This window comes from Hyperoodon ampullatus (assembly GCF_949752795.1).
Source record: "Hyperoodon ampullatus genome assembly, chromosome: X".
NCBI classification, from domain to species: Eukaryota; Metazoa; Chordata; class Mammalia; order Artiodactyla; family Ziphiidae; genus Hyperoodon; species Hyperoodon ampullatus.
Window position 1 is genome coordinate 57,786,834 of NC_136913.1, and position 71,345 is coordinate 57,858,178.

General features: G+C 49.2%; 1 protein-coding gene and 1 pseudogene across 2 annotated transcripts; both read left to right on the forward strand.

Moving 5' to 3' along the window:
* Positions 1–16,739: 16,739 nt before the first annotated feature.
* LOC307069118 (SAYSvFN domain-containing protein 1-like) lies at positions 16,740–17,305 on the forward strand (annotated as a pseudogene). The gene has a single exon. The product of its transcript is annotated as an SAYSvFN domain-containing protein 1-like (transcript).
* Positions 17,306–35,311: 18,006 nt separating this feature from the next.
* EFNB1 (ephrin B1) lies at positions 35,312–47,442 on the forward strand (the record flags this gene model as incomplete). Its single annotated transcript, XM_079727354.1, has 5 exons — positions 35,312–35,439; positions 43,926–44,203; positions 44,977–45,069; positions 45,280–45,408; positions 45,568–47,442. 5 exons carry the CDS (start codon positions 35,312–35,314, stop codon positions 45,978–45,980), a joined length of 1,041 nt encoding a protein of 346 aa, XP_079583480.1. The 3' UTR covers positions 45,981–47,442.
* Between the last annotated feature and the right edge of the window lie 23,903 nt (positions 47,443–71,345).

Genomic DNA, 71,345 nt, shown 5'->3' on the forward strand with positions numbered 1-71,345 from the left:
TACCCTCAGTGTAGCCTTGGTTGCTAGGTGAAGGATCAGCTTTGGACACTGAAACCTATTGTGGTTTGGCATCTGTCCACACTTACAGTTGAGCCTGGTGGAAGTGGGAGATGCTGGGGATCAGGTAGCCTGTTGTCTGCCTCCTAATTTGGCCTATTCTGAGCTTGGGGTGGCCCAGCCATGCTCTTTTCTCCCACTGACTCATCTGGAGTCTTAGTGCCTGAAGTTCACATGAGAAGACGCCTACCTAAGCAGAAGTTTCCCAGGGAATGGGTCAGTGAGGGAAGGAAAAAAGAAGGGAGAGAGGAAGGGAGGAAATTTATACTGAACTTCACTCATGTGCCAGGTGCCATAGTAAGCACCAAAGGAAGCATGGGTTGATGGAAAGAACAAAGACTTTAGAGTTTGACATTCATTTATTCATAATTTTATCCATTTATTTAAGAAACATTTGTTGAGCATACTATGTGTCAGACATTGGGCTAGGTACTGGGGATATTCGAGTGAAAAACCACAATCTCTGACCTCATGAAATTACAGTCTACTGGGAAAGACAGACATAAAGCAAATCATTCCCCAAATTGATCTCAAATTACAAAGTGTGATAAATGCTCTGAAAAAAATTAAAGTGGCTTTGAGAGTGTATAGCAAGGGGAGCCCAATTCAGATTCGGGGAGTGGGGAGGGAAGTGTCAAGGAAATCCCCTATGAGGAAAATACCCCATAATAAGAACTTAAGGATGCGTAAGAGTTAGCCAAATCAAAGTGCAGGGAAGAATGTTCCAGAAAGAGAAACTACACCAAGCTAGGGCCTCAGGATGGGGAAGAGATTAGAATGCTTAAAGAATTAGGAGACTGGTATGACTGGGGCAAGAGATTGATCCTGAAAATTGATCCCTGCAGGATTTGTTTCTTCCTAATCCCCTTTCAGGTACCCAAGGGTCAGGGACTGCAGGCTCCATTTGAAGGGGGGAGAGTGAAGCCCCGCGGAGGAAACCAGCCACTCAGTTCCTGCAGCAACAGTAGCCTGTCAAGCTTCCCCAGGCCTAAGCCCAGCTCTGCCTTTCATCGAGCCACCCAGCATGGTATACGAGCACTTAGTGGGAGAGTCTTTAACCTGGAAGGGGCCTGAGTCCGCCTTGCTATCTCCACCTTGTTCTTAAAAATCTGCTTCTAGGGCTTCCCTGGTGGCGCAGTGGTTGAGAGTCCGCCTGCCGATGCAGGGGATGCGGGTTCGTGCCCCAGTCCAGGAAGATCCCACATGCCGCGGAGCAGCTAGACCCGTGAGCTGTGGCCGCTGAGCCTGCGCGTCCAGAGCCTGTGCTCCGCAACGGGAGAGGCCACAACAGTGAGAGGCCCGTGTACCGCAAAAAAAAAAAAAAAAAAAAAAAAAATCGGCTTCTAGTGTGGCCCTTCCCCACAGTACTTTCTGAGCACCTGCTTTGCTCCAGGCCTTTGCTGGGTGCTGAGGATATAGAGATGAATTTGACGGTTTCTTCTTCAAGGAATCGGGAGAAAGGCATAAAGAAAGAATTGCCTTTGTCATCAGGAAGTTCTCAGCATCTAACTTTCTCTCCGGCTGCAGTCCAGGACGATGTCACCCTAGACTCCTTTACACCAGCCTCAGCTTCCTGACATCACCTTGGTAGGATGTGGTAGGAGTTTCAGACTTCAAGCTGAACTTTGGCTAATGTCCTCTGCTCACCAGGACAAAGACCTTCCAACTCCCTCTGGCTTTTCTGTCTGCACTGCTCTATCGCTTAGCTCTGAGAACACAACAGAAAAGTATTTCTGTGAACCTGAGCTAGTGGCAGGGGCGGGGTGAAGTGTGGTTTACTGGAAGCTTTTGTACTCCTACCCCTCCCAGGTCAGAGAATAGAAAGACACTGGACTGGGACTTCTTCCAGGGTGGGGGTAGAAAGCACCCTGGGACCATAAGGAATTAGGTGGCAAGAGTCATGGGAGAGACACTGAGCAGTCAGGGAGAGGCCCTAATCTCCCACCCCTCCCACTTTCCCCAAGCCATGTCCATTGCTGGCTGTCTCACAGGAGGGATCATTGGCCATTCCTCCCGGGGGTGCAGAGGAGAGCAGTGCAGCAGTGATAAAGACGGAGGCTTGGGAACTGGGCAACCTGGGGTTGAATCTTTGTCAGCTGTGGGATTGTGATGGGCATCATCAAGGGTTCATCAATGTCAAGTTCTCTGTACTTCCAGGTACACAGGGATTATATGTTCCCACTTGTTGAAGTTAGATGTGGCCATGTGACTTGTTCTGGCCAAAGAAGTGAGGGCAGAAGTGACAGGGGTCACATCAGAACCTAAGCATTTAATTGTAGGTCTTCAATTCTCCATCTTTCTCTTCCACAGTCTTGGTGATGGGGAAAGTCCACATGGAGATGTAGTGTCATAAGATGGTGGCTGTCCCCCCAGCCTGGGTCTTAGAACCCTCCTGCTGACCACGGTAGACATATAAGATGAGTGAGAGTAAACTTTCTTTTGAAGTCACTGAGATTTGGGTGATATTTATTACTGTAGCATAATCTGGCCTGTGCTACCTAAAACAGAAATCATGGGCAAGTTACTTAACCTTTCTGTGTCTCAGTTTCCTTGTCTGTAAAATTGGGGTCATAAAAGTCTCAACCTCCTGTGGATATAAGGAATAAATAGATCAATACATAAGGGGCTTAGAACAGTTTGGGGCATAAAATATTAATATAGTCAATGAATGTTAGATTTTTACTATTTTCTCCCCCCTGGAAAATCTCCTCAAACTTGATTGGATTAAGCATAGAGGTACAGAAACATAGACACTTAGGGGTGAGAAAACTTTAAAGTTTTCTGATTCCACATTTATTTTGCGTTGGGGTCTTTTGTGCAGCACCCTTGACAAGTGCTATCCAGCTCTTCTGGAGGTCCTTGCACTGGCTGCAAACGCAGAGCTGCAACCTGTTCATAGATACCTTCCCTCTCCCCGTCCCTAATGCATCTATAGTAGGGGTGCCACTCACACCTGGTATTCCTGCCTCTCTGTCTGGTGTGTATCTGATGACACTGTTACCATGCATGGCACCAGTTTCTGCTGTCACTGATATAGTCATGGAGGGAAGGAACTGGCCGACATTCCCCTCAAGCTGCTTGCAAATCGTATCATGCCCCACCCCCACACAGTCCGCTGCCCTGTGCTCCCATCGGTCTCCCCTCAAAGACACTTCCCTGAACATGCATCCTGGGCTCAGAGCCCCTCTGACCATCTCTCTCAGTTGCTCCATCTCCTTTACTCCTCTTTTGTCCTTTCTGAAAGGGGCTCCCTGTTGTCTTCCTCCATCAAGTCACTCTGTGTATTCTTCCCAGGCTCGTGAAAATTGACTCTTTGCCTCCCCATGATCTGTGCTTCTCAGGGCGGTCACAGCTCCCTCAAGCTGAGCTGTAGCAGTGGCACCTATGGGCCCGTGTGGTCACATGCATGAGGCACCACCTGAGAGAGGTGGAGAGGCTGGACTCAAAATGTCACTCCCACCTGTCACTCACAGTGTCTCACTGCCACCATTTGGGATAAATTACTGCCTTGTGTTAAGTTGCAAAGGACACAGGCGGGCTAATTACTGGCTCCAGCCATGTAGAGGCATTTGGGCAGCTGTCCTTAAAGCCCAGTCTGAGGTACTCTTCATTGGAATCACCTGGGGTGCATGTTCAAAATGCAAATTCCTGAGGTGGTCTTGTGGGACTGGTCTTCTGCTATCAGAAGAAGGATGGCTGGGAGAAGACTCAAATTTTGAGCATAAGTCCTTCCTCTCCCACGCTAGGGGCCACCCAGATCCCATCTACAACCTCTGCTTGTGACAACACCTTCAAGATATAAAGTCAGAGACCATGTCCTCCTGAGTCTCGACTTTTAAGTAAAAGGAATATGGGGGCTTCACAAGATTCAGGAAGGCAGTTGTACCGTTTGGAGGACACCTCATCCCACTTTGAAGAAGAAGGACTAGCAAGAGGGTATGGGCTGAAACTACAACAAGGGGCATTCATGATAGAGGTGGGTTGCTAGTCAGACAGTAGGAAGAATTTCTGGCAATAAAACTTCCTCTCATTTGTGCAGTGGTTTATAATTTATAGAGCTCTTTCATGTTCACACTCTTCTTTAAGCATCCCACAACACTGTAAGGTGGACACAGATTACTTCTATTTTGCAGAGTTGGCAATTGGGTTCAGAGAGTTTAGGTAACTTGCCCAGGATCACTCAGCTACTAAGTCGTGGAGAAGAAATCTGACTCCAGGTCTTCTGCCCCTGGGTGATAATTACGGGCAGCTCTGTGTCAGTTGGATGAATCCTGGAAGAGAATCCAGGTCTCAGAGAGGTCACCAAGTGGGTTAGAGGCCCCAGGGGTTCCCTACTCCCATTGTGATGCCTTCCCTCTCCCTAGGGAAGGTCTGGAAGAGATGGACCCTGTCCTTGTGGATAGTTAATCTTCATTGCTCTCCATAGGACTCCTGGCTCTCAGCAGCCACTGTTTGAAGAAGGGTGTCATCCCCAGGTGATCTCTGGACTGGCCGATAAGGCACCCATGTCTCTACTTGAATGAGATACTGTCAGCGAAGAAGCCGCCTGTCTCCATTCTCCTCCAATGGGCTGGTCCCAATAGCTTACCTAATACTTGCTAGGTGACATTTAACCCAGTGAGAACACATGGGGGGCAGAGGTTAGCCTAGTACAACCCCTATCTTGAAGCAGGAGAGCCAGAGTCAACTGAAGAGTGACTCTCTGCTGAAGGAGTTTGGAAGACGAGACTTCCGAGCTCCTCTTTATGTCTTCATGGCAAGTGGACGCCCTCTGTGTTTGCTCAGCATCTCAAGAACCCGTTTTATGCTAGGAAGAATCTGCTCTATGCACTCAAGGACCAGCCTGGGCTACAGAAGTACCAGGTTCTAGTCTGTCTCTGCTATGAACTCACTGTGTGACCTTGACCGTTCAATTCCCCTCTCTGAGCTTCACATTCCAAGGGCCTTTCTATTTAGTAGCTCAAAAGCCTCTGATCAGATGATGCTATGTCAAGAGTTAATGTGCAGATCTGCAGTTAAAAATTCACTATGGAGAAGAAATTGACTGACAGGAAAGAGAGTAATGTATTCATTAGAAATATGCAGTTGTACTCAGACATACTTAGGGATATTTAGCTGGGGTGGAACAGAGAATAAGGTAACAGGAAGGAGGCGGGCAGACTAGTAGATGGCCTCACAAAGAAGAGGGAAGAGAGGTATGAACAAAGAGATCTGGTAGAAGTGACAGGGGGAAGGGGTGAAAATGAGAGAAGGGAGAATCCAAGGATGGACAGGACAGAGCTACTGGAGGGAGATGTTGGCACTCACGAGTCTCCCTGCCTGCTGGACATCTCCCCTTGGATGTCCCACCAGCACCTCAAAGCCACCATAGTTCTACCGCAACTCAGCATCTCTTCCCTCTTGAGCCAGGTCCTCTGGTCAACCAGTCCCCAAGTCCGGGGGTTTTTCTCTCCTCCTTACCATTCACGTTTGACTCTGTCCCCACCTCCATATCCACACTGCCACTACCAGGCCATCATCATCTTTCAGCACTCACCTGTCCATATTCTTTTTATTGAGGTATAGTTAACTTACAATGTTGTGTTAGTTTCAGTTGTACAGAAAAGTGATTCACATATATATATATTTTTCAGATTCTTTTCCATTATAGGTTGTTACAAGATATTGAGTATAGGTCCCTGTACTATACAGTAGGACCTTGTTGTTTATCTATTTTATTCATAGTAGTGTGCATATGTTAGTCCCAAACTCCTAATTTACCTCTCCCTGGTCCCTCACCCGGAGTAACATAGTGCCTCCTGTTTCCCTGAGTTCATGCTTGAGTTCTCCAACCCATACTCCGCACCCCTGAAAGACCCTTCAGTGGCTCAACAGTGCTCCCCAGTTAAAATCCAAACTCTTCTCCATGGTCTCCAAGGCCCTGTGTGGTCTGGTGCTTGCCTTCCTCTTCAGCCTCATCTCTTCCACTCCCCGTGTAGATAGCAACACTCGTATCTTACAAAACGACTCTTGTCCATCTCCAGACTTTGGCACATGCTGCCTCCTCTGCCTAAAACATCTTCTTTCTTCCTACTTCATCACTTGGCAAACTCCTTCTCATCCTTTGAGCCTCGTCTCATACAACCTCTCCTTCTGGGAGCCAACCTGGTTTGGCGGTTCCTCTTCTGGGTTCCCACGACCCTTGGGTGTCTCTTTGTGACTGAACTGATCACACTGACTAGTATTTATCTGGTTACATTCCAGACTCCCGCACTAGACTGGGAGCTCCTTGAGGACAGGAATTATGTCTTTTTTGTCCTTGTATGGCATCTTATATATGGATGCTTAATAAATGTGTGTCGAATGAATGTCAAAATGGCTTGGTACCTTGTGCATAGTAAGCCAATGTTTATCGGCTTGAATTGTTATCCAGGAAAGAAGCAGTAGATGGGGATGTCAATGAAACTGCATAGGACTAGAAAAGAGTTTGAGGTAGTGGAGCAGAGTTTCGGCTGGAAGCCAAAGTTCTTGCTAGGAAGGATTACATGAGTTGAGAGAAGGGGAAGCCGGTCCAGGCCACGGGTGTGGGTGGGTGTTGTGCCATGGAGACCTGAAGGAAAGACACCAGATTTAGCTCTTCAAGCAAACCGGATGGTTCTCTGTAACCACACTGCTCATTCCCCACTCTGTGGGCTGGCTGTGTGCTTTTGCACACTGGGGTATTTTGCAGCCTGGATGGCTGGCAGAGGGAGATTTGTGAGACCTCATTCACTGCATAAATATTAGTTGAGCACCTATGTTATGTCAGGCACTATTCTATACACTGAGGAACTCAGCAGTGAATATAAGAGGCAAATACATACAAAAATCCCTTCCCTCATGAGCCCTCCTACACTGTTGGTGGGTAAATTGGTGCAGCCACTATAGAAAACAATATGGAGTTTTCTTATAAAACTAAAAATAAAGTTACCATATGTTCCAGGAGTCCCACTCTTGTGTTTATATCCAGAAAAGACAAAAACTCTAACTGGAAATGATACATGTACCCCAATGTTCATTGCAGCACTATTTACAATAGCCAAGACATGAAAGTAACAAAAATGTCCATAGACAGATGAATGGACAAAGAAGTTGTGGTGTGTGTGTGTGTGTGTGTGTGTGTGTATATATATATATATATATATATACATAATGGAATATTACTCAGCCATTAAAAAGAATGAAATGATGCCATTTGTAGCAACATAGATAGACCTAGAGATTATCATACTAAGTGAAGTAAGTGAGACAGACAAAGACAAATATCATATGATATCACTTATATGTGGAATCCAAAAATTGATACAAATGGACGTATTTACGAAACAGAAACAGACTCACAGACATAGAAAACAAATTTATGGTTACAAAGGGGAAAGAGGAGGGTAGGGATAAATTAGGAGCTTGGGGTTAACAGATACAAACTACTGTACATAAAATAAACAACAAGAATTTAGTGTATAGCACAGGGAACTATATTCAATATCTTATAATAATCTATAATGGGAAGGGAATCTGAAAAAGTATATATATACCAGAATCTAACTCAACATTGTAAACCAACTATACTTCAATTTAAAAAAAATCCCTTCCTTCATGGAGCTCACATTCTAGTGAAGGGAGACAGACCAAAAGCAAAATAAATAAAATTTATAGAATGCTAGATGGTTATATATATATATGGAGAAAAATTAAGGAGGGAAGGGAGTTAAGAAGTTGCTAGAAGGGGCGTATGTTTCAATTACAAGTAGGGGAGTCATGGGCTTGCAGGAGGTTAGAAGCCTTTCCTGTGGCGAGGGGACATTGTAGAGGGGACTGGTGGTGCGAGCAATAGCAAGCTCCCCAACAGGCCTCCAAGTGAAGGGAGGCTATAATGAGGAGCCAGCGACCAAACTGGCAACCCTGGAGTTTGGGCTGATCCTGGAATTGCACAGCGCCTGCAGTCCCATCTCTTCCCATGTCCCACTCAGCCCCTGCCTTCACCACATCCACACATAGAAATAGCACATCCACCGTCACAGTCCCAGAGCTACTTCTTGGTGGCTTATGTGTCATGATTCACCTTACTCCTTTCAGCTGAGACTGGTGCTCTTCAGTGGTGTGACCAACAAGTCTGATTAACCAATGCAGATTGTATCTGCTATTTCAGGTCCCTGCACTTATCAGGACGGCAGGAATGCTTGTGAGTGAAACTGCTGCTAATGTATCCACAAGCGTGCTCCAGCACTGTGTGTGTGTGTCGGAGTTGGGATTGCATGGGCAGCCTTGCTGACTTGGGGCAGTTGACTCTCTGAGCCTTAGTTTCCCCATTTGAAATATGAAGCCCCTGCCCCACCTCCCTTACAGCATTCTTAAAGATAAAAATGACATGGAAAACTTACAGCAATGTATCAAGGCCCTTGGTGGATGCCACCCTGGTGTAGTCTTTCCTGAGAGGTGGAAACAACTTAGCTCCACTAGCCATCTGTGTGTGTCTGGCCCTTGGATAAAACTCTGAGTGGTTTCACTTAATTGTTGATAAGATGTGTCTATATCTGTCAGACAGATCTGCTGGTGACCCAACACAAGGAGGGAAAGGATACTTCCTCATCAGCTGGTAACAATGCTCAGGGTCACGGTAGGTTGGGGACACAGGGACATGAGGGTGGTTGTGGTGCAGGCCTTTCCCCTACCATCCTCAGTGAGGAAATAGAAATCTGCCCTCTTAGGTAGACCCAGGAAACTTAAGAAGCATTCAGCATAACAGGCATGGCACTGAACACATTGTATGTGTGTGTTTGTGTTTGTGTGGGTGTGTTTCTTTTTTTGGTGGTGGTGGTGAGAAAAAAAATAAACAAGGTCTGGACTCTACCTCAAGGACTCACAATTTAGTAAGGAGAGATAGAAGTCTTAAAGGGGAAGTGTGCCAAGTAGGGTTTTATAATCTGCCTAGGTGTGGAGAAAGGGGTGGCTGGAGGCAATGTCACCTAGGAGAGTTTTCTGTGGTCTAGGGAAGGGATGGTGTTGTCTTAGACTAGGGCAGAGTCAGTGAGAAAGGAGAGTAGGGCAAAGGTGGGGAAAATATCATGGAAGTGACCGCAACCTCACTTGGCAAATGGTTGAGGGGAAAAGGGAAAGTTCAAAGGGGCTTCCAAATTTGCTGCTGCTAAGCCCATCTTCCTCTTCCTAGACTTGTGCAGTTGGATTGGGGCATTTGGTGCTAGAACATTTCAACTCATCATTTCAGCCTGTAGACAACTCTCTGAAGCTTGAGTCACTATAATCCTAGGGATCTGCTAGTCCTCTGGGTTTTATGTAATTTGCAAATTCTCAAGAGCCAGGATGCTTGTGCTTCATTCCATGGTCTGCCACTTACTAGCTGTGTGATTTGGGGCAAGGTACTTAACTTCTCTAAAGCCACAGTTTCCTCATCAGTATTGTGGGGATAATAATAGTATTTACCATATAGGGCTGATGTGAGGATTGAATGAGTTAATTCATGAAAAGGGCTTAATACCTGTCACATTGTAAACACTTGGTAAGTGCTATTACCATTATTTTTGAATGCTTTTTTCTTAGTACTTATATTGTACCTGGCTGTACCAGATGCCCTGCAGGAAGCAGAGAAAAATTAGGCCAGGTTTCTGGGAGAGAAATGTATAGTTACTGGCCAGAATCCAAGAGGCTGAAGTATATAATAGACAGAGGTTCAGCGTGCTGTTGGAGCAAGGGAGAGAAGAGGAAGTAATTGAATCCAGTGAGGTGGGGTAAGGGTGAGCATGGTTAGTTGGATCAAGTTGTCCATCTGACCAAAGGGCAGTCTGCTTGGTGGTGCCTTGAAAGTGGTCTGGCAGGAACTTCTATGCAAAAAGGATTCTGGGGCTTACCTGGTGGTTCAGTGGTTGAGAGTCCGCCTGCCAATGCAGGGGACGCAGGTTCGTGCCCCGGTCCGGGAAGATCCCACATGCCGCAGAGCGGCTGGGCCCGTGAGCCATGGCCACTGAGCCTGCGCGTCCGGAGCCTGTGCTCCGCAACGGGAGAGGCTGCATCAGTGAGAGGCCCGCGTGCTGCAAAAAAAAAAAAAAAAAAAAAAAAAAAAAGGATTCTGAACTGGGACTAGAGAAAATCAAGAAGCTGACAATGGGAGTTGAATCTGAAAAAATGAAAAGAAAGGCTAAGAGTGAATAAAGTTCTGCTGCAGAGGTCTCCAGAATAGCTTTGGCTTCAGTTCCAACCTCCATGAGGCCAGATCATCCTAAGGTTCTGTCTCTTCAAGTCCCATGTTTCTTTCCCAATTTTTCACTAATTGAGTTGGTCTGAGTGGATCACAGCTTCTTTTTTTAATGTTCTAAGTGGAGTTTCCTTTAAAAAGAACAGCTTTATTGAGATATAATTCACATACCATACAATTCATCCATTTAAAGCATACAATTCAACTGTTTTTAGTATATGTGTAACCACTACCACAGTCAACTTTAGAACACTTTGTCACCTCAAAAAGATATCTTATACCTGTTAGCAGGCATTCCCCTTCCCCCCGTCTCCAACTCCTGGAAACCACTAATCAACTTTCTGTGTCTGTGGATTTGCCTATAATGGACACTTCATGTAATTGGGATTATACTATAAATGGCTTTGTATGACTGGCTTCTTTCACTCAATGTGATGTTTTCAAGGTGCATCCATGTTGTAGCATGTATTAGTACTTCATTTCTTCTTATTGCGGAATAAATTTTCACTGTACAGATATAGCACATTTAATTTATCTATTCATCAGTTGATAGATACTTGGGTTGTTTTCACCTTTTGGCTGTTTTGAGTAATGCTGCTGTAAACATTCATGAACAAGTTTTTGTGTGAATGTATGTTTTCATTTCTTTTGGGTATATACCTAGGATTGAAATTGCTGGGTCATATGATAACTCTATGTTTAACCATGTAAGGAACTGCCAAACTGTTTTCAAAGTGGCTGCACCATTTTACTTTCCCTCCAGCAGTGTATGAGGGTTCTGATTTCTCCACATGCTTGTCAGCACTTGTTATTATCTGGCTTTTTGATTATAGCAATCCGAGTAGAAGTGAAGTGTATCCCATTGTGGTTTTGATATGCATTCCCCTGAGAACATTTTCATGTGCTTAGCTGTCATTTGTATATCTTCTTTGGAGAAATGTCTATTCAGATACTTTGCCCATTTTTAAAATTGGGTTGCATCTTTATTAATCAGTTTTAAGAGCTGCTTATGGATACTAGATACAAGTTCCCTGTAAATTGAAAATATTTCTCCCATCGTGGGGATTGTTTTTCCACTTTCTTGATAGTGTCCTTTAAAACATAGATGTTTTTTATTTTGATGAAGTTCAATTTATATATTTTGATTGTGCTTCTTATGCTTTGGTGTCATATATGAGATTGTGTTTCTAAACCTAGGGTCATGCAGATTTACCTCCATGTTTTCTTTTAAGAGTTTTATAATTTTAGCTCTTATATTTAGGTCTTTGAGTTAATTTTTGTATATGGTGTGAGGTCAGTGTTCAGTCTCATTCTTTTGCATATGTCTATCCAGTTGTCATGGTGCCAATTGTTGCAAAGACTATTCTTTCCCATTGAATGACCTTGGAACCCTTGTTGAAAACCAGTTAACCATAGACACATAAGTTCATATCTGGACTCTTAATTCTATTCCATTGATCTATATGTCCATCCTTATGCCAGTATCACATGTTCTTAATTACTATAGCTTTGTAGTAAGTTTTGAAATCAGAAAGTGTTAGGCCTCCAACTTTGTTCTTTTTTCAAGAATGTTTTGACTATTCTGGGTCCCTTGCATTTCCATATGAATGTTAGGATCAGCTTACCAATTTCTGCAAATAAAGGCAGCAAGGATTTTGATAGGGGTTGCATTGAATTTGTAGATCAATTTGGAGAGTATTGCCATCTTAAAAATATTAAGTCTTCTAATCCACGAACACAGGATGTTTTTATGTATATTTAGACCTTTAATTTCTTCCAACAAAATTTTGTAGTTTTTAGAGCACGTATAAGTTTTACACTCCTTTTATTAAAGTTATTCTTAAATATTTTATTCTTTTTGATGCTATTGTAAATGCAATTGTTTTCTTAATTTCATTTTCAGATTGTTCACTGCAAGTATATAGAAATACCGTTTATTTTTGTATATAGATTTTGTATCCTGCAACCTTACTGAATTTGTTTATTAGTTCTAACAGGTATTTAGTGGATTCCTTAGGATGTTCTATGTATAAGATCTTGTCATCTGTGAATAAAGATGGGTTTACTTCTTCTTTGCATTTTGGATGCCTTTTATTGCTTTTTTATGCCCAATTAGCCAGGCTAGAACCTTTAGTACCATGTTGAATAGAAGTGGTAAGAACAGATATCTTTGTCTCATAACCGATCTTATGGATGTTAGATGTGGGGATATCTTACATGTCCTCTATGTAGTTAATAAAGTTCTTTTGTATTCCTAGTTTGTCGAGTGTTTTTATCATAAAAGGGTGTTATATTTTGTTGAATGCTTTTTTTTTCTGTATCTACTGAGATGACTGTGATTTTCATTTTCTATTCTACTGATATGGTATATTAATCATTTTTCAGATATTAAACCATCCTTGCTTTTCTGTGATAAATCACACTTGACCATGGTGTATAAGTCATTTATGTTGCTGAATTTGGTTTGTCAGTGTTTTCTTTTATGGCTTAGCATATGGTCTGTCCTGGAGAGTGTTCCATATGTTCTTGGGAAGAATATATATTCTGTTGTTGGGTGAAATGTTCTATAGATGTCTCTTTTCTAGTATTTTTTGAGGATGTTTGCATCTTTATTATTATGAGATGATAGTCTTTAGGTTTCTTTTCCTGTGATATCTTTGTCTGGTTTGGGTATCAGGGTAATACTAGCTTCAAAAAATGAGTTGGGAAATTGGGAAATACTGCCTCCTCTTCTATTTTTTTGGAAGAGTTTCTGAAGAATTGGTATTAGTTCTTTTTTAAATGTTTGGTACGATTCACCAATGAATCCATCTGTGCTAATACTTTCTTTGTAGCTGTTTTTTTAAATTACTAATTCAACTCATGTTATAGATCCATTCTTATTGTCCATTTCTTGTTTAATTAGTTTTGGTGGTCTGTGTCTTTCTAGGAATTTTTCGATTTCATCTGAATTGTCTTATTTATTGACACACAATTGTTCAGAGTATTCCTGGGTTTTTTTTTACATCTTTATTGGAGTATAATTGCTTTACAATGGTGTGTTAGTTTCTGCTTTATAACAAAGTGAATCAGTTATACATATACATACGTTCCCATATCTCTTCCCTCTTGCGTCTCCCTCCCTCCCACCCTCCCTATCTCACCCCTCCAGGCGGTCACAAAGCACCGGGCTGATCTCCCTGTGCTATGTGGCTGCTTCCCACTAGCTATCTACCTTACGTTTGGTAGTGTATATATGTCCATGCCTCTCTCTCACTTTGTCACAGCTTACCCTTCCCCCTCCCCATATCCTCAAGTCCATTCTCTAGTAGGTCTGTGTCTTTATTCCTGTCTAACCCCTAGGTTCTTCATGAATCTTTTTATTCTTAAATTCCATATATATGTGTTAGCATACGGCACATATATACAGAGTATTCCTTTTTAATCATTTTTATTTCTGTAATATTTGTAGAAATGTCTTCTCTTTAGTTTCTGATGTAGTAATTTGAGTCATCTATGGTTTTTCCTTTGTGAGTATAGCTATAAGTTTGTCAATTTTGTTAATCATTTTAAAGAACCAGCTTTTGGTTTCATTGATTTTCTCTATTTTCTACTCTCTATTTCATTAATTTGCACTTCATTATTTCTTTCCTTCTGCTTGTTTTACATTTCTTTATTCTTTTTTTCCAGTGTCTTAATGTGGAAATTAGGTTACTGATTTGAAATATTTCCCCTTTTTTAACATAAGTATTTACAGCTATAAATTTCCCCCTAAACACTGCTTTAACCACATCTTAAGTTTTGGAATGTTTCATCTTCATTTTCATTGATCTCAAAGTATTTTCTAATTTTTCTTTTGAGTTTTTTCTTTGACCAAGTGGTTATTTAGGAGTTTGTTGTTTAGTTTCCACATAGTTGTGAGTTCCTGAAATATCTTTCTATTTTTGATTTCTAAATTCAATCCATTGTGGTCAGATAACATAATTCATATGATTTCTATCCTTTTAAATTTATTGAGGTTTTTTTATGGCCTATTAAATAGTCTATCCTGGTAATTGCTCCAGGTGCACTTGGGAAGAATGTATATTCTTATCAAAAATCATGGAAACTAGTAAACAGTGGAATGACATATTTAAAATACTAACAGAAAAAAATTGTCACCCAAAACTTCTATACTCAACAAAAATATCCTTCAAAAATGAAGGAGAAATCAAGACATTCCCAGATAAACAAACACTGAGGTAGTTTGTCACTGGTAGACCTGTACTACAAGAAATGCTAATGGTAGTAATTCAGGCTGAAATAAAAGAACATTAGATAGTAAGTCAAAGCCATATAAAGAAATAAAAAACAAAGGTAAAGGTAGCTATGTAGGTAAACATAAAAGCCAGTATTATTGATTTCTACCTCATAAATCCTCTTTTTTCTATACAATTTAAAAGGAAAACACATAAAACAATAATTACAAATCTATAGGTATACAATGTATAAAGATGTGATTTGTGAAAATGACAACATAAGGAAGATGGGATGGAGCTGCATAAGAGCAATATTTTTGTACACCAATAAAGCTAAGCTGGTACTACTTCAAACTAATTGGTACAAATTTAAGATGTTTATTTATTCTTTAATCAGTTTTGGTAGTTTGTCTGTATCTAGAAATTTGTCTATTTCATCTAGGTTATCTAATTTGTAGGCAAACAATTTTTCATAATATTTTCCTACAAGTTTTTTTTTTTTCTGTAAGGTATAGTAGCAATGTCCCCACTTTCACCTATGATTTTAGAAATTTAGTTCTTTCTCTCTTCTTTGTCTCTCCCTCTCTCTCTTTAGTAAGTATAGATAAATGTTAGTCAGTTTTAATAATCTCTAAAAAAACCAGCTTTTAGTTTCATTGACTCTATTACCTTTTTATTCTCTATTTTATTATTCTCAGCTCCATTCTTTATTATTTCTTTCTTTCTGATAATTTTTTGTTTAATTTGCTGTTCTTTTTTTTTTTACTTCCTTAAGGTATGAAGATAAGTTGCTTATTTGAGATTTCTTTTCATTTTTAATGTAGACATTTACAACTATAAAATTCCATCTGAGCATGGCTTTCATTTCATCTTGTAAGTTTTGGTATATTGTGTTTTTAATTTTAACTTGTATCAGAGTATTTTCTGAGTTCTCTTCTGTTTTCTTTTCTTTCATTCATTGGCTATTTAATGTATGGTTTTATTTCCACATATTTGGAATTTTCCAGTTCTCCTAAAGTTATTGATTTCTAGTTTCATTTCTTTGTGTTCAGAGCATATCCTTTGTATGGTTTCAGTCTTTTTGAATTTATTAACACCTGACTTGTGGCCTAACATATGTTCTGTTGTGGAGAACGTCCTATCTGCAATTGGAAGAAAAATATGCATTCTGCTGTTGTTGGCTGGAGGATTTGTGTATGTCTGTTAGGTCTAGTTGGTTTATAGTGTTGCTTAAATTCTCTATCTCCATAATGATCTTCTATCTGATTGTTCTATCATTATTAAAAGTAGGGTATTGAGGGACTTCCCTGGTGGCACAGTAGTTAAGAATCCACCTGCCAATGTAGGGGACACAGATTTGATCTCTGGTCCGGGAAGATACCACATGCTGCATCGCCCACATGCCACAACTACTGAGCCTGTGCTCTAGAGCCCGTGAGCCACAACTACTGAGCCTGTGTGACACAACTACTGAAGCCCACACACCTAGAGCCCATGATCCACAGCAAGAGAAGCCACCACAATGAGAAACCCGTGCACCACAACAAAGAGTAACCCCTGCTTGCTGCAACTAAAGAAAGCCTGTGCACAGCAACAAAGACCCAGTGCAACCAAAAATAAATAAATAGATAAAGTTATAAAAAAATAAAAGCAGGGTATTGAAATCTCCAACTATTATTATAGAATTGTTTATCCTTCCCTTTGATTCTGTCAACTTTTGCTTCATATATTTGGGAATCTGTTGTTGGGTGCATATATGTTCATAATTGTTATATCTTATTGAAAATCTGATTAGAGCAATAATGAATAAAGAGCTTGAATCAGTAATCAAAAACTTCCCAAGCAAGAAAAGCTCAGGACCAAATGGCTCCACTACTTAATTCTGCCAAACACCTAAAAATAAGTTAACACCAATTCTCAAAATCTTCCTAAAGAAGATGAGAGAACACTTCCTAAGTCATTCTGTGAGGCCACCATTACCCGGATACTAAGGATAGACAAATATATCACATTAAACGAAAGCCACAGATTAATATCACCTGTGGATATATATCCAAAAATTCTCAACAAGGCACCAACAAACTGAATTCAGCAGTATATTAGAAGTATTATACACCAAGACCAAAAGTGATTTATGCCAGGAATGCAAGGGTCTTTCAACATTTAAAAATCAATCCATATAATACACCAGCATGGGCACACGCACTCCTGGGCGCACAGAGAACAGGGCATGTGCCATGGAGCAGCGGTTAGCTGAGTTGGGAGTAGGGCCCAGAAACCAGCCAGGTTGGCGGCAGAACCCAGCACTTCAGAGCCACTGTGCACAAACCTCAGGAGAGAAGGTGGAAGCAGCTGCAACTCCAAAGGCAGCCCCAGGCTGGCTAAAACGGTTCTTGGTGTGGAAATCGAGGCCCTTGAGCACCCAGGCCTGGCCCAGCCTTGCTCAGGGAGCAGCTTGTCCTGGGGACTGCATGTCACAGCCACCGTGGAATGCAGCCAAGCCACCGCCTCTGCCGCCCCCGCCCCAGGAGGGCCAGTCTCCCCTGACCGACATCACCTTCTTGAAGGTGCTCCTCTGGTTGGTCCTGCTGGGACTGTCTGTGGAACTGGAATTTGGCCTGGTCTATTTTGTCCTGTCCCTCTTCTACTGGATGCATGTGGGGAAACGAGGCCCTGAGGAGAAGGCAGAGGGGGGAAGAGCGGGTACTCCATGTTCAACCCAGACTGTGAGGCCATCCAGGGCACCCTGATTGCCCAGCAGCTGGAACGCAAGCTGCACCTGAGACCCCTGCAGGGGAGATAGGGCCAGCCCTGCTGTTGGCTGGGCCCTAGGGCCCTCACACCCCTGGGGTGTCGGTTTGTGGGTTTGGCTAAGGATAGCTTGCAGGTCAGTTCTGTGACCCCACAGTTCCACATGCTTTCCCTGATTTCCTGCTGCAGTTTTATATCAGAACTTCTTTTTGGTTTTGGTGAAACTCCCAGAAAGACACTCACTGTGGATCTGATGCAATTTATAAAAATTACACACTCAAGAAAGGAGACCTATTTGTCTCTTTATTTAAGAGAGGTGATTTTTAGAACAGTAGGGGGGCACTGGGGAGATAACTGTTTAAAATATCCAGCTGTTTGAAGTAATGTTTTGGTACATCAGGACTATATGTTAAAAGTAAATATTCTCTTTAAGTCTTTTTTTAATTAATTAATTTTTAAAATTGACATATATTTGATTTACAATGTTGTGTTAGTTTCAGGTGTACAGCAAAGTGATTCATTTATACATATATATATTCTTTTTCAGATTCTTTTCTTATAGAGGTTACTACAAAATATTAAGTATTTTGTAGTTCCTGTGCTATACAGTAGGTCCTTGCTGTTTGCTTTATATATGGTGGTGTGTATCTGCTAATCCCAGGTTCCTAGTTTATCCCTCCCCCCCCCACCTTTCTGCTTTGGTAGCCATAAATTTGTTTTCTATGTCAAAAAAATTATAATATACCATGTTAATGGAATGAAGGAAAAATCCACATGATCATCTCAATTGATGCCGAGAAAGAATTTGACAAAATCCAGCACCCTTTCATGATAAAGAAAACCTTAACATACATACTAGGAATATATATATATATATAACATTCCATCCAAAAGCAGCAGATTACACATCTTTTCAAGTTCATGTGGAACATTCTCCAAGATTTTAAATCACATGCTAAGCCATGAAACAAGTCTCAGTAAATTTAAGAAGACTAATATCATATTAAGCATCTATTCTGACCAGAAGGCTATAAGACTAGAAATCAACTACAAGAAAAGAACTGTATAAAACATAAAAACGTGGAGGCTAAAATATATGCTGCTAAACAATCAATGGATCACTGAAGAAATCAGAGGAAATAAGAAAATTACCTGGAGACAAAGGAGAACAAAAACACAGCAATTAAAAATCTATGGGACATAGCAAAAGCAGTTCTAAGAGGAAAGTTTTTAGTGATACAAGCCTACCTCAGGAAACAAGAGAAATCTCAAATCAACAGCCTAACCATACACATAAAGAAAATAGAAAAAGAAGAACAAATGAAACCTAAAGTTAGTAGAAGGAAAGAAATAATAAAGATCAGGGCAGAAGTAAATAAAATAGAGAATAAAAAATATAAAAGGTCAATGAAACTAATAATTCTTTAAAAAGATTTTTAAAATTGATAAAATTTTATCCATAAACATCAAGAAAAAGAAAGAGAGGATCCAAATAAATAAAAACAGAAATGAAAAAGGAAAAGTTACAACTGACACCACAGAAATACAAAAGATCATAAGAGATGGCTATAAACAATTATGCACCAATAAAATGGACAACCTAGAAGAAATGGACAAATTTCTAGAAACATATAATCTCTCAAGGCTGAACCAGGAAGAAATATAAAATATGAACAGACTGATTACCAAGAATGAAATTGAATCATTAAAAACAAAAAAAACAAACAAAAAAATCACCAACAAACAAAAGTTTATGACCAGATGGTTTTACAGGTGAATTCTACCAAATATTCAGAGAAGAGTTAACACCTGTCCTTCTCAAACTATTTCAAAAAATTGCAGAGGAAGGAACCCTTCCAAACTCATACTATGAGGCCATCATCACCCTGATACCAAAACCTGACGAAGATATCACAAAAAAAGAAAATTACAGACCAGTATCTCTGATGAACATAGATGCAAAAATCCTAAACAAAATATTACGAACCAAATTCAACAATACTTTAAAATGATCATACACCATGATCAAGTGGTATTTATCCCAGGTTTGACATCCACAAATCAATCAATATGATATACCACCTTAAAAAATTGAAGAATAAAAAATCATATGATCACCTCAATAGATGCAGAAAAAGCATTTGACAAAATTGAACATCCATTTATGATAAAATCTCTCAACAAGGTGGGTATAGAGGGAACATACCTCAACATAATGAAGGCCATTTATGACAAGCCTATAGGCAACATCATACTCAATGGTGAAAAGATCAAAACATTTCCTCTAAGATCAGGAACAAGACAAGGATGCCCACTCTCACCACTTTTTTTTTGGTTTTGTTTTTTTTAATTATTTTAATTCCACTCTCATCACTTTTATTGAACATAGTATTAGAAGTCCTAGCCACAGCATTCAGAAAAGAAAAGGAAATAAAAGGGATCCAAATTGGAAAGGAAGAAGTTAAACAGACACTATTTGCAGATGACATGATACTCTATATAGAAAATCCTAAAGATGCCACCAAAAAACTACTAGAGCTCATCAATGAATTCATAAAGCTGCAGAATACAAAACGAATACACAGAAACCTGTAGCGTTTCTATACACTAACAATGAATTATCAGAAATAGAAATTAAGAAAACAATACCATTTACAATCACATCAAAAAAATAAATCTAACTAAGGAGATGAAAGACCTGTACTTGGAAAAATATTAGACACTGATGAAAGAAATTGAAGACAACATAGACAGATGGAGACATATACTGTGTTCATGGATTGGGAGAATTAATATTGATAAAATGACCATTTCCCCCAAGGAAATCTACAGATTCAGTGCAATCCCTATCAAAATACCAATGGCATTTTTCACAGAACTAGAGCAAATAATTCTAAAATTTGTATGGAAACACAAAAGACCTTGAATAGCCAAAACAATCTTAAGAAAAAAGAACGGAGCTGGAAACATCATGCACCCTCACTTCAGACCATGCTACAAAGCTACAGTAATCAAAACCAGTATGATACTGGCATAAAAATAGTCACATAGATCAATGGAACAGAATAGAGAGTCCAGAAATGAACCCACCTTTATATGGTCAATTAATATATGACAAAGGAAGCAAGAATATAAAATGGGGGAAAAACAGTCTCTTCAATCAATGTTGCTGGGACAACTGGATAGCTACATGCAAAGGAATCAAACTGGACTACTTTTTCACACCATATACAAAAATAAACTCATAATGGATTCGAGGGATAAATGTAACACCTGAAACCATAAAATTCCTAGAAGAAAACATAGGCAGTATTCTCTTTGACATTGGTCTTAGCAATATATTTTGGATACGTTTTCCCAAGCAAGGAAAATGAAAGCAAAAATAAACTAATGGGACTACATCAAACTAAAAAGCTTTTGCATGATGAAGGACACTATCCAAAAACTGTGAAGGCCACCTACTGAATGGGAGAAGATATTTGCAAATGATATATCCAATAAGGGGTTAATATCCCCAATACACAAAGAACTCATATAACTTTGTATCAAAAAACAAGCAATTAAAAAATGGACAGAGGATCTGAATAGACATTTTTACAAAGAAGACATACAGGTGACCAACTGATACATGAAAAGATGCTCAATATCACTAACCATCAGGGAAATGCAAATCAAAACCATGATGGGATATCTCCTTACACCTGTCAGAATGGTTATCATCAAAAAGACAACAAATAACAAATTGTTGGAGAGGATGTGGAGAAAAGAGAACCCTTGTACACTATTGGTAGGAATGTAAATGGGTTCAACCAGTATGGAAAACAGTATAGCAGTTCCTCAAAAAACTAAAAATAGAACTACCATATGATCCAGCAATTCCACTATTGGGTATTTATCAAAACAAAAGGAATCACTAATTTGAAAAGATATATGCACCCCTATGTTCACTGCAGTATTACTTACAATAGTCAAGATGTGGAAGCAAACTAAATGCACACTGATAGATGAATGGATAAAGAAGATGTGGTGTACATACACAATGGAACATTACTCAGCCATAAAAAATGAAACCTTGCTACTTATGACAAAATGGATGGACCTAGAGGGTATTATGATAAGTCAGTCAGGGAAAGACAAATACTCTGCAATTTCACTTATATGTATAATCTAAAAAACAAAACAAATGAACAAATACAACAAAACAGAAACAGAGTCATAGAAACAGAAAACAAACAAGTGGTTGCCAGGGGGAAGGGGTTAGGGAATGAAAAATAGGTGAGGGAGATTAAGAGGTACAAACTTCCAGTTACAAAATAAATGAGTCGTGGGTATGAAATGTACAGTGTAGGGAATACAGTCAATAATTATGTAATATATTTGTATGGTGACAGTGGTAACTAGACTTATCATGATGAGCATTTTGAAATGTATAGAAATATAGAATCACTATATCATACACCAGGAGCTAACATAGTGTTGTAGGTCAATTATACTTCAAACACAAACAAACTCATAGAAAAAGAGATCAGATTTGTGATGACCAGAGGTGGTTAATGGGGCAGGTTGGGGGGGGTGGTGGAGAATTGGATGAAGGTGGTCGAATGGTACAAACTTCCAGTTATAAGATAAATTAATTACTAGGGATGTAATGTATGACATGATTAATATAATTAACACTGCTGTATGTTATATATGAAACTTGTTAAGAGGGTAAATTCTAAAAGTTCTCATCACAAGGAAAAAAAGTTCCTATTTCTTTAATTTTGTGTCTGTATTAGATGATGGGTATTCACTAAACTTATTGTGGTAATCGTTTCATGATGCATGTAAGTCATATCATTATACTCTACACCTTAAACGTATACAGTGCTGTATGTCAGTTATATCTCAATAAAACTGGAAGAAAAATAAGAAATAGCAGCTTATGTATATAAATTAGGAATAAATGAGGAAACTAATTACCAGGAGAAACCACTAAAAGAGGAGAAGGTTTGGCATGGGAAAGGATGGGGCAAGGGATGGTTGGTTGTTATACTGAACACTTCTGCTCTTTGATTTTTAACCATATACATGTGTAATATTTTGATTTCAAAAGTACTTTTTAAACTCTGTAATTTTAATCCTGTCCCCTCCTGGCCTCAAATCCTTCTAAGGCTTCCCCTGCAAATGATACATGTTAAACTATAAATTATTTACATGTCACTCAAAGCCCTTCAACATCTGGCCCCGACCTACATTACCAGCATCATTACTGCTCTTTTCCTTAAAGTACCTGGGACTCTAGTCACAGCAATCTATTTGCAGCATCTTGGGTACCATTTTCTTTCATGCTTCCATGCTTTTGCACATTTTGTTGCCTCTGCTTGACTTTCCCCTCCCCCTCTCCCTCCCCCTCTCCTCCTCCTCCTCTTCTTCCTCCTCATCTCCCTGATGAACCCACACTCATCTTCCCAGAGTCTGCAAATGTCATCTTCCCTAGGAGGCCTTCCCTACCACCCCACAGGAAGATTTTTGCCCTTTCCCCTGTGCTGTCCCAGCATTTAGTACATTGCCCCACTATAGCACAGATCACGTGGGATTTAACTTGATGAGTCTGCTTCCCCCACTGGATTGTGGGCTGCTTGATGGCAGTGACCAGCTTTTATTCATGTTTATATTCCCAGGGCTTATCCCATGCCTTATTGACTTGAATGTGTTTTTAAAGGACATTTGAAAAAATATTTCACTAAGAAACTAGGGAAAATCAAATAGTCTCAGAAAGCTAGTATAGGTGATTGTATTACAGCATCACCATAACTGTGAAGAAAGAAATGTTGATAGGGTGATAGTTCCTCAAAATGTTAAACATAGGTTTACCATATGACCCAGCAGGCCCACTCCTAGGTATATATCCACTCTTAGGTATATATTCAAATATATATCCACACAAAAACTGGTATATGAATGTTCATAGCAGCATCATTCATAACAGCCAAAAATGAAAATAACCTAAGTGACCATCAACTGAAGAATGGATAAAAAATGTGGTATATCCATAAAATGAAACATTATTTGGCCATGAAAAGGAATGAAGTACTGATACATACTACAGCTTGGATGAACGTTGAAATCATGCTAAGTGAAGCCAGACACAAAAGGCCACATATTGTATGACTTCATTTTTATGAAACTCTCAGAATAAGCAAATCTATAGAGACAGCAGGAAGTGAGGTGGAGGTGAATGGGAGTGACTGCTAATGGGTGTAAAGCTTCTTTTTGGGGTGATTAAATGTTCTAAAATTAGTTAGTGATGACGGTCACACAACTTTGGGAATATGCTAAAATACATTATATTGTATACTTTAAAACAGTGAACTTTATGATTTGAATGATATCTCAATAGAGTTGTTTAAAAAAAAAGAAACATATAAAAAATCCTGGAAGGAAACACACCAAAAATTTAACAAGTGGTTGTTAACTTTGAGTTGTGGGGTTTTGTGAGGGAGATTGTTACTATTTTTCTTTTCTTCTGTTTTACAGTGCTTTCCATACACTCTATGATGAACATGTAATTAACGTCAGACACTTTATGCTTTAAAATATCAAGAAAGAGGAGAGAGAGAATTAACATATTCTAAGTACATGCTATGTACTCGTAGGGTAATCCCCACAGCATTCCTGTCAGGTTGCTATTCCTTTTTTTCAATTTCACAAGGGTGACAGGGAAAAAAAATGAGACTTAAGGATTCACTGTCTTTCCCCATTCTCCTCCCACTTCTAAAAAGCTTCTTGGGTTTTCTGGCCTGATTTGGGGCCTTTTGGTTTGTTGAACTCGTAGTAATGACTAAAGGAAAATTGAAAGAGGCCTTGAAAGTCAGGACTGATTTACAGTACAAAGAGTAGAGAGTGACCAGAGAAAGCAAAGAAAGCTCTGGGGAAAGATCAGAAGAGGGCAGAGAAAGAGAAGACATAGCAGGGGCTGAATGTGGGGGGAATTAGTCCCGTGCGTAAAAGGATGGATTGGATTCTGGATGCCTGGCCCTTTTAATCATTCTGATTTCAGCTCAGACATGGCCACTTCAAAGGCCCCGTGATGATGTGATACCCACTTCTGAAGGAACCCCTGCCACTTCTATCTCGACCTCTTTCCATCCCATTACCCTGCATTATCCTCTCCATAGTATTGATTACTATCTGAATGTGTCCTGTCTTCTCTTGCTGGGATGTGAGCACCATTCCAGAAGCAGAGCCTCCTCTGGCTTGTTCACTGCTCTATTGCAGGACTGGGAACCAGGTCTGGTAACTTGTGGTGTTCGGAAAATGAGAATTGCGTTTTCTGTTGTCATTCGTCGACTCCTCTCCCCTCACTTATCTCCACTTTTTCCTAAAGTTTATCTAGTCTAGGTCCAATCTTACATAGGTTTCACCTCCTGACAGTAAGCTGCTGCCCCCAGGTAGGACAACCTGCCTCAAGGTCCCCAAAGTTTCCCACTTCAGTTGGTTCTCAAGACTCCCTTATGGATAGCTGCAGAAACAATATTTTCTAGGCACCAGCTGTGTGCCAGACACTTCCATACCCAGGATCTTACTTACCTCTTACCTAGTAGTACTATTATTATTATTCCTATTTGAAAGATGAAGGAAACTCAGAGAGTTTATGTAACTTGCCCAAGGCCACACTGTCAGCAAGTTTGTAGTGAATGTGCCTGACGCCAAGGCTGGTGCATCTTGCTACCATCCCTTGCTCTCCCTTCATTCTGAAGTTTAAACCATCCTGCTCAGGCTTTAGAAGTTCTTTGAGATTCCTAACCTTGGGACTGGCTTGATTTCATTGGACCTTTCTCAGTAGAGATAGCAAGTTAGCCTTTTCCACGAACTGACCCTTTAGAGACAGGAAGTTTTGCTGGGTTTATTTTTCATAATCACTGAATGAAGACTGAGATTGTGTCTGACCCCAAATGCCCCTGGCTGGACAATCTCATGCCTCATTCAGGCTCTTTTCTCCAAATCTGGGACTGCCTCATAACACCTGTGTGTGTGTGTGCGTGTGTGTGTGTGTGCGTGCATGTGTGTGTGTGTGTGTGTGTGTGTGAAAGAGAGAGACAGAGAGAAACAGAGAATAACAGACTGATGCTGTTTACTTGCCTGGTCCCCAGGCTAAGGGGTCAACCTGATCTCCTGTATTGTGACTTCTTTCCCCCCTCAACCTTCAAATCTGCTGAGTCTGTTCTACTTCCCCTTTTATCCTCTTCAGGGGGTCGACACCCTGTATCTGCTCTTTTGTGCCCCAGAGAGGACTTTGTTAATCTCCTATGTCTCCTCCCTCCCTCAGCCTCCTTCTCAGTCTCAGGGCCAGGGCCAGCTGCCCTAGAGGTGAAAACAGGGAGCGGGAGCACTGGCTTCTGGGAGTCTCTGAACCAGCCCATTTTGAGGGGCGCATGCCCTCGTGTGTTCGCCTTGTGTAAATTCAGCCTGAGATTACAGCCTAAGGCCCTGCTGGCAGAGCCGCCTTCTACTGACCTGGCCAAGGATCCTAGCCTTTCTCCACCTGCCTGTGCCATTGCCTCCCTGGCGTTTGAATCAGCCTAGATCTTGGGGACTGCATCTGGTCTCACTCCAAATGGGACACCTCCTGGTCATTTCCCCCTTTGTCTCTCTCTCTCTAACAACTGCAACTACACAACAATAATAAGAGCCATTATTTGGCAAGCATGTAGTATGGGCCAGGGGATTTATATATATAGCAGCTAGTTCAAGCTGCACAGCACCCCCACAAGTAAGTGTTATTTTCTTGGCACATGGTAGGCACTTATGAATGAAGGAACGGTTTCTCCCCAATTCATCATAGGGCAAACAGAAGCTCAGGGAGGTTGCAAAAGTAATAAGGGTCAGAAACAGAATTGAAACCCAAGCCTATTTGATCTCAAAGCCTGGTCTCAGAACAGTCATATAAGGATGCTTCTAAAACCACTGCAGCACCTTGAATCCCAGTCCCCGGGACTGTTTGAGGGAGAAGCTGATGGATGTGGTTAGGGATACTGGATTTGAAGTCATATAGCTAGTAAGCAGGTACCATCACTTCCTGGTTCTGTGAGTGTGGGCAAGTTGCTTAACTTCTCTGTACCACAGCTTCCTTATTGGCAAATGGCGATAATAATAGTAACAGCTCAGAGGGTTGGCCACTTTAATGAGACAATATACATAAAAGGCTTAGCATGGAGCTTGGTATATGGTAATCACTCAAAAAATGTTTGTGATGGTGATGATGGTTCAGCTATGTGCTAGGTGGCAGCATGTGAGCTCATCTTCCCTAATGAGCTCCTGTAGTACAGATATTCTGTATGGTGGGGTCCATGCACACCAATCAGCCTTAACAATCAGCTAGCCTGGGAGGGAGGTTGTCAGCTACTGATGAAAGGTGGGTTGCCTGGCTAGGGCACGTCTGCTTCTAGACGAAGACCACTGTGCTTCTGCCCAGAAGTGGGCCCTGGGAGGCTTTTCTGGCAGGGCTGAGATTTCCTGCAGGAAGCAGTTCTATTCTGCACCAACGTGAGGGAAAATGGGTAATCAGAGTCACAGAAGCCTGTGCCTTATTACCTGGCTCTGGTCATTTCGGTCTGGACCTTTTTAAAAACAGGTGTTACCAATCCACTTTAGCCATAAAATCCCTTCACGAAGTGCCCCTGGGAAAGTCCAACCTGAAACCTGCAAGCTCTTCTCCTTGGAGAATGTGCCTGGGAAATGGAATAGGCTGCCTGCTTTCCAGAGCTGTCAACTCCAAGCCAGGGCCTTTTGAGAACCCTAGTGGTGGGTGCAGGTAAGGGAGTGTGGGTTGAATTACCTCAGATCCCCTCAACAGGTTCTTTTCCTTTTCAGTCCGGGCAGGTATTCTTCACACCAAGAGCCAAGTGACTGAAAGGGAGTCTCAGGTGAGTGGCTTACCTGGGGAAGGGGAGAGGAAAGAGTGCCTCGATTTCCACCAAGGTCACCAGGCTGGAGAAAGGCAAAATGACTCAGGGAGGCCACGGACAAGAGTAAGGCTCAGGTCGATGGGCCCTCTACTCAATGGTGCGTATTGACCTGGGGCAGCTTGCTCTCAGATTCCAGCACCTGGCAGGCTCCCAGGGGAGGCCCAGCAGTGTTTGTAAACTGAACTGACCCATGTTGGTTCCTGGGAGGGTCTGGGTATTTCATGGGTAGCAACCTCTGATGGACCCTCCTTCTGTGGTCCTGGATCCTTGACTTTTTCAGGTGTCCATTGTCTATAGGAGTCTCCTAGTTGGCCACAGTCTCCTTAGGTGACAGGACCTGAGAGACTGCCCATCTCGGGTGAGCTATCTGTCCTTCTGCCAGATGAGCAAACTAGAGAAGAAATACCCTGAGATGAGAAAGAGGACAAGGATGACGGATGCAAAGCTAGTCCCTCTGTGCTCCATGGAGCTACGGTCTTTGCTGTGGCCCACACCATGCCATGTTGTCAGGACCTGTGTCATTGTCACCCCTGTGTCCCTTCCAGGGGTAAAGGCAGTGTCTAGCATGTAGGATCTGGAGGTACCTGTAGCTTGGAGCCAGAGAGACCTGCATCAAACTTTGCGGTCTGCCACTTACTAGACATGAGATGTTATTTGGGTCACTTGACTTCTGAGAATGCCAGTTTTCTCATCTGTGCATAAAATGACTTTGAATGAGATAATGGATACAAAGTACCTGGAACGTAGTAGGTGCTCAGTAGATGGTACCTGTCACCACCATCACCACCATCATCAACTCCAACACCATTAGCATTTATTGCTCACCTCTTGTATGCCCATCCTGATGCTTGGCTTTGATGCAGAAAATAAAGGAGAAGCAGCCAGTGGTTTCTGCTCCAGGTTAGTATGTAGAGGGAGAGCTCAGATACACACAAATATTGAAAATCCAAGTGCCAGTCAGAGGTATAGGGTCAGGATATGGAGATCAAAGGAGGGAACAGATCTGTGGGCTAGGACCTTCTAGGAAGGCTGCCCAGAAGAGGTGGGTGCTACGGTAGGCCTGGATAGATTGAATTTCTAATACTGGGAGGAGGAATAGGAAGAGGATAAAGGGTGTTCCTGGCTTAGCTCAGCGCAGGCCAGCACCCGAAGCTCGGAGTGTCCCTCATCTCCCTTTGGGCTGTTGGGGGTCAGGCTCAGCACTGGGTCAGCTTTTGGAGTGCAAATACTGGGCTGGCCGCTGGGGGTCGACAGAGATTGAGAAATATGGAGGCTCCTGGGGCGAGGTTTCCTTGGAGACTCTACCCCTTTGATTGAACAAACTGCCTAATGTCTCATTTCCCTACCTCTGAAATTCCCTCCTCCTTCCTCCCCCGTCTGTAGAGCCCTAATCCCCCCAAGACACTCTTAGCTCTCCAGAGCTTCCTGACTTCCCCACCCCTGCCCAGAACACCAATCTAAGGAGGAAAATTCCCTCCCTCTCCACATCCCCACCCCCAGCCCCACCTCTCATGGCTAAAGCCCGAGGCTGCCATAGTCTCTGGTTTGTGTCCAGGAGAGCGGCTGTGAAAGAAAAACAAGCCAGGCCAGGGAAATTTATGTTCTTCTGAGGGGGTTGGCTTCCTCATGAGGAAGATGATGGGTGGTTTGTCAATTGAGGTCTCACCCCAGTTCCAACTTGGGCAGCGCTGGGGAGGCGGGGGTATGGCCGGGGCACGGTGGGGGAGTTGGTGGGGAGACTAAAGGCTTAGAAAGAAACTGGGCCTTCCCTGGGAGGTACATTGAGCGCAGGCACTGGGACCTTGATGATAAAAGGTGGGAAGGAAGGTCTGTAAACCAAGCTGGACTAAGTTGTGAGTGTGGGGAGTGGAGGTTTCAATGTCAGAGATCCTGGCTCCGTTGGCTCAGGGGCAGCTGGAGGGTGGCGGGCCTAGGTGCCATATATCTGCCATTGGTTATCTGGCCAGCTGGGTCCAGCCCCTTATCTATCCTCAGGATGCCCCCAGGAGTTCATGACCTTTGTAACAGTAAGCTTGGGTTTATCAGTCGAGAAAGCCCAGAACCTGACCCTTTAGCATTTATGGTAGGTTGGAAGGCAGGAAGTTATCTCATAGGCTAGTGAGGGGTCAGAGCTAGGAGGGCTGGAGAGAGGAAGAAGCACTGCCCCTTCCCTCAGCTCCTCGGGCTGTTCAAATATTTGCTCTGCTTGGGGTGATCCTCCAGGGGAATTTTATTCCCTGTGTTTATGGGGCCTGACAAGGCCAGTGTGTTCTCTAAGGAGCCAAGAGCAGAACTGGGCAAAGATGTCATTTCTACAGCCAGCGTCATCCTCCCCTGGGCTTACTGGCTCTCTGAGATGGGGAGCTAGGCCGGGGTCAGTGACAGGTGGTGACAATGGCTGCCCCCCACCCCTGAATTCCTGAGCCCCTGACAGTGATGGATGGCCCAGTCCCTCTTTGCACATTCCCCAGGTAACCAGAGTTGAGGGAGTGACAGGTGGACCGGGCTGGAGTGCTGCAGGATTTCCCCCATAGCTGCCCCCCACAGGGCTGGAGAGTGAGGACAGTAGGGACTGCTAGAGGAAGTTGAGCCCAGATCAGTGACACACAGGAGGGCACGGATATCCAAAGATGAAGCCTCTAAGGAGCTGAGGGTCCCAGCTGCAGTCCAGAGCCTATGCCACCTGCTATGCCACACTGAGCCATGCGCTGGCCCTCAGATGCTCTGTTCTAGGCTCTTTTGAGGAGCAGGGGCAGGCCATTTGCCTGTGTGGGGCCCAAGGGCTTGGGACAGTTTTCTAGGTGTCCAGGGAAGGGTAACGAGGTATAAGGAGGGGATAAAGAGAGAGGGAGGGACGGGGCAGGCCCATCTCAGGAAGAGAAGGGCTCCTCCTATCTCTGGTGTCATCCTGCCAACAGCATGACCCAGAGCCAGGCTGATACCTGGAAGATCAAGGTGATCTCAGTGCAAACACCCATAAACCAGGCATGAAGCTGGGGCAAGGACCGGGGGTGGGGGGTGGGGGGGTTGAACGTTTGGTTGAACCCTTGGCCTTTGGGACCAGCCCCTGTTTCCCCAGCCACTGAGAATCTCCATGGCTGCAGTGAAACTAGACTAGCAGGGCTTACCCACCTGGGGCTTGATCTGGGGTGTGGTGCAGCCAGCAGGCAGGAGGAAGAAGAGTAGAAGGGCTCAGGTCCCATCCTGGGCTTGTCCTGAGCCTGACCCGGAGATAGAGTGACTTGGGAAAAGCAAGGTATTCGTGGGGGATGGAGGACAGCCTGGGCTCAACACAGACCCCAACTGGTCTCAACTAGAGGGCAGTGAAGGCCGAGGGAGAGAAGGAGAGAAGCGGGTGGTGGGACACATCTGGCTGGGCAAGAGAGGGCTTTGCAGGCTGAGGTTGGCGGGGGCAGGGGATGCAGGCAGATTGAGCCTGGAGCCTCAGTTTCCTCTTCTCTAAAATAGGCCTATCAATATCAACCTCAGGGATGTTATGTGAATTAAACAAAGATAGCATAGGACCGAGGGTGAGAGTACCTGGCTACAGTGCCTGGCATACAGAAGTTGTTCAAGAAACATGGCTCTCCCTCGCCCTGTAGGGAGTGGTTGTGTGCATCTGTGAGGAGGATGCAGGCAGAGGTTGTGGGTCTTCGAGGGGACAGACAGGAGGCCTAGGACAGGCCAGAGATGATCGTAGGTAGGAGAGAGGGCTGCTAGCCTCATGGAGTGGTCCCAGCTGGCATCGCCCCGGCCCTTGGGGCAGGCTTCCTGCCCTCAGTGTGCAAGGTCCACCCTTTGGCACACATTCCTTTCCAGAGCCCTGGGGTGTCCGAGTACAGTCATGTGTAGAAGCTCAAGTTGTGCAGCTCAATGGCCCGGGTTTGAATCCTGACTCTTCTTCTCCCTGGCTGTGTGGCCTTAGGTGAGGGAGTTCACTTCTCTTATCTCAGAGTACAAGGCAGACAAGGAGAGGTCAAGGACAAGGGCCACAGTAATAGAGAGGGGGTGTGAATGTTCATGCGTGTGAGCAGGACAGTGACTTGAGGAAATGTGGGGACTCTGCTTCATGTCCCGTGAAGGCAGGAACCAAGCCTGTCAGCTGGTGCTGCGTGAACCGATAGGGGAGGAAGACGGCAAGTTCACGTATGACTATGTACGTGTGAGAAAACGAGAGGAGCTAAAAAATGTGTGCATGGCACACAAAGCATGTGTGAACGGGTGAGAACATGTGTGACCGGGAATGAGGATGTCTCTGTGGGAGGCTCTGCGGAGGTATAATAGTTTCCATTTAGTAAGCACCGTGGTGGGCCGGCCATGAAGCTAAGCCTTTTCTGTGCATTATCTCACTCCCCACTCAGCACAGCTCCGTGAAGAAGAGATGATCTCCAGGTTACAGAAGAGTTAACTGAAGCTCACAGGGGAAGCGACTTGCCCAAAGAAACACAACTGATAAGCAGTGAACTCTATGGCTCTGAAGTTCATACTCCCCCTGCCTCCCATTGGTGTGGGAAGCAGTTATGGTACCTGAGGCCTCCCGCAGCTGCTAGATGTTATTCTGCATCCCTGGGTCCAGGAGGTCCCCACATACTGATTTCCATCTGATTGGAGCTCCTTGAAGGCAGGGCTTGGTGGGGTTCCTCTTTGGATCCCAGCTCAGAGGCAAGCACAGGATCAGTGCTCAGGAAACACTGGTGGACTTGAACCCTGAAGGATGTGTGTGTTCGGTGACACTGATCTGGGAGGCTTGGGGAGGGGTGTGACTGTCACTGGAATAGGGAGAGCTTGGATAAGAGAGGGTCAACATCTCCCACAGATCCTGACTTCTTCTCTGGCTTCCCTGAGGAGTAATTTTTCCCTACCTCAGGGGCATGAATCACTACATCAGAAGCCCTGCTAGGGTGGGGCAGGAGGTGGGAGCCTGGAGTCATTGGCCCTGGCTGCGGCAGGGAGTAGGCCCAGCCCTGCTACTGAGGCTCCAGTAGGCAGGTTGAGGCAGAAAGGCTATGTCATGACCAGGGGTGACCAGCTTGTGAAGCAGGCCTAGACACAGAGTCCTCTCTTCTTTCCTCTGTGCCCTCCCCACCCAGGATGAGGCGTTGGCACACTCAGGAGCTGCTGCTGTCTTCCCAGGCTTCCCAAGTCTGGCAGCATAGCTTCATCTGCCCCATTTCCCACCTGGTCTTGGGCTCACCTCCCGAGGGGCACTGGGCATGTTGGCAGTGGAATCTGAGGCTGATTCTGGGATTGGTGGTGGTGACTCTAGCTGGGAACCTGGGGGCATGGTCAGGGACACAGATGAACTTTCCTAGGCCTAGAAACCTCTCAGAGGACTGTGAGTGAAGAGTGGAATCCTGGCTGTCCTGAAGGTTGCTGTTTTCCAGGCATGAACCAGCTTTTAACCAGGAATGAATTAAGTAAGCAAGTAAGCAAGAAGGTGCTGGAAATGTGGCGAGTCAGTATGGTATAGGGAACTGGGCACAGGCTTAGGAGACAGAGAAGTCTGGGGCCAAATCCTGCTTCTACCACCGATCAGCTCCATGACCTCAGATGAGTCACTTCCCCCTGAGCCTTAGTTTTCCCTCTTACATAAAACAGGGATTGTGGAACTCATCTCAAAGGATTGTGAAGGGAAATGCCTCTATCATGGTTCCTGGCACATAGTAGGCACTCAGTTAGTGGCAGGCTGTTTTCCATCCTCAGGTTTTGCTGTCCTGCCATGCACTTCGGGCAATCCTAGTCTCCAAGCTGGACTATTGGTGTGTCCCTGCACCTTGTTCTTGTCTCTCCTTGCTCACACCCCAATAAGGGGTCCAGCTGGGAGCTGAGAGACCCTAAACAGCTTCTCATCTTCTCTTTCTACACAGATCCTTCTCATCCTCCAGGCTCTGTCCCTGAAAGTGGGAGGAACACACTTCTCCCTCTTTATTTTCCCCCAAATAGAGGTCCACTCTATGAACCAAAGAGATCATCAGAGGATCCAGTGGGGAACTCAGTAGATCAGCCTCCTACTTAAGTGAGAGAAGGACAGGAAACTGTGTAAATGGCGAGCACTTTGGGAATGTCGCTCACCTAATTATCTCCATAAAGAAGCAGCAAGGAGACTTTATGTCCTCGGCAGTCGCCGAGCCAACCCCAAACCCAGACCTTACTCCTAGTGCTCCCTCCTCCTCCCCATACCGGGCCGCAGTTCCAGCCAAGGTCACCACCCCTGTCCCGGGTCTTGCGCTCGAGCGCGTGTGCCAGGCTCGTGTGTGCCACGCTCCCGTTGGAGTGGGCGCTCTCAGTCTGTCCCAGGCACCCGCAGTGCTATAGAAGACCAGTAGGGGGAGACATTAGCACGTGGGTACATCTGCTGAGGTCCAACTGGGGAGAGCGGGTCGGACCGGGAGGGTCTGAGCTATGGGATGGAGCCAAAGTTATAAGCAAGGAAGCAAGGAGGGGCGGGGAGAAGGGGCTGGAAGACAAAGACCCAGCTGGCGAGGCCGGGAGGTGCTGGAGTCCGGCGTCTTGGGACCAGGGCGCCAACTTTTGCTTTTTCGAAAGGCGCCTCTGCCCTACGCCCTTTCCTCTTTGCCCTCGAGGTGTCTTTCTTTATCGAGGTGCCCTCTCATTCCCACTGGCCTATCCCAGGGCCTTGCCCGCGCCTTCAGACAGGACAAGACTCGAAATCTGGGCCCTTGGTGTCCCACAGGTCTCTTCCCCAAAGTTGAGATTCCCAAGGCCTGCTCCCCAGGGGCGAAGAACTCATCTTCCCAACTTTCCCGTACTTGACCCCTCTGAGACTCCACCGCCCACCGCTATCCGTTTGTTCAGGACTCCGGGTCCGGGTCCTTGTGCAAGCGGACACTGCACAGCGAGGGCGGAAGGAGGAAAGCCCACCAGAGCCCTACGTGAGATGGGACCAGGAGTAAACAAGCTATCCTTGTCACGGAGGTGGGCACGGAGCAAGGACTTCAGGGCTCGCGTGTGTAACAAAAAGAATGGTAGTACTTTCCCGGGAAAAGTACTGAGCCTGTTTGGCCCAGGTCAGTGGGCCGGAGTGTCGACCAGGCGCTCGGGGAGGAGAACAGGCCGACAGCTCTAGAGGAGCGCCAACTTCCCACGGGCTGAGCGCTCTGGGAACAGGACTAGGCAGGACCCATCCGTAACCGCAGGAGCCGCACACTCAGATTGGTGCCATCGAGAGCGCGGCGACCTTAAGAGCTCCCTAAAACCCCGCCTCCTTCCTGTTCTGGGGGCGTGGTGCAGGGCAAGGACCCCGTGACGGAGCTTGCTATTGGCTAAGATGCGTAGGGTTGGCCTTGCGTACGCCTGAGCAGGGGAGTAGACAGCTCAGCGGCGGCGGAGGGAGTGTATGCGCGCTGGTCAGCAGTGGGAGGTGTGTGAGCCTCGCACTGACCGTAGAGCCTTGGGCGCAATCGCCAGGGAGCTAGGACTCGGCGACTGGGCTGCCGGGCCACCCGGCCTAGGCTTCAGAGGCGCAAACTGATGGGACTAGCTCGCTCGGCAGTGTCTCCGCGCTCTTCTAAGTACACTGAGCGGGCCCCGCGCTGAAGTCGAAGCTGTCGGGGGGCGCGCAGCCCGGAGTCCCAGTGTGGCCTGGAGGAAAGGAGCCCGTGCCAGGGCGGCCCGGTCGGGAGCCCCCGGACCGAGCTCGTGTGGTGGGGAGACTCCCACTTCTTCCCAGGGGTGCCGATCCCGGGGCGGTCGAGGCGTCCGGGCGGCCACCGAGTCCCCAGCGGTGAGACCCCGTCGGGGAGAGGTCGCGCAGTCCCACACAGTCTCGGGGAGCCGAGCGGAATCGGACGGGATCACCCGGGGGCGCAGAGCCCCCGTCGTGCTTCGTGCGGCGGAGAGGCCAGTGGAGCGAGCCCTCGGAGGCCACAGCTCATGCTCGGGTTGGGGGCGGCTGCCCAGTGAGTCCTCCTGGCCGGCGGGGCGAAGAAGAGCGACACCGAAGCCGGCGGGAGGGGAGCACTTCAAGGCCGGCGGCTGCGGAGGATGGGCGCCTGAGCGTCTCGGAGCGCAGCGCGGCACGGGAAGGCGAGGCCAGCTTTGCTGAGGAGGCGCCAGGGGATCCCGAAGTGCAGCCTGCCCCAGGGAAGATGGCCCGGCCTGGCCAGCGTTGGCTCGGCAAGTGGCTTGTGGCGATGGTCGTGTTGGCGCTGTGCCGGCTCGCCACCCCGCTGGCCAAGAATCTAGAGCCCGTGTCCTGGAGCTCCCTCAACCCCAAGTGAGTAACTTATCTGCTCTGGTCCCTGGGGGTGGGAGGCACTCCTTAGGGGTGAGGCCGCGCGCCCCCGAGCGCCTGTGGGAAGGTGTTCGGAGGAGGAGCGGCGCCCCATTTTGTCTATGGCTTTTTCGAGTGTGTTTCCCTGCGGGCGGGCGGGGAAGGGTGCGGTGGGGTTGGGTGGGGGCAGTTGGCTGGGTTGTGACCCCTCAGCTTCCCGGCCCTCTCCTCCGCACGTCCCGGATCAAGTCGAGATTGTCGCGCCGGGCGGAGCTGGGAGTCTGAGCGCCCTTGAGCGCACCGGAGAGCTGGGTCGGGGAGAGAAAGCAGCCCCCTCTGGGGCCCCTGGGAACGTGGCGGTTTTCGCCAAGAGCCGCTGGGGGCGGGGGGGTGGGCGAGCTTGACCTGGGCGGGGGAAGAGGCCGGAACACAGGTTCCCCGTTTGTTTAGCTGTGAAGGGACCGTGGCGCGGGACTTCGCGCTTGAGGCGGGTGGCAGTGCCTGTATCTCCATTCGGGCTTCTCCCATTTTCATTTCTCTTTCTTCCCAGTTTGCTTCCCTAGCTTTTCGCTTTGCCGTCTCTTCTAGCCTCCCTCCCCCCCCCCCCCCACTTTCTCCCTGCTGGGTCCGTGGAAGGGCGGGCGCCGCTCCCAGGCTCACAAAGGCGGCGGGTGGAGAGGGGCGGAGTGGGAGAGAGGTTTTGTTGGGGGGGGGGGGGTCGATCCAGCGCTCGTCGGGGGTCCAATGGAGCCGGAGGCAGAGCTCCCAGGGCTGGCCGGGGTGGAGAGTGGCGGCCGAGGTGGCGAGGGAAGTGGGTGGCAAGCAAAGGATTCCTGCCCAGGCGGGTCTCACTGCCCCCGCCCCGTCCTCAGACTGGGGAGTTGTGCTTAGCTTTCCCAAAGGGGTTGGGGAGGCAGCTATGTAGAGGAGATCCTTTCTTTTCTCCCACCTCCTTACCCGTCACAATCCTCCCCCACCTCCCAACAGCGCACACACCTTTCAGGGCGGTGGCTCAGTGGTTTCTGGGCTGTTGGTGGGGAGTCGCTGGATTGTGTAGTGACCTCGGGACCTTTTTCTCTTTTGGCATCCAAGACTCAGGTTGGAACCCAGGGTCAAAATTGCTCTTCGTTCTTGTTTTCTGGAGGTCCCAGCAGTGTGCGGACACCCCACTTAGTGGGAAACTGGGGGCCCTTGGCCTGCCCTCTGTGCTCTGTGATTCCTGTATCTGGAATCTCTTCCTGTCCACTCTTACGGGCTCCCCGCTAACTTCCCGAGCTCCTGCCTGTCTTGACCTCTTAGGTTCCAGGGGCCATGCACCTCTCAGCCCTGGAGTGGGAGAGGGTGGCTTCTTTAGTTCTCTTCTCTTTAGGTTAAGGTAGGGTCCTATTTATTGGTTAGTGGGATGTCTAAACCAGGGTCAGGGTACAAGGAAAGGGATTGACAACGATTTTTCCTTAACCCAGAAGCCAAACTGGGCCCAGTGCTCGCCTAACAGCAGGGACTCAAAATGGTCTGGGGGCCTGGGGCTGCTCAGACCAAGGAGAAAGGCTGTGAAGTGCCCAGTTCCCTCCTGTAAAGGTGGAGGCTGGAAATGCTCTCTCTTGAGCCAGGAGAGCTGAAATCAGCCTGGGGTAGCCCATCATAGGGGCTCATGGGAGTGACCTAATTGCTCTCTCGGGTCTCTAACCAGAGATAGCAGGCAGCTCCACAGCTGGAAAGGAGCCTCCTGCAGAGTGAGGTGGGGGGTGGCTGGGAGAAACAAGGTCTCCCTGAGCTTCACCCTTTTTGTGTCTTGAGGCCTGAGTGCTCTGGAACGGTTTGCAGGTTTCTGAGATCTGCCCCATTCCCCGATCCACTTCAGGCTGAGGGCAGGCATCCTGGGGGTGGTGGGAGTGGTGGCTGAGGCCTCAATAGGACTTGCACGAATTCCACCCTGTAATTGAGCAGATCCTGGGAATGGTGGGGGACTGATACTGGTGCCCCTGCTCGCAGCCCCCCTCCCAGAGTTCCATCTATGCTCAGGGGTCTGGAATGCAGCCTGTCTGTGTGTGTTGGCACGGGTTTGGGGGAGCAGGAGGAAGGCACTGCCCTCAGCTTCCCTCTGAGCTCGGCGGGCTGTCTCTGCCACTGCGCCCAAGCCTGGGACTGCCACAGCCTTTCACATCAACGGTCTTTTTCTGTCCGTCTCTCCCTCTTTGCCTCCTGCCCGACTTCTCCCTCTCAGGCCCCTGTCGGTTCGCCCTCTCACATCCTGTGTGAGCCGCGTTCACCTCCCCTTTCCAGCTCTGCTTGCCCGCTCTCCCTCTTTCTCACACTCCCTCTCACTCTTAGTCACTCTCTGCCTCTTTTTCTCGAGTCCTTTTGTTTCTCGCACATGCCCGTGCTCTCCCTCTCAGGCTCATTTTCTCTCTTCCCTCCCCTCTTCCTCCCAGCTTTTGGTCTCTCGCCTCAGTCCTGTCAGGAGCTGGCAAACCCCCCCCCACCGAAATCTCCCAGAGCCTGTAAACCCTGCTTAATTGCTTCCTCCTTGGTAAAAAAAATCAAAATAAAGAAGTGGTGGGGCTGGGGGTATGTTTCCAGGTTCCAGGGTACGGGCAGCCCCAGCCCTGACCGGAAGAGGGGAGCCGGAAGGGCTGACTCCAGACTCCCAGCCTCTTTCCCAAATTGGTGCTGTGGCCTTCCAGGGTGGTAGTCCCTGGGTGGCAAGAGCTTGGCCCCTTGTCAGATTTGCCCGATAAGTGCAGGGTGGGAAGGTGGGTCTGGGCCCGTTAGAGGTTGGGAGGAACCAGAGTACATGTGCATGCTTGTGTGGGGTGGGGGGGCGCTGTGATGGAAGGTCCCAGGGCAGACCCCTCCTCCAGCCTCCTCCCCTGAGAACTTGGGGCAGCCGGCAGGCCTCATACTTGAGTCCTCAGCCAAGTCCAGCTGCTGCAGTTCAGTCTCTCAGTCCCATTCTGACCCCTTCCTGCCCCCCACTCAGGTTCCTCCACCTCCAGAGAGTGGGAATGTGCCTGAGATCATATTACACCTTCCCTGCAAGGGGCGGGGGTGGGGGCTTCAGCTTGGCATCCAGGACCCTTGACTCCATCCAGCATGGGTGGGGGCAGCTGCAGACCCCAACCCAGGCTTGCCTGCTACAAGCCAAAGTGTTGGTCCCAGCCCCCTCACAGCTGTTCCAGCTCACAGTCCTGGGGAGGCCAGCTCAGGGGGCCCCTTTCCGGGGTGGCTAGGGACCTGACCTCTTCTACTCTGTGGCTGATTGGCCACAGGTGGGGGCCTGAAAGTGATGGGAAGCCAGCAGCTCCTCTAAAGTTCCCTGTTCCCCTCCCTCCCTCCCCCCACCCCAGGCAGCCAGACCTGGGGCAAGAAGGGCCTGGTGAGGCTGGACTGGAGGCTGAATCCAGGGTTCCCTTTCTCCCCTCAGGCTCTCCACTGCCTCACCAGCTCTGATGGATGGGGATGAGTGGGCCCTGGATACTACTGTGCATCACTGTTTTCTGGTGTTGGGAGTATGGAGTGGGTGGGCCAGCCAGGAGGCCGCTGGTTGCCATGGGAACAGTAGGTTTGGGGGGAGGGTCCACCCTGTGATTATTAGGGGAGCTGAGGTAAGGGGATGCTCACCAGCCATATTCTGGGTTCCTTGCCCTGGGCTCTGTAGCAGCCCCTCCTGGGTGGGTTTTCATTGTAGTTGTTTTGGGTGGCGGTGCTAGCAGCCAGGAGTGTAGTAAGCTCGTTCAGCTTCTTCTAAATGGTACTGTGCTTGGTGTGCTAACTAACAGTTGGGCAGTACCTTGCTACCTCCAAAGCATCCTCAGATGTGAACTCACTGGATGTTCCCAACAGCCCTGGGAAGTTGGAATTGCCCATTTTCCAGATGAGGAGGCATTTGCCCAGAAAAGGAAAATGACTTGTTTAAAGTCAGTCAGCTCGTAGTGGGGAGAGCTGTGCCTTGTGCCATTCTTTCCACACCATCCCACTGCCTTGGAATCTGGGAGAGACTGGGTTTCGGAGGAGGCGCTGGCTTTTGCCCCCGGCTTTCCCTCTCCTCACAGGTGTGTGTGCATCTGTCCTTGTGACTCAGGCCCTGCCCACGTGGGATGAGCAGTGCTCCAGCTTCCTCATTTGATCTTGCTAGGCCTACCTCTGAGGGCAGCTTGCTCGGGGTGACCTGATCTAGAGGCAGCCAGCTCGATGCCTGACACTCTCCCTCCCGGGCTCTGAATAGCAGCCTTGGTTCCTCTCTGGGCCAGGAATCTCACTGCCTCTCAGGGACCCCACAGAAAGCAGACAACAAGGAAGGGGCTATTAAGCCCTCAGTGGGCCCTAGCATTGGCCAGGTGGGGCAGAGGGGAGGCATAGTTCAGTGTAGGTGGGGGGGGGGTGACTTCCTCTGGGGCTCTCCTGGCTTCCCTGCCTCCGACAGTGCTGTGTGTGTGCCAGGACCCAGCTGCTGTTCCTGCCCACCCACGCCTGGGCGGGCACTGCTGGGACATGCCAGGCCTGCTCCTGCTGCCTCGGGGGCTGGGTGGAGCTGGGGGAGTGAAAGAGGAGCCTTTAATTTGGGGGCTCCCCACCCTTGCTGGGATGAGAGCACACTTGAGCTCCAGCTTGGGGTCTGTCCTCCACTGGTCCTGCCACCCTGGGGTGCAGGCGCAGTGGTGCCGGAGTCACTGAATCAAAGCTGTGGCTAGAGTCTTCTACCAAACCTGGGCTGGCATGGCCTAGGACCAGGCTCTCCCTTTGGCCACTCTCTGACCACAAGTCCCTAGGGCCTGAGGGAAGGATGAGAGGGAAGGAAGTGTGGTGGAACGTGGGCAGCTTTCTAGGCATGACCCCCATAGCTCCAAACTCTCTCTGCTATAGATTTTCTGTGTATGGGTGGATAGGGGCTTAACTGGACAAAGAAGCGGGGGGGGGGGCAGTTGGCCTCTGACCAGCACTGGCCACTACCCCAGACCCTCAGGCTTCTTCTCTCCCAGGATTCTTTTCAGCAGTCATGGTGATACTTCTAAGCTCAGTAGGCAGGCTGGGGGAGAGACTTGGGCTAGGGTAGAGGGGAAGAGGCAGGCCACAGACAGGAGACTGAACGCCAGGCTGCCTCCCCTAAGTCCTTTTACTCCCTGGGGTGGCTCCCTGGGGTCCCGGGGGCTATCAGAGGCTAAGGAGGGAAGGCCTCAGGGGTTACCATGGCGACCTGCTGCAGGCTTCCTGCTGGGCCATGTCAATCCCCTTATTTTCCAGAAAAGGGCTTTGTCTGGGGGTGGCCCCAGGCAGGAAAGCTTGGTTTGAGAATGGGGGGAGTAGTAGTTTTTGAAAACTGGGGGATAAAGAGTTTAACTAGGTACTCTCTTCCTCCTCCTCTCGGCCCCTACTCCTAACCTGGTGGGTACGAGGGGAAACCTGCAGGGTCCCCACTGTACAGGATGACTAGCGTTGTACCTGACCTTGGGCTTCACTCTCACGGGCTGCATACCCACACCTCGTGGCCCCTCACCACTTTCTGGGGCTTCTCACAGGCCCAGAAGCACTTTTCTCAGTGGTGGGGAAGAAGCTGAGAAGGTACCATCATGGGGGACCAGGGTCAGGGAAGTTGGGTCTCATCAGGCTCCTCTCCCTTCTGCACTTTAGGGGAAGGTGAGTTTCCCTCTGCCAGCTGCTATGCAAATGAACTCATGAATATGTATGAATTCTGTTCACTGAGGTTGATGAGAGTCTGAGGGGTGTTGGGGGCAATAGTCCTCTCTCCTCCCCCTCCCCCACCCACTATGTAGACATCTGTTTCCTCGGTTGTCTCTGGGTTCCAGGGCTCCAGAACCCGAATGGTGATGGGAGACTGCTCAGGGTAGACAAGACGCCCTGGTGAGTAAGGTGGGCCAAGTGGTTAGAAAAGTGAGCTGGCCTGTACCCCTTTGCGTGCCCTCTACCTGCTGTCATCTCCAGGTACGGTCTTATGGAGGTGCAGCTGTATAAGGATTCAGCCAATGTTTAAGGTACTCTTAGACCCCTAGGAGTTAACATCCTGGGTGAGTTTAGGCTCCTCGGGTTGGCTTTGAGCACCCCTCTTCAACAGGAACATTCATCTGGTTACTCATTCCCTCACATGAGGAGCCTGGACTCAGTAGGTCTCAAAGGTTCCTTCTGTCTCTAAGATGTTAGAAGTTGTCTAATCCTACTGCCTGGATGGAACCAGTATGAAGATTGGAAAGTGAAAAATGCCTTAGGAATTATAGAGGCTTTGGTGAAATTTCTTGGCTTTTCATGGCGCATGGAGTTGGGGGCGTTTTCTCTCAAATGTTTGTGTGGGCCTCCATCCCATGCCTGCTTCCTTTCTGGCCTTCTGGAGTGTGGTAAAGCTAGGTACTAAGGCGGGTGAGACCTTCTTGTTGTCGCTTTTACCCTCCTGCACAGAAGGATGGCAGGTCCCAGCTTAGTGGAGCTTCCTTGGACGTGGAGAGAGGGCTGCTGGTCTTCATCCACTTCATCTACTTGGTCTAGTTCCCTTAGTCACCTCCTTGGATATCATTTCCCTCCATCCGGTGAGGATACTGAGCTCCCAGGAGGCCCTTGTGCCTTGTAGCCCCCACTGTGGAATGGGCCCTCAGAGAGTAGAACCATGTTCTTCCACCGTTAGCTTCATTCCCTTGAAGCACTGCCTTCGGCCTTCATTGTCCTTTCTGCTAGAGAGTCTGTCCCCCACTGGATGAAACCCACACTGCTTGTTGTGACCCTGGCCTTTCAGTCTGGCCCCAGCTGAGCTTTACCCCCTCTTCTTCTGCTCCTCTCTTCCCATCACTGGGCCAGTCACTGGCCTGGGTTTTGTGTCCCAACCACTGCCGTCTACTCTTGCTGGATATTGACTTCTTATTCCTCCCCCAGGACCCACTTTCATCCCACTCTTTCTGTGGGACCATTTCTGACTGCCCTGTCAGATGAGCTGTCTCCTTCCTCTCTCTGCCTCTAGCCCTTGCCTTTTGAGCCACCATCCTCTCACATAGCCTCCAGATAGCCTGGTGCTATCCATTGCTGCAGCGTGGGCCATTTACTTTTCTGAACCACAGCAGACAGTAAAGTCCTTGAGGATGGAGCTGTATCATCTTTTCCTCTTTCCCACCCAAGAAACAAGACTGGGCTCATAGGTCCTTGGTGTTAGTGTCTGGCCTCCTGCCTCTTGGCAGACCACGCTATTTCTAAGCAGGAATCATGGTTGAGTGCCAACTATGTGCTCTATACATGCCATCATGCCTCCCCTCCACCATCCTTGGAGGAGGGGCTCTTCCCACCCCCAGTTTGTAAGTGAGGACGCTGAAAGATAGGGAGATCAGGCAGCTCATCCAAGGTCACAGAGCTAGTAAGGGCCACCATCTATCTGATTCCAAAGTCTGTCTTCTTTCTCCTACATTGTACTGACTTGCTCCCAGGCTCAGAAATGGCCGAGAGCGCTTACTGTGCTCAGGCAAGGACAGGATATGAATCGGTGGCCCCAGGCAGCTGCCCTCCTCCTGCTATTTCCCAGTGCCTGGCCTTCTGGATTAGAAGACGAACCTGGCTCGGGAGGCATTTGTCCATCTCCTCTCAGGATGGGGAGCAGAGGCTGTGTGTGTGTGTGTGTGTGTGTGTGTGTGTGGTGGGAGTGGATTAGAAGGCAGATGAGCGAGGTTCCTGGGGCTCTGTCTTATATGATCTGTTGTTCCTGCTCAGGCCTCTTCTCCCCTTTCTCTGTTATCCTTTGCAGTGAGACTGGCCAGATTTGGGGATTCAGGCTTTTGCATTATGGGGGTGGGATGAGTCCTGGTAGGATGCCAGGCAGTGGGAGTGGGGAGTGGAGAGAGCTGTGTGGAGCTGTACCTGGCTGGAGACTGTGCCCATTATCCCTTGGCTCTAGGCAAGGCCTGTTCCTATCTCCCCATCATGCCCAAGATTAGCAAGGATGGGGGAGAAGGCATGGGGCCAAGATAGGTTGTGCATCCCCAGCCGTTGGCTGGGAGCTGTGGGGGTGGTTTCTAGGGCTCATTGTGTGTGTGCTTCTTTATGTGTGTCTGTGCGCATGAACGCATATACACGCGTGTGTGCTGGGGGGCCGGTAGCAGAGGCTGTGAAGGAATGTGAGTATGTTGGGGGTGCGAGGAGGACAGGGCCGCCACATCCAGGCAGCCCAAGCCTGACATCTAGGTGCCCAGCCCGTCTGCCACGTCAGCCCCCCTGCGGAAATGCCACATTAGGACAAAGGGCTCCCCCAGCTAGGCAGTGCCCCACCCTGCCGAGCAGTCAAAGCCTGGCAGCCTTGCCCATGGGCCACCCCTTCCACACCCTGCTGGCAGTATGCTTCGCTTTCCCCGCCCCCAGCATAAGGATGGAAAAAGAACAGAATGCCTGTGCTCGCCATCTCCACCCAGTGTTCCCAGCCTGGCCCTCATTGTCTGCTCCCCTGGTTCTGGGGATGGCCTGAGACCCCCAACCCTGAGGCTAACCATCTCTTCCCTCTTGGGCAGGTTCCTGAGTGGGAAGGGCCTGGTGATCTACCCAAAGATTGGAGACAAGCTGGACATCATCTGCCCCCGAGCAGAAGCTGGGCGGCCCTATGAGTACTACAAGCTGTACCTGGTGCGGCCTGAGCAGGCAGCTGCCTGCAGCACCGTGCTTGACCCCAACGTGCTGGTCACCTGCAATAGGCCAGAGCAGGAAATCCGTTTTACCATCAAGTTCCAGGAGTTCAGCCCCAACTACATGGGCCTGGAGTTCAAGAAGCACCACGATTACTATATTACCTGTGAGTCCCTGCCCACCACGTGGTTCTTTCCTGTCCTGTAGCAGTGGGAACTTCCGAGTAGTGCATTGAGACTGCACACAGTTCAGGCCCAGCCTGATCCAGTCCCCTTTGAAGACTGGCGTGCTCTCCTCCTAGTCTGGCCTTGGAATTCTGGCCCCAGCGTTTACCAAGGGGCCTGCTGCCAGCTCGTCCTGGCCCTAGGAGTTGGGTGGGAGAGGACTCTGATTCGTGGTGCTCTCTCTCTTATTTTCTTTGCCCACCTAAGATCTAATCTTGGGAATGGCAGAATTGGCAGAGCTTCAGCCTTTCTCTTCATGGGAAACTGAGGCCCCAAGAGGTGAAGGGGCTTCTTGCCCTAGGTCACACAGAGAGTTAGGGAGCGGATTGGGTTTCCAACCCAGTTCTCCTGACACCTAATCTAGGATTCCTTCTAGTCTGTGGAGATGCCTTCCTCACCATGCCAGTTCTAATTGCTTGGCCTCTGAGCAACATCACCCAATGAGGAGACACATGTAGCTTCCACTGAGAAAGAAGGGCCAAGGCCTTCTTTGGCCTTGGTCATGATAGGGGAGCAGCATCCTCGTGGGAGGGGCTAGTTCCTGGACTCTGTTCCTAGTGGGAGGAGAGAAGTAGAAAGGTTCATGGGTGGGTGGGAGCTGCTTGCAACTCCCTGGTTCCCAGTTGTATTCTTAAGGGCTTAGACATCACTAGGGCTTCTGGGTAATGCTGGCAGACCTCTTCCTCCTCCTGACTGCTCTGGCCTCTTGATGCAGCTACATCCAATGGGAGCCTGGAGGGACTGGAGAACCGGGAGGGAGGTGTGTGCCGCACACGCACCATGAAGATTGTCATGAAGGTTGGGCAAGGTGAGCACCCAGGCCGAGGGCTCCTCAGCTAGGCTTTTGCAACAGATGCTCCTCACTGGGTGGGGGGGGCATGGGGAGTAGTGGCAGAGGGGGCAGTAGGGATAGGGGATAGGTCCAGTATCCGAGCCATTCTTGGCCAGTGGGTGCTATGTAACTGAGGCACCTATGCTGCCGGAGTTCCCCCTTCACTTGTTCTCTCCCCACCCCCAGACCCCAATGCTGTGACGCCCGAGCAGCTGACTACCAGCCGGCCCAGCAAGGAGGCAGACAACACTATCAAGATGGCTACACAGGCCCCCGGTGGTCGGGGCTCCCTGGGTGACTCTGACGGCAAGCACGGTGGGTGTATGGGAGTCTCCCGGAGGGCAGAAGCCGTTGCCCGGCTGCCCTTTGAGGCCCTAGCTCTGAAGGAAGGCAGGGCATGGCCCGAGATCTGCCGTGTGTCCCTGGGACCCCTGGCTGACCTTCCCCTCCCTTCCCTCCCTCCCCCATCCACAGAGACTGTGAACCAGGATGAGAAAAGTGGCTCCAGTGGGAGTGGAGGCAACAGCGGGGACCCCGACAGCTTCTTCAACTCCAAGGTGGCATTGTTTGCGGCTGTGGGCGCCGGCTGCGTCATCTTCCTGCTCATCATCATCTTCCTGACCATCCTGCTGCTGAAGCTGCGCAAGCGGCACCGCAAGCACACGCAGCAGCGGGCGCCCGCCCTCTCGCTCAGCACCCTGGCCAGTCCTAAGGGGGGCAGTGGCACGGCGGGCACCGAGCCCAGCGACATCATCATCCCCTTACGGACTACAGAGAACAACTACTGCCCCCACTATGAGAAGGTGAGTGGGGACTACGGGCACCCTGTCTACATCGTCCAGGAGATGCCGCCCCAGAGCCCCGCGAACATCTACTACAAGGTCTGAGGGCCCTGGCAGCCTCGGCCCCGAGGGACAGTCGGCCGGGACTGCACCTCTCCATCCTCACCCACGTCCCTCCCCTTGCCAGCTGTGCCCATCTTTGTATTTAGTTTTGTAGTTTCTTGGCTTTTATAATCCCCCTTTTGCCCCGCCCCCTGGGCTTCAGAGGGGGGTGCTTGTGCCCCCAGCCCCCATGCTCTTGTGCCTTCCCCCTCTGGCCAGGCCTTTGGGCTCTGCGGGGGCACCCCTTCTTGGAGGGCAGGGTCGGACGCTGATGGACAGCAGGCAGGGAGACGCCCCCCCGGCCCTGTGCCCCCTCGCTCCCTTTCTCCCTTCCCAGGACTTCTTGTCCGCTATCATCACTGTTTTTAATGTTTTTGTGTTCATTTTTTTAGCTGTCAACTCATTTTCATCTGTTTTCTTTTTTTTTTTTTTTGAAGAAAAATGGAAAAATGGAAAAGACAGCCCCTCCCCAGGTTTTCTGAGCCCAGCCTTCCGCAGTATCAGGGGCCTGGGGCAGGATGTGGCCAGCCGGGAAGCATAGGATGATGGCATTTCTTTTATAAACTCGTTGGCATATTTTTTTGGGGGAGGGGACAGGCCAGGGCTGTTCTTGCCCACGAGGGAAGACAAGAGTGCCATTGGGCAAGGTGTCTCACCCTCCCCCACTGACCCTCCTTCTGCAGTGCTGATCTTGGCAATGGGGTAGAGTGGCTGCCGCCCTTCCACCAAAAAAAAAAAAAAAAAAAAAAAAAAAAACCTTCCTGTGGGATACTTCGGCATATCCTGCCTCCCTCACTCTCACGGTTATTAATGTCTTAATTGGCTGTTGCCTGGGGAACAGGAGAGCTGCTGCAGGCAGATGACCTCATGGGGGGGTGGAGGGAGGTGAGGTGCCCAGGTGGCTATTTGCCCTGCAGAGCTGGGAGCTCCCCCTTCTCCTCTCTGCCCTGTTCTCCCCTCACCTTTGGCATCCTTCAGCCTGGTGGGGAAACAGAGGCCCAGGGCGGAGAACTAAGCGGGTATAAGGCCAGGTAGCCTGCTTCTTTTCTGGGCTCTAGCTCAGGTGGGTGCCCCCAAAACCCAGCTCCTGCTAGCCCCCCAATCTTGGGCTGGGGCTTGGAAAGAGGAAGAGGCTTGCCTAGAGCTGGGCCAGCACGCCGTGCACTTTGACCCCGGCTCCTTGCCAGCACGGCTGCTAATAGACTGCCGCTAGCAAGCACCTTGCGGGCACTCCCAGAGTGGCCATGGAAGGAGCTGGGCCTCCCACCATCCACTTCCACACTGCCTCCTGGCCAGCTGCCCACCCCACTGCCAGGTGGGAGAGGGAGCGGAACAGCCAGCCCCTTCCAGGTGGCAGTCGAAAGGTTTTTTTTGTTTTTGTTTCTGTTGCCATTTGTGTAAATACTAGTCTTTTTTGGAAAAAAAAATAATGTAAAGATGTTTTGTATAAACTCTGAATTATTTTCTTGTTGCTTTTTTCTTAGAAAAAATGAGAACTAAAAAAAAAAAAATTAACCACATGGAGAAATGGGTGTAAAATGGTGTCGTGATGTTGGGGAATGAAGTGTGACTGTATGAGTGAGTATACGAGTGAGAGAGAGAGAGGGAGAGGGAGAGAGGGAGAGAGAGAGCGCACACACGAGAGAGAGAGAGAGAGAGAGAGAGAGAGAGAGAGAGAGAGCAAGAGAGAGCGAGCGAGAGAGCGCGTGTGTGTGATTTTCATGTGCCCAAAACACTGGTGATCTGGGCTGGTATGGGAAGATGGTGGCTGTCCTAGTGGAGCAAGATGTTGCAAATGCTCTGTGCCCTTCTTCGTCACAAGTTCTTCTACCCTCTTGTTCTGCTGGAACCTGTGACCATATCCCCCTGTCTATCCTAGGCCACGGGCATCTGCCCTGTCTGGCACTAGGCTCAGCTAGAGAGAGTAGATGGGGGAGGAGGTGTTCCCATGGGGACCTGGGCGTGTCTGCGAGTACTGCCACCACCTCGCTTGGGCTAGATCTGGGACCTACTGGCAGGCCCAGCCCTGCCCTGCCTCAAGACACCTGGAGGTGGCTAGAAATAACTTCCCAAGAGCTGGGCCTCAGCTGTGGCCCGCTGGGTAACGAGGCTGCTTCAGGCTGTCCGGTTCGCTTCTTAGCCAGAAGAGCCTTCCTTCTCCTGCACACCAGAGCTCTCAGCATGGCACACTCGGGGACTTCTGGCTGACAAAGCCCTCAAGCTAGAGCAGCCCTGAGCACCCAAGCATCTGAGCATCTCCCTCCTGCAGGCTGATGGTCTGAGAGTGGAGCGAGTGCCCTGAAGAGGGTTTGGCCTCATTCCCACAGCAGAGACACAGGCTGGCAAGGCCCGGAGCAGCCTGCAGGTCTTCTGGGGGGGGGGGGACTCCCTCCTTATGGAGGTGGCTGAGACAGATGTCAGGAGAGGAGGACAAGTGGGATCCCAGCAGCTAAAAATGGGTAAGAAGGCACTAGAGGAAAGGAGGAGGAGGAAGGAAGGGGAGGGTTAGTTAGCGATCCAGAGCAGGAAGCCCCAGCGCACCAGCCAAGGAGCAGGCAGGGCTGTGAGGGAAGTGGGAAGCGCATGGAGGAGGCAAGGGAGGAAAGTCACGGGACCTGCAGGGTGAAAGGGAGGGAGGCTGGCTGGAGCAGGCAGGGCTGGGCCCGGCTGGGGTGCTCCCGAAGCCAGCTGGGGCAGAGGCTGTTTATTTGGTTTCTCATTAACCAAAGGAAGTGCCTGGATCAGATGGGGCCTCTGCTGCTTGACTGCCTGCCCAGAGCGGGGGGGCCCCTGCCTGGGCCAGGGGTCTCTACTCAGGGCTGGTTCAGGCCAGATTGATGTCTCTAACCGAGGGGAAGCCTGAACTGGGTTGGGTAGAGCCCTTCCCACACATCACCAATGAGTGTCCTTGGGTGGTCCCCCGCCCAGCCCAGGACACGGCTGCCCCCACCCTCTCAGTGGAGGATCGAGTTTCTGGGGGCCCCTTGGGAGTAGCTGTGAGGAGTGTGAAGTAAAATCTCCGGGAGACGGCAAAGCAGAGTGTAGGGCAGCCCCTCCAACAGCCCAGAAGGTTTGTGACTGCTGTTGTCACTTGCCCTGGCCTGGGCACCGTGGCTGCTGCTGGTCTGAGCTCCGTGTCTGCTGTGCCGGCCACACAGCACTGCTCAGTAGCCCCTTGTGGCAGTGTCCTTCACCCGGCCAGTGCCTGCCACTTAAAAATAAAAACACTTTTACACATGTTATCTCATTGGCTTTCATAAACTTCCCTGTGAGGGTGGACGGTGGGGAATTCTTTGCCCCATATTTGAGATGAGGAAACAGACCCACTGCAAGGGGCAGTGACTTGCCCAAGAACACACAGCAAGTGAACGCAAGCACGAGGCTTTAAGTCCAGGTCTTTTTACTCTACTATGAGCAAACAGAAGTTGCTAGAGGGTGATTCTCCTCCGCCCCACCCCCCTGCTCCTTGCCCCGTCTTGGGTGAGACTGAGCAAGTGTGCTTCCTTGGGGCTCTTGAAGAACGGGAGCCATTCCCCCCCCATTCCCTTAGCCTCTGTGTGGGTCAGGAACGGAACAAGCTTAGCTAGCTGGAGGCAGGGGTTGTGAGCCTCCTGTGGTAGGGCCCCAGACTGGCCCCACCCTCAGCTCTCCTTCCTGTCCCAGCTGGGCCCAAACTCCTAGTGAGTCAGGGATAGAGGATGCTTCCCAGGTGAGGGTGGAGCTGCCTCGCTTCCTCCACAGGCTGAGCCCAGATCACCAACGAAGCCAGGTTGAGCAGGTGCTAACCAGGCCTCAGTTTCCCTGAAAGGATAGGCCTTGTGGAGCTGGAAGGCCAGGGCTCTTGGGACTTATTGCGCTGATCCATTTTAAGCTCCCAGGAGGCCCCCCGGAGGCACCAGGGATGTGGATGGCCTGGCACCCTCTAGGCAGGGGCATGAGGGTGAGCTGAAGAACCCAAGCAAAGACCTGGCTCTACTGGGACCATCCTAAGTTGGGCCCTGCTGAGCCAGCGGCCCTCTGGCCACCTGGCATCAATCACTCTCGGAAATCCGGCCCGCCTGCCTGGCCTCCTGTCCTGCCCGGGCACGTCACAGTCCCACTGACACCCCAGCTGAGTCAGCCCCAGCCTGCCAGGGGACCCTCCTCGCCCATCTGCTGCCAGCCTCCTGTACAGCTGGCCATTGGATATGGGGGGCTGGCGCCTCAGCTGGTGCTTGTTAGGTTGACTCCCCCTTTGGGAGGCTGCTGAGGGGGAGACCAACCCCCACCCAGGACGGGGGTCATGGAGCCCAAACTGAAAGCGATTTAAGGGCATGGGGAGGACAGTAATTACAGGTTTTGTTTCCAGTGGTTAATTATCCAGCTGGCAAAGAGAAAGGAAAGAGGGAAAGCTGGGGGTGGGGGGAATAAGGAATTTGTGAAGGGATAGGGAAGGGCAGGAGGAGTTTGCCACGGGGGCCTTTTGATACAGGGGAAAAAGCCCTGTGCTGAGAAGCTGGAGCCCAGGGCCTGTCCCAGGTCTACCGTGACTTTTTGACCAGCTGCAAGCAGGTCCCTGCCTCTTTGGGCCTCAACTTCCCTGCCTGGGTAATGAGGAGTGGAATTAGATTTCTTCAATTATTCAGAGAATATTTACTGAGCACCTACTATATGCCAGTCAGCAATCTGGGCACTGGGGTACAGTGATGAACAGGTAGTCCAGGTCCCTGCTCCCAGGGACCTCACGTTCTAGACTGGCCTTTAAGTGCCTGATTGGCTCTTAAAGTTCTTGTGTGGTGATGTGAGAGGCAGGATGGAGGATACACAGATTAAAAGCTTGGGTACTAAACTTAGCCTTCCATTTGTTCATTCATCCATCTTTTTTAAACAAGTGTTGAATGCCTGGCACCAATAAGTGGTAGCTGTTGCTTCTCTCACGAGGTGTGGAGTGGGCAGTTGGACTCTGGGGCTGGGCTTCCCAGGGATCCTTCTTACTTTGAGAGTGACCCCCAAGCCCTGGCTGTTCCCATCATCACTGACCAAAGCCGGCCTTTTACAGAGTTCCTAAACATCCTCATCAGAAGTTATCTTGATGCCTCAATCCCAGTCTGCCTCCCCCAGCCCCAGTCCCACCTGGACTGGGGGCTGGGCAAAATATACCCATGATAAACACCTCCCAAAGCCAAAGTAGAAGAGGTGTGTGTCCTCAGCCCTTACCTACCCCTGTGGCCCCAAGGGCTGGCCTCTCTCAGCCTCCACAGGAGCAGTGGGTAAAGACCTGGTTTCTGACCAGGGCCCTAGGGAGGAGCTCCAGTTGGCTCCTTTGCTTCCAGGGTACCAGGAGCAGCCAAGGAGACCGTGGAAGCCACCCTGCACCAGAGCCTTTCCACCAGCTGGATTCTGCGGGGGAGAGCCCTTGTTCTCGGGGGGGACTGGCTGGTGGCCTCCCTTGCTGCCCTCATGCCTGTTCAGTAGAATCTGAGAGGTCGGAGGCCAGGAAATGGTAGAGCTAGGACTTTCCTGAGAGCTCCTTTCCAGATCAAACCCCTTATGGGGAAACTGAGACCCAGATACCAGAAGGGACTTAAAGGCACACAGGGAGTGCTGACAGAGCCCCCTCTCTTTCCTCACAGGCCACAGCTGTGAGCCCTTTTTGCACACAGCTGCTTTATTCTCCCAGAATCCCCAGGAATTTTGTGTGAGTGAACCTAACAAACATATATATATATATATATATATACACACAGTATTTATATTGACAAACTACGTAAGTTTATACAAAACAATTACCAAAAGGTCACATTATAAACCTGAGGAAAATATGGTCCTGTGAGGTTTAGGCCTGGTAAGAGCAGACCCGGAAGAGCAAACGCACTAATCGTTTGTCCCCCTCCCTGGGGGCCCCTCTCCTCTGGCACCTCACGCAGCTCTGAAGTCACTCCTCGACACGACAGCTTGGAGGTCTCTGTAGGGGCCAGACCCAGGATCGGGCATCTCGAGCTTGGGTCCGTAAAGGTCTCGGGATTCACCCTTCCCTGGGAACCCAAGGTGGTGGTCCAGCCTCCCCTGCACACCTCCAGGGCCTCCCTCCCTCCCTCCCCCACCCAGGCAGCGGGCCTTTCTGGACAGCCTGACAGTTAGCTGTCCTTGCCCTGTCTTCAGCCCCCCTGCACACACTAATAGCCATGGCAGTAACATGCTTTCACATGCAAATTGCTATGGAATTCTCAGCCCCTGCCGGTGCCCCAGCCCCCAACGCCTCCCCCTGGGCAGATTCAGAGAAGAGAATGGAATCTTTCAAGCTGTTAGGGCGTTTAGAGACCTTCTAGTCCAGCCCCCTAGTTGGATGGATGGGAAAACTGAGGCCCAGAGAAGGGAAGAAGGAACTGCCCAGAGTCACACAGAGAGTTTACCGGGACTGGCCCTCACCCAGGTCTTGTGACTTTCAGCCCATTGCCTCTTCACATTACCTCACAGCCTCCCAGTCCCCCTTCTCCCACCCCACCCCCACACCCATCCAGGGCTGTTGACTGTGGGCTCTGGGATCCCTCCCTCTAGCACAGACACTCATCCAAGACACCCCTCAGTGGAGCCTGGGAGCGTGGAATCCAGAAAAGAAAAGGCCAGAGGTGTCCATGACTTAGGGGCACTGCCCAGGGAAGGGAGCCTTTCTCCTTTCAAAGAGGCAACAGGCAGGATTTGCTCACTTCTCTCTCTGTGCGCAGCCCCCTCCAGTCCCCCGATCCTGGCCAAACTGCTCTCATCCCCCCACAGCAGTCCTGCCAAGCCATGCCAAGCCTTCTCCTGGGCTCTAGCCCCACAGATCTTCCCAGCTTTGTGTAACATCACTCTGCTGGAGTTGCCACCAGCAAAGCCTGGGCCCTGGGAGGCCCTGGGAGGCCCCAGGAACCCAGATCCCATCTGGGGTATGGAAAAACCTTCCTTCTCTTCAGTTCAGCTGAAACAAGATCGGAATTTTCTGAATTGAACTTTACAAGGAAATGAAAATAAACACCAAAGGGGGAAAAGAGACCGGTTTACAGAGCACAGGTGTCTGCTCCCAGCTCAGCTGAGGTCTTGCCGCAGATGGGCCTGAGCTAGAAACTTCTGGGTTATCCTTCAGTTCTGCCTCTGCAGCATCTCTTGACTCTGCCCACTTCTGACCACCCCCAATGCCAACACTCCGGTTCTCCTGCCGGGGCTATGGCAATCGCCTCCCGACTGCTCTCCCTGCCTCCATCTGTCCCTCTCTCTTGCAAAACAGCAGCCAAAGTGATTTTTACCAAACTCCATCCTGATCTTGTCATCTCAGTTTCCATTTCACATTGTCAATCATCCCTCAACTCCTCATCATGGCAGTCAGGGCCCTGGGTGATCTGGCCCCTGCAACCACCCCCCTGCAACCACCTCCACCCCTCCAACACCACATTCAACTTACACCCCAATCACACAAGCCTATTCACGGGTCCCTAACCAGCACAGGCACCCTTAAGCCTCTGAGTCTTTCGATTTGCGCTTCCATCAGCCAGAAATGCCCATCCCCTTGCCCCTGGTCTGCAAACTCCTATGCATCCTTCAAGGACACTTCTGACCCTCAAATCCAGGCAAAGTTGGTACTCTCTTCTCAGCTCTCGCAGTGCTTCTGCTTATACTACGTGCCTGTGTCTGTTCCCCCCAATAGGTTGGGAGTTTCTGGAGAGCAGGAACTGTGCCTCATTCACCTCTGTGTCTTACCTAGAGTGGGGCCCAGAACAGACCTGAGCACAGAGCAATATCAATGAACCTTTGAAACACCTGTCCACTTGAATGGGCTTGGCTGGGCTGGAACATCATCCCAGGGCTCTGTCTCTGCCCTCTACCTGCTCGCATTACTGTCCAGCCAATCGGCAGAGTCAATGCCTTATTATATTACCCTACAATAAAAGCAAACATTTATTGAGTACTTACTACGGGCCAGGCACCGTGCTCAAAACTTAGTCACATACATTGTTCCATGGACACCGCAAGTCTCATGAGCCTCATAAGGGAGGTCCTTATCTGAGGTAGAACCACTATTAGCCCTGTTTTACAGATGAGGAAATGGAGGCTCGGAGAGGGAAAGTACCTTGCCCATGGGCACACGGCTAGGAAGTTGTATAGCAAGGATTTGAAATCAAGAAGCCTGAATCCAGAGTCCAAACACTTAGGTACTTTGCCACTTGAGGGGCGTGAGGTGGTGGAGCCAGCATGGGGAGAGAGTGAGGTGGGGTCCTGTGGCCTGCACCCTTGACGTCAGCCACATGGCTTCAGGGGCTGTCTCATACGATAGTTCAGAGCCCAGACTCTGGGATCAGGCTGCCAGTGTTTACATCCCAGCTTTACCACTTTCTAGCTCTAAATTCTTGAGAAAGTCATTTAAACCCCTCTGCTTTCCTGGTTTCTTCTTCCATAAGATGGGGCTGAGAGTAGCAGCCATCTCATGAGACTGCAGTGAGAATGAGGTGAATGCACACACAGGAAGCCCTGAGAACAGGGCCCTGGGGATTGCTCAGCACATGGCATTGGCTAGCTTCTGAGTCCGGAGGCAGCCTTTCTTCCTGTCACCCAGCCATAGGCAGCCAAGACCACTCCAGGCTGGTCTCTGAGTGGCCACTTTAATCGGAGGCTCAGTGACCAGAGATTCTCTGGGCCTCACCCTCAGCCTCACCCTCAGCCTGGGTCGCTATGGCCCCAGTGAAAGTCCAGCGGTGGTGGGGGGCAGCCTCCTTGATTCCTGGAGCTGAACTGCCTGGGCTCTTTCCATGCTTTTTGTCTGGGGTCCCTGTGGTCAGGTGATCTTCAGAGCCAGGGCAGTTGGGCTGCCCCTCCTCTCCATTCTTTCCCTCATTCCCTGCATCTCAAGCTCAAGGCCCCAGGGCTTGGCTGGCCTGGCCTTGACTCCTGTAAGCCAAAGGGGAGGAACACCCAGTCTGCTGTGCCCCCGCAGGAGCTTGGAGTCAGAGTCGGAAGCCCGGCATTTGAGGCCTGACTCTGCCACTCATACTTGAATAAGTCATCTCTTCTCTTGAGGCCCGGGTTTCTTCTTCATTTATTGGGAACGGAATGACATAAGCAAAACTGCTTTGTAAAAAGCAGCAAGTATACCTTGACGCAAAGAGCTACCACTTCCCATCAGAATGTGTGTTCCTTTGGGGCAGTGAACCTGGCACTCAGTAAAGAGCTGATAAACACATGAATAAGTGAGTGTCTCTCCCACCCAGAATCCATGCTCAACCCCAGCCAGGCTCCAGCAGCCAGAGTCCCAGATCCGAAGCAGAGACACTGGAACTTCCAGGTACTGTTGGAAAGAAAGATACTACACTAAATGGCTTCTTTCTACACTCATTAGCCTGGTGATGTTTAAGCTGGTACAGCCTTTCTGGAAGGCCACTTAGGTAACAATATATATGTATATATATAAATTGTATATCACATATATTATATATGATATGTATATAATATATGATTTATTATATATAATATACAATATATATCATATGTATAAAATTATATTTATGTGTGTATATGTATGTATATATATATACATATATATGTCAAGAGTCTAAAGTGGTGCCCTTTTACTGGGTTCTTTACCTCTCAGTAACTCAGTTTCCTCATCTGTAAAATGGGGCTGCTGATACTACCAATGGCGTTGGGTCATTGAGAAGATGCCATGAGATAAGACACGGAAACGCTTAGCACAGGGCCCAGCACGTCATGACCGCTCAGTCAACACTATTCTTAAAATTACTATCTCCATGTGTGATAGTTACACGACTGCCTCTGTCATTACCATGATGTCTCGAAGGGTCAGGACTATGTTCTTTTTCTTTTTCTTTCTGAACCTCCAGGGCCCGGTACAGAGCTTGGCACATAGTAGGTGCTGAGTGAGTTTGGTGAAAAGAAATTTAGTCCAAAGTCCTCAACATGGGGAAGAGGCAGCCGAGGCCCAGGAGAGGGCAAGGCAAGATTTGGACCTAGATAGAACTCAGGTCTTCTGTCTTCAAATTGTGGTCCCTTGGGGACTTGGGGGTACAGCTGAGGATTGGGGCAACCACCCAGATTCCTTGAGCTGAACTGCCTGGGCTGTTTCTGTACTTTGGGTCTGGGGTCGCTGTGGGCAGAGGATCTCCAGGGCTGGGGCAGTTGTGCTGCCCCTCCTCCCCATTCTTGCCCTCATTTCCTCCATCTCAAGCTCTAGCCTGGCCCAGCCAAACAGGAAGATTCATTAACCGTCTAAATATACAGAGCCCAGGGGCCATGTGCAGCCTGCAACAGAACTGGGGTCCCAGCAGGGCCAGAGGCTGAGGCAGCGGTGCTGGCTGCTGCGGGCTGACTGGGAGGGATCCTGGCGAGGGAGAAGCCCCAGGAACAGCTAATGGGATGATTGATGGGGAGGTGAGTGAAGCCAGGCCAGCGCCAGGCCCCAGATCCCTCAGTCTCTAGTCCCCTTCATAGCCACCTATCCCTACACCCCCCTGTCCCCATCCGCCAGGTCCCGTCCTGGTCCCCACAACCCGTTTCGGTACCACCCCCCTTCCCGCACTCCCCAACTCTTCAGTCTGGGTCCCTGAGCCCTCAGAAGTATGGAGCCTAAGAGGTGGGCGACCAGGAGTGGGGGTGGGTTTCCCCAAGCTCCTGCCTGCTTATTATTGTAAGGGCTATTTCTCTAATCAAAACTCCCCAATTACCCAAGGGCCCCTCTGATTAATATTCCACGATAACAGGAACAGGTCACATCTGGCTGCAGGAGCTGGAATTCGACACTCCAGGAGCCCCATGATTGGTCTGCAGGAAGAATAATAAACTTCCTTTCTCCTGCTCCCCTTTCCCTTCCTTCCCACTCAGAGGCTCCCCTTTTCTTCCATCTCCCCTTCCCCAGACCCTGTGTGCCCCTCTCCATCCCCATCCAAGCTCCCTGCTTTGCCCTCTGCCCACCTCCCCAGTCTTGGTCAGCCTCCTGGCCATTACCAGCCCCTGCTTGCTAGGCTGGCTCTTTGGCCCAGGAACGTTTTACGCCGAGATGCAGCAGGCTGAGCAGAGAGGGCGATTTCTGCGGCGTTGTGGGTTCTCTGAAGGTATCACCTCATCAAATCTGCATTACCATCATCCTATGAGGAGGTGGTATTATCCCTGTCTTTTGATGGGTGTGGTATGTCCGAGAAGCCACAGGACTTGCCCGGCGTCACAGGCTTTAAGTGACAGCTCTGGGGTTTCAAACTCGGCTTTCTGCTCCCAAGGGTCCTCTTCTCTCCACCCCTCACCTTGATCTGCCAAGGACAGTGTCAGTCCCTGGAAGCTTGGATGGAGATGTGACCCACCGATAGGGCACAGCGTGATGGATTTTTAGGCAGAAATGAGCTGAGACCTCTTAGTTGAGTCTCACAGTCCGGAGAGGAGAAAAGGCTTACCCACATCCATATGGGAAAGTGGCAGCGAATATGGGACTTGGCCGCAGGTCTTCTCACCCTCAGATGAAAACCCCTTCCATTTGCCATCTTGTGGACAGCTCCGAGTAAGAGCGGTTTCCCACCACAGCTACATGCAAGGGACTGCTGGATGCCACCCCCCTCTGACCTGACCCGCAGACACCCACACATGGCACAGCTGCTTATGTTTGTTCAGTCTTTCTGCCCGGGAGCCTGGGCAGAAAGAGCTCTCTGCCAGGAGCTGGGCTGGGGACAGCAGGGATAGGGGTTGGGGTCAATGCTGGGGGCCAGAAAGGATTTGCCTTCAGCCAGCCCTACCCTAGGGAAAGGTGTGTGGACCTCCGGCAGCTGCCTTCTCCTTTGCCACTGTGATTCTCTGGAGCCAGGAGGAGGGGCAGGCCCTTGGGTGTCAGGGACACAATCCTCCCCCATTCTCTGTCCCTCCTCCCAGCGCCGGGACGCAGGCTTGATCAGTGCCTGACAGCAGTTTGGCTTTGCTGAGGAGGGGCAGGCCGGTGAAGCGTGTCCCTCTTCCCTCACCCTCCCACCTGGCCCTTTCCTCGCCCTCTCCCCTCTCTCCTAGATCCTCTGGCATGCACCTTCGCTTGACGCCGTTCAGAAACGCCCTGGAGCCAACCTTCCAATTCATCACTGGGTAAACCGAGGGTCCTGGATAAGGAGACTGAGGCTTTGATTCAGTCAGTGGCCCCTGGCTGCAACAGCTCTTCCCATCCCCTCCATCTCCTGGCTGGACAGTCCTGGCCAGAGGGCTAACATGTGGGGCGACTCCGTCTTCACATCCAGCCCCACGGTGGGGTCTGAGACCCACTGTATTTTATAGGAAGTCATGAGGCTTCTGGGACACAACTGCCTCAAGACTAATGGACGCCTAGACAGGACCTGTGAGATCTTGAGCCCTCCCTGTACAGCAGGGGCCCATGTCATCCCTCCGTCTCTGCTATCTATCTCCCTGTCGCTGTTCTCAGTGCCCTAGCCCCCCAGCCTCTCACTCAGGCCCCTGCCTCTGCCTCCCCACTAGTCCCACATTGCCTTCATCCTCTACACTGAAGCCGGCCTGACCTTCAGTTCCAGATCCAGTTACAGAGCTTCTCTATGCCTCAGCTTCCTCCTCTGTAAGATGGGGATTAAAAATCAGACCTGTCTCGTGGGGTTGTGAGGACGAGCTGAGAGCGTGCCCATAAAGCACATAGGACCATGTCTGGAGCAGAGGGAGCCCTCTGTCATCATCCAATCCGCTAATGATGAAAAAAGCTAACACCAAGTGAGGGCTTGCTGTGTGCCAGGCACTGTTCTAAGCATTTCACGTGTGAGAGTTTATTTAATCTCCAGTGCGGTTTTCCACGGTAAGTATTGCTACTATCACTTCCATTTCACAGATGGATATGCTGAGGCACACCGATGTTATGCAACTTGCCAAAGCTCACATTTGCCAGTACCCTGTTGAGCAAGCATTTGAACCCATATAGTCTGACTCCAGAGTTTGACTTCACCCACGTGGCCATTTTGCCTCCCTAGAAACAGTCTGTGACTCCCCAGTACCTACAGGATAAAGTCTAAATTCCTTAAGCTGCCACTCGAGGCTCTCCCACTCCTCCTCCTCCTCACACTACAAATCACCTTGAGAATGGAACACCATGAGAATTCACCTGCTTCCAAGCCCTGGCTTCGGCTGTTTCCCCCACTTGGAATGACCTCTCCCCTCAACAACAAAAACAAAACAAAACAAAACAAAACAAAACAAAAATCCCTGCATGTCCATACACACAAATCCCACCTCTCCAGGTGTTTAACTCATCTCCAAAGCCAATGGGTTCAAAGTAAGCACCTGGAGGGGCGGGGTTTGTGTGTGTATGTGTGGGGTGGAGTTGGGGGGAGAAGGTTTAGAGGGACATTTCAGGTCTGACCACCCTCATGAGGCTACATGGGGCCTTAGAGGTGCCCTGAGCCACTGGTCCTTAACCATTTCACCATCTAGGACTGTCCTTTTGAATTATTTCTCCCCACTCCTCTCTTCCCCCTGTGCTCAATGTGAAGGCTTGGAAAGACCTTGTCTACCAAACACTCTGCATTTAAAAAATATATAACAGAACCAGCAGGGAAGGATGGTCTCCTGGGAAATCAGATACCACATTTGAGAGGTGTATGGATTTTACCTTCTCTCCTGACCCTGCTTTTTCTGAACCTGAGTTTGAATGACTCGATGCGACTTCTGGGCAAACCAGATGCCGGGGCTCGGCACCCTGCAAATGAGAACAGAAAGATCAGTCTTTTTCTCTCTGCTGTTGGTATGGTTTTATTGTCATGGCCTAGGACTGACTGCAACAGACAATTGATCCTACTGTCCAATTATTGTCAGAAAGCAGGCCTAAAGATCAACTACCCGAAAACCCAGATCATCAGCATTGGCAGACAGCCCCTGGCATCCAATTGGTTTCTCTCTAACAATGTAATACAACAGGTCAAATCATTCAGTTACCTGGGGGTGCAATTTGCAACTAATTCATCTTGGAGGGTTCACCAGGAAGCTATATTGCCTAAATTAGATGTTCTCAGGGTGTTTTATTGCGAGTTTTTAAATGGCCACAGAGGCAATTGGTAACGCCTGCTTTGAAAACGTTCCAGACAGAGACGGCTGCAGGCCTGGCTCCATGGCGGAGAACTTTGCACATTGGAGGGGATTCAGAACTCTTTTCAGGGGAATGCTGCCCTCACCCGTAGGAACCTTCTGGGCCTTTCTGTGAGAATCGCTCTTAGGCCCTCTTGATCCATCTAAGCCCTCCCATCTGCCGGGCTCTCTGAACAAGCATGGGGCTCTGCCCAGCATCAGCGACTCACCACTGTGGCACTCTGGGATCCCTCCAGATAACTCAGCCTTGAAGCCCCTGATGCCCCAGCCTTATCAAGAGCTCATTCCGGAGAACTAATATTTATGGTCGGCTGTCTACAGAGCAGACTGTCCACCTATCTCCTGGAGTCTTTTATTATCCTTAGCTTAAGGCAGCTCATCAGAGGGCTGGGTATTGGGAGAGCAACACTGGGGTCTTTCCAGAGGGAGGAGAGTATAGTGATTATGAATTTGGTTCTGGTAATGGACAGACCTGGGTTTGCGTCTAGCCCTACCACTTTCCGCCTGTGTGTCCTTGGGCAAGTGATTTCACCTGACGCTCAGTTTCCTCATCTGTAAAGTGGGGATAATAACAATGCCCACCTCCTGAGTTGATTTGGGGGGGATTCTATGCCTGGCACGTAGTAAATTGTGGTTATTATTGTTTATTGTTATTCTTGGAGAGTTGCCCTGGGTCCTCATAACAGGTAGCTGGAGGGAGCATCGTGAGAAAGTCAGCCTGGTCCTCGATGGCTTCAGGGATGTTGTTGAGGACACAGGGTGGTCGCTTCTCCCAGGGTCCTCTTTGTGAAGGACCAAGGGAAAGATGTGATTTCTTTTCTGACCAGGAAAAGCCATGCTTCCCTGGAACACTTGGTTCATTTTTATGTTACAGATGCTGTGAAGCTGATAGTTGATGATGTTTCCCTCTTTTATGTGGCTACCAGGGGAGCTGAGAGCCAAATGCAGACTCTAGTAACTATAGAACTTTAGAGAAGGCATTTTGTGTGTGTGTTAATCGTACTTCTGGCTTTATTATTTTCCTGCCTCATTTTTCTTTATCTTGATTTCTCTCAAGTACACATTTTATCATTTTCTACTTTATGGCATTTGTTCAGCTGTCCCAAATTCTTTGATGAATAACTTGTGATATAAATTACTGTTGTAAGAGGCATCATCATTTAGTGAATGTTTTCTGTTACCAGTGCTTACCAAGAATTAGCTTACTTAATCTCACAATCACCCTATAAGAAAGGGGCCATTATTATCATCTCTCTTCTACAGATGAGAGAACTGTGTTTCAAAAAGGCTAAGTTACTCACTCTAGGTCACACAGCTTGGTAGACCTGGGAAGGAACCTCTACCATCCGAGTCCAGATCTGTACCCTCACTCCACTGTGCGCCTCTCTCTGGTAGATAGGCAGGTATCTAGGGGATATATATATATATATATATATATATATATATATATATATATACACACATATATATATATACACACATATATATATATATATATATAACAGATTAGATAAATAGATATAGGCAGGTAAAATAGGCATAGGTGGCAGACGGAGAGTGAGATGAAAGACATGATTGGTTTTTCCGTAAGATAACCAGGGTTGCTTCATGGAGGTGATATAATTTTAGCCCAAGGCAAAAAGAACTTGATGTCTTAGCCTGAGCAATCTTACCATAAGGAAATGCTCATTTTCCCTTAGGGCTTTTGAAAATTGAGATACTCATGGCTGTTCATGAATGCCTTTGCAGACCCCTCTTCATTCATGCGTGCATCCTTCGTGCAGCTACTCTGTGGCTGGGCACTGGGGACACAGAGATAACTAAGGCACAATGGGTCCCCAACCCTCAAGGGGCTCCTGACTCACCGAGCGAGACATACATGAAGACTAGAAATCACGGGTACAGATCCTGGAGCCCAGGCCTCTCCAGGGTGTTTTGGGAAGTACAGAGGCAGCCAGGGGTGGGAAGCAGGAGGTCAGTGAGAGTCAGGAAATGATTTAAGTCATCATCTCATTGAGAAGTGCTTCCAAGATGAGGAGTTGAGCTAGGGGTAGAGGATGATTAAGAGGTTGCTAGGCTGTAGAAGTGCCAGAGGGCAGACAGGATCACATGGGCAAAGGCACAAAGGCAGGTGAGACCAGGGCACTTTGGAGAAGCTACAAATAATCTATTCTGGTTGGAAGGCAGAGGTATGTCAGGTGGCCTAAGAGATGAAGCTGGAGGGGTCAGAAGGCCAAATCATGAAGGGTCAAGGTGTTTAGAGTTCACCTCAGGACTGATGAGGAGTCCTGGAAAGGTTGGAAGCAGGGGAGGGACCTGATCAGCTTGGTGTTTTGGAAAGTCATCCACATCTTCAGAGCAGTGTGGGGGGCCAAGGCCAGGAGACCAGCTAAGACTCAGTTTCCACTGCCCCATTCTGAGCCACTACTCAGAATGTGCTGCTCTCTCAGCCAATTTTTTTTTTTTTTTTTTTTTTTTTGCGGTACGCAGGCCTCTCACTGCTGTGGCCTCTCCCGTTGCGGAGCACAGGCTCCGGACGTGCAGGCTCAGTGGCCATGGCTCACGGGCCCAGCCGCTCCGCGGCATGTGGGATCTTCCCGGACCGGGGCGCGAACCCGTGTCCCCTGCATCGGCAGGCGGACTCTCAAGCCACCAGGGAAGCCCTCAGCCAATATTTATTGAGCACCTATTAACTTCCGAACACTGTTGTAAGCACTGGAGATATCTCAATAAACAGCATAGACAAAGCTCCCTGCCCTTGGAGACATACAATAAGCACTAGACATAATAAATAAGTAATTTATATATTATGTTAGAAGGTGATTTGAGCTACAGAAGAAGAGAAAGTAGAGCACAATTAGGAGGGTCAGGATTGTCAGGGTGGGGCTGGCTTGAGACCTTATTGAGAATGTTGACATTTCACTAAAAACGTGAAGACAGAAAGCAGAGGTTATATGGGGATTCTTCCCATGTCTGATTCCCACAGGCTTTCATAGCCCAGGCCAGTGGACTTGGGCTTCAGCAGTCCTGGGTTCAAATCCTGGTACCTTGGGCAGGAAACCACCTCTCGGAGCCTCCATTTTCTCCTGTGCTCCTTGCCTCCTGCGGCCCTGGTGAGATGATGGGCACAACAGTGTTTGTTTGTAGTCTGACAGGCAGGGCCCAGAGTTAAAGGGGTTATCACGAATCTTCTCTCTGGCATCCCTTCCCAGGCCTCTGGCAGCCCTAAGGCTCTTTGCGCCTGAGAAGCCAGTGGAAGAGATGGCTGTGGGAGAGTTGCTGACAGTCTCCTGCTCCGGGGAGGGCGAGCAGCTTCTCTCAGCTCCAGAAAGGCTGAAACTGGGCCATGGGCTGGGCCTGTGGCATTGCGGCTGTTGCCTCTGCCATGCACCACTGGGCATGAACCCACCATGTGGCAGAGCTGGAAGAAAGCCCTGACAAATGATCCAGCTTAGCCCCTATGGGACAGATGGGGATGCTGAGGCCAGAGAGGGCAAAGGGATTGACTCACGGGCACACAGGGAGTGACTTAGAAACACCTGGGGTCTAGGTCTCCTGGCTTCCAAGTGGGTTGTGGTGGAGCCAGGAGGCTGCTTTGACCCGAATGAGTTTGTTCATGGTTATGGACTGCCCTGGATTTTTTGTTTTGCTACTGAGGCTTCCTTTGGGGGCTTGGAGCCCACTGCTAAAAATAGCTAACATTTAACATTCTTCCAAGAGATTTCCATTTGTTATCTCATGGAGTCTCTCAACAACCCTATGAAGCATTCTTATTACCCCTCTTTTTACTGATGAGACTGAAGCACAGCCAGGTGAAATGATTGGTCCAAGATTACACATTCGGAAGCAGGGGAGCCGGCTGGTTTTGGCAGTTTTGTTCAGGCTGTCATTTAGCCATTAGGTTACACAGGTGTGAGATGAGTGTGTGTACATTGTGGTTGTATGTGTGAATATGTTTGAATGTGTGTTGGGAGGGGTTCCTGGCTAACCCTTGATTGCTCATTCGTGCTCTGCACAGGGGCTGCCTGGGGAACAGGGCAAGCTAGCTAAGTGATTTCTCCCTGGCAGGCCCCTGTGAGAGCTGGAGGGGGTGCCTGTGGTTCACAGGAACTGTGACCTAGGGCAACACACACAGCGAGGACGCGCACAGATAGCATTTGCGCGTGACACCCTCTGCACATGGATCTCCGACTGTGGTCTCAGGACCAGCAGCCTCGACATCACCTGGGAACTTGTCAGAAATGCAAATTCCTGGGCCCCACCCCAGCTCTACTGAATCACCCAGGGTGGGGCCCAGCAATCTGTGTTTTAACAAGCCCTCCAGGTGATTCTGATGCACATTCAAGCGTGAGCGTTAGGACAGATGGGAGGGGCCCAAAGCATGCTGGGATGCTTGCTTCCCGTGTACATGTATGCATGTGCTCAGGGCACAGCAATTCAGTCTGCAGAGGACTTTCTCACCCATAACCTCCTCTGATCCTCTCAACGATGGAGATCCCGCCCACCTCCCAGATGAGTAAACTGACATCCAGGGAGGTTAGTTCATACGGCAGCCAGTCCTGACAGATGCCAAGCCTGGCGGTCTTATCCCCATGCCCAGTGCCTACCTTAGATCCTCCCACCCCTACCCCCTGTGCTGGTCTAGGGCTCCCCCTGCCCACAGCAGCCTCTCAGAGGAAAGAGGGAACAGAGAGAGAGAGAGAGAGAGATGGCCGTCCTTGGCTTCCTGCCCACCTCGCCCCACCCCCTCTCCCTCCAGCCTGCAGCACCTGTAGAACAAGTTCCTTCTTTCCCAGGTGAGTTGACCTGGCAAGGAAGGAGAGAGGTGTCCACGGAAGGAGAAGACGCTCCAGGGACCCAACGGCTGTTTTCTAGGAGATACCTAGAGGTGGATCTGGGGCAGCAGAAGTCCCTGCCTTCCCCCAACTCCTGCACTGTGTCGGGAGACAGATATAAAAGTGACAATGCCTCACAAGTCTCCAAAGCAGACTTTTCCATCCATAGTGATAACAGACATTTATTGAACATTTACTATACGCCAGGCACTTTACATGTGAGATGTCAAGATGTCATTGAGGAAGGTGTGGCCCCATTCTGTAGATGGGGAAAATCAGGCCCCGGAAGTTTAGGTAAATTGCTTCTAGGTGGCAGAGCCAGGCAGACTGATTCCTGAGCACACTTTCTTAACACTCCCCTGTCTCGTGTGGTCCTTGTAATAGCCCTGGAAATGAGCCTGGATGGGTCATTTCTCCCCATTTCACAGAAAAGGAAGCTGTGGCTCAGAGAGGGGGAGTGGTTGGCTCACAGGGTATGAAGCTTGGAAGTGTACTGTCTGCTTCCTCATTGCAGGCCTGAGACCAGGAGACCTTCGAGGATTTGCTAGCGTGTCAGAGACAAACTTGTCAAACAACTTTGCGGTGACAATGGCAAATTAGTTGAAATTATAAATTGGTTGAAAAGAAATATTTCCAGTCACTGGTTTTCCATGTAATAGTAATTTCCAGGCACTATGGGGAAGTTTTCTGTAGTCTTTGAGCATGTTTGCCTGTTTTCTGGAATTTTCCATTTTTATCTTGGGGGAGAATAATTTGGGAATTCATTTTCAACTCCTCTTCCTGTTCTGTTTGTTCAGAAGTATTTCCCTGAACTTTGAAATCTTACCTCTGATTCTAAGTAAATTGCCCCCAAAAGCAAACAAGTTGAAACTGAAGTGTTTCCATCTGCTGCTTCCGGCTTCCCCAAGTTTGTGCAGCTGAGGATGAATATATAACCTTTAAATGCAATATAATCTGCTTTTCAAGTGATCTGCCTTTAAGTTTTTCAAATAAGTGTTTTTGCCAGTAATGCCAACGTTCTTTGCGGCCCATATTCTCACCAATTTCAATGTCCACCCCTTTTCAGTGTAAGCAGCTTTCGCTTACTATCTTCTCGACTGTTCTGTGGTAATCGTTTGCTCCCATTGGGAATGCTGCTCGCTGTCAGAATTGAAGTGCTATGTGGTTTCTGGGACAGGGACAGGCTTAGGCTGAGCTTTGTTTGTGTAATGGTGCTTGAAAACATTGGCAAGGAAAATGCCGGTGGACCTAATGTCCACACACATGGCACACCAGGTGGGGTGTGAGGTGAAGGAGGCATCTGAAGCCCTTGGAAGGAATCAGGGCATATGGTTCATTGCAGCCCATATACTGCCACCTCAGTGTTGGTCTATGTTGTCCGAGCCACTTGGTGCTTCCAACACGGACCCTCCCTCAAAAACTGGTTTGGGCCCCTCTCCTGGGTGGCAGCAGTATGGCAACTACTCTCCAGGCTCAGAGTAGTTGCTCCGGTGGCCCTGCACACACTGATCCTTGCAACAAAATGAGATAACGTCCCCAATGCAGCTGGCCAGGAAGAATAGGAGTTTAAATGAGCCAGAGAGAACACCCCATGACTAAAACCCAAACTCCTCCCCTCAGCATGGACAATACACTAAAAATGATTTACCTTGTCAAACAATTTGTTAAAACATCTCCCAGTAAGTCAAAATGACCAATACGTGGAAAACCAGTGACTAGGAGTATGAATTTCTCTCTAGTTTATCATTTAGAACCAGCCTTTTTTTCATTTCACTTGGAGCCAGACCAGATGGGTTGGAAAAAAGGTCCTCATCTCCTTCTCCCTGGAGTTGCCCAGAGCGCCGCTGGGTCCATGGTTGAATTGAATTCAGCTGGGCCTCACGTCACCTTTGTCCACACACATTCACCACAATATCCATACTGAATCAGAATTCAGAGAATTCTGAGTTCTCACAGTTGCGTGTGGACCAACTGAGGTCAAATCAACCCTATATGGCTGTTATGGATTCAAAGTAGATTTCTTCTTCTTTCAGAGGTTTGGCAACATTTTCCAAAGTTTCCAAATTTCCTACAATGACCATGCATTACTTTTGAAATCCCACAATAAAAAGTATGAAAGTACATACTCTAAATGCAGAACCAAACTTACATATCTGACACTGTGATAGGCACTTTTTGGTTGGGATTGTGGGTCCCTGTCCTGGGCTGTCTGGTCCTACTGGGGGCTTACTCTCCCGACTAGTAACTGGGCTTCTCCCATCCCTCTCCTTTCCACACTGGCTATATCTGCCAAGAGAGCCAGGGAAGGAGGTAGGGGTCTTGGGTCTCCATCACCGGAAGAGTAAAGTGATTAGTCTAAGGGGACACATAGTAAATTGAGGCTAGGTTGGGATAAGACAACAAAATCGAAGATGGTGGGAGTAATTATTCAGCACAGGTTTTCTGACTGCCAACTATGTGCCAGCTGTGGGGAGTGCTCAAGAAGGCAGAATTCCACCCTTTGAGAGACAGTATGATGTGTGGCTCAGCCGTTTAGTGGCCATGAAACTTTGAATGTCAGCCCTTAAGCTCCTAGAGACTCAGCCTCATCATCCGTGAGATGTGGACATTGATTATCACACCATCACCATAAGTACGTATCTAGGGCTTACTGAGTGTTAGATATGTATGTGCACTTGACATATGTGATCTCATTGCATCTCCGTAGCAACCCTGCAAGGCAGGTACTCCCTCCCCCATTTGACATGTGGGAAAACTGAGGCCCAGAGAGATTAGGTGATTGGCCAAGCATCACACGGCAAGCAAACAATGTCAAAATTTGAAGCCAGGCAGACTGACTCTGGAGTCTTTGCTCTTTGTCACTCTGTTTTACTGTCTCCCATAACTGAGCTGGTGTCGTGAGCCAGTGGGGCATCTATCTGTACCTCAAATGTGCCCCTAGGCCCCAGGGCAGAACAAAGGGGTGGTTATAGCACCCCACTTCACTGCCCTGGCATACAGTAGGTGTTCAACATGAGCTGGTCCACTTCCCTTGAAGATCTCCCAGCCCAAGGTGGGCAGGAGAGGGAAAAGGGCAGAGCTGTGTCCCACCCAGGAAAGTATTTCCACCCCAGAAACTAATCTCTTCTGCTTCCTGCTTCCCTGACCCTCAGGCAGGCCTAGAGCCCCCTTTCTCCCTCCTCCCACCCCGACTCCAGGTCAGACCTCTTCTGGCCCCTCCCCATGGTCTGTCTGGGCCAGTCTGTCTCCCCGACCCCAGCAAAGCATTAAAAATTGAAAGCTCCTTTGAAGAGAAAACAGTTTAACAAAAGCTCCATCCATTTTTCATGAGAAGATCAGGAGAAGGATGGTGAAGAGAGGAGAGTCAGTACGGGAGACACATGGTGTGGGGGGCGGGGAGGGCAGTGAGGGGCTTAGGGAATCCCTGGTTGGGGCTCAGTAGAGCAGGGGCCAGGAAGTGCAGCCTCCCCTTTGCCTGCAGCTCTCCTGGCTGCAGTGGCCTCTTTTCCACTTCCTCTTTGCAGGATCCACGCTGGGCCTGTTGATACTGGGAAGTATGGCTTCCTCCTTGAGGGAACCTCCTGCTTTCTCTTTGGGGAAGGCCTCTGGGCTGCATTCTCTCAGGAAGGGGAGCGCAAGATGACCTCTGGCCTGGAAGGGTCCTTCCTCCTCCACAACTGAGCAGCCTCCCAGGCTGGGCATGAGAAGGCCAGTCTCTTGAGCCCTGGGCACATGTTTGGACCCCAGAGAACCGGGCGGGGCAGGGCCAGGCCAGAACACCAGGCTGGTCACTGGGCAGGGAGCTGAGTTTCGGGAATAAGTCCAACACAGAGGTTGGGGTATGGGGGGCTGGGGGGAGTTAGGTCCAAACACTGACTCATTTTCTTTGGACCCTAGAACTTTTCCAGCCACAAGAGACACAATTATACCCGCAGGTATACACAATTGTACCTGCCCAGCCTCTACGTTTTCTTATCTCTTCCACCTCAACAAAGATGGGTCCACCCAGGAAAGAAAGTTCACAGACTGGCCCTGGCAGGAGAGGTGTATACCTAGGTCTACTTGAATGTGTGTCTATCTTTGGTACAAGCCTGTGTGCGTGCATGGTTATCTACACATCCCAGCATGTGTGTATAGTGACATAGGCGTGAGTGTGCATAACCAGGGGAGTGTGTGTGCCTGTGAGTGTGTGTGCGTGAGGTTGTGGGCTGGTGCCCATGTGTGAGGACTTGTTCCTACTGCTCTCTGCTTCTGAGCAGAAACGTGCTCTCCTGGAGCACATGCTGGAGGGCAGGTGAGACAGGTAAGGTGAGTGAGAGGGTGATGGGAAGAGTGGAAAAGAGAGTGGGCCCTAGAGAATTGAGCGGGCCTGGGGGTCTGATAGACAGGAAGACCAGATGTGTCAGCCCCAGCCACAGAGCTGTTCCCTGTGTGCCTTGGGAACTGAGAAGGGGGTTGCTTTATTAGCGCCCAAATCAGGCGGGCAGTGGGCTGTGTGCGTTTGTATAGGGGCAAGGGCTTCTGCTTCATCAGCAGGATCAAGGAGGGCCTCAGAAGAAGTTCCTTGAATGATGGTGGGAAAGGAGGCTGAGGGATGCACTGATGGTGACTCTTCAGGTTTTTCACTCAAAACCCCAGACCAGTTTTTGGCAGAGCTTCCTCCCCATGCCTCTCTAGCTCAGGAGGAGTCAGATCCCTGGGTTCCGGCCTCCAGATAGCGGGGTGGGGAGTGAGGTCTTGGCTCCGGGAGAGCATTCAGAACCAGTGTGGAGTATCCTGGCTGGGCCTTCCTCTGGGTTTGTTCCAGACACGTATCCACCAAGCCGTTCTTCCATCCATCTATCCCACATACGTTCACTGAGCCGTGACTCTCATGCCAAGCATTTTATCAGGACACCAAACAGGCAGATATGTCCCTGGCCTCCAAGACTACCGAACCTAGTGCATTCTTGGCTGTTCCTCTCCATGGTTTCACATATCCTTCCTCCTCCATGGCCCTGTTGGGCTGGTGGCTGGCTCTGGTACTGCCAGTTCACTCTGGTAGCTCAACAGGCCAGGTAGCTGGGAGACACAGAGCCTGACTTCCATTCACCATGTGACCTTCGCAAATCGCTCTCCCTCCCAGGTCCTCCATTTTCCCATTTGTCCTGGGACTTTTTGTCCTAAGGTGAGCTCAGAGGGCCTTTCCTGCTTCAGTGCCTGTTGTCCCCAATTCCTGGGGACTTTTCCCCTTGGTTAATGGCTGTGGGTAACCTTAGGCAATTGATGGCATCTCTTTAAGCTCGGTTTCCTCAACCGTAAAACAAGCATAATAAAACTACCTTGCTCATAAGATCTTTGGGGGCATTAACTGTGGGTGCTCATGTATGCAAAAGTCCTGGCACAGAGCCTGTGGGCCTAGAATAGCATGAGACCATTGGGCTGGGGCTGGTGGTGGCATCCCCGAAAGTGTCCCTAGTCTCAGGACCAGTCTTAGCTCCCCCTGCACATTCAGGCAGGGGTGTGAGTTAAGGTGGTAGGCATGGGGATTGGTGAAGGTACTGGTCTGGGACTTGGACATCTGACAAAGGAGCCAGGGAGAAAGGCCACACCAGGTATGGGTTCCACTTGTCTTGGTCACCTGAGCCAACTCTGCCCATAGGCCCCGGGGCAGAACAAAGGGGTGGTTTGAGCACCCCACTTCATTGCCCAGCACCCGCCCCCATCATCCCTTAAATGTAAATGCCAGAGCTGGAGAACTGCTGGCTGGCATTGCCCTTGGTGGTTAAAGCCTGACGGGACAAGGAAATGAAGGGATACACAGGAGGCTGTTGGCCGTGAGCTTGAGCCCCGTTTCCCCACTTCCCCCTTCCCAACTGCCCTCTTTCCCTCCTTCTCCTGAGTCTAACCAGCCCATTCCCCAGGGGACCACACTCCAGTAATTTTCTCTCTGTTGCTGGCTCCCTGCCCTCAGCCTACAAATATGTTCCAGTTTTCCCCTGAAAAAATCCTCTCCTCCATGCTCCTCAAGCTCCCACCCTCCTGCTTGCCTCCTCTTTCACAACTGAGCATCCACGCTCACCGTCTTCTGATCTGGCTTGCCTTACATTCCCTTCTCACTGCAAAAGCCGAGGATGTCTGGATGACTAAAGGTCATCTCCTCCCCGCTTGGGGTTGGACAACACCCCCTTGCCGGTTTGGACACGGCTGTCAGGCCCCTCCTTACTGGGCTTCTTCAGAACTGCCCTCTGTGTCCTCCTTTCTCTCTGCTAGACCTTCTCAGGCTTCTCCCTCTTTTTACCCACCACCTCACATCTTCTGGGTGATTACTCTATTCTAAGAGCTTTGTCACGTTGGAGGGCTCAGCAAGAAGGAGGTCAGTGGGGTTGGAGGTGAACAGACAAGGGAGGCAGTAGGAAGGGTTGAGTGGGAGACACAGGCAGGGCCAGAACAGACAGGGCCCTGTAGGCTAGGGGTGGGG